The sequence below is a fragment of the Musa acuminata genome, chromosome BXJ3-7 (genome assembly GCF_036884655.1).
Source record: "Musa acuminata AAA Group cultivar baxijiao chromosome BXJ3-7, Cavendish_Baxijiao_AAA, whole genome shotgun sequence".
In the NCBI taxonomy this organism is placed as follows: domain Eukaryota; kingdom Viridiplantae; phylum Streptophyta; class Magnoliopsida; order Zingiberales; family Musaceae; genus Musa; species Musa acuminata.
The window spans coordinates 29835551-29906797 of NC_088355.1; the positions used below are offsets into that span (position 1 = coordinate 29835551).

General features: G+C 41.4%; 5 protein-coding genes and 1 long non-coding RNA gene across 9 annotated transcripts; 4 read left to right on the top strand and 2 right to left on the bottom strand.

The window, feature by feature from the left end:
• Positions 1-32182: 32182 nt before the first annotated feature.
• Positions 32183-36083, top strand: LOC135584166 (protein NRT1/ PTR FAMILY 7.2-like). Of its 2 annotated transcripts, none has more exons than XM_065160306.1 (5): positions 32183-32312; positions 32430-32613; positions 34184-34401; positions 34475-35043; positions 35122-36083. In XM_065160306.1, the coding sequence occupies exons 1-5, from the start codon at positions 32286-32288 to the stop codon at positions 35984-35986; spliced, it is 1863 nt and encodes a 620-aa protein (XP_065016378.1). In that variant the 5' UTR covers positions 32183-32285; the 3' UTR covers positions 35987-36083. The 2 variants fall into 2 exon arrangements, with proteins under 2 accessions (XP_065016378.1, XP_065016379.1); XM_065160307.1 differs by having other exon boundaries at positions 32430-32556.
• On the bottom strand, positions 33281-34305 carry LOC135643410 (uncharacterized). The gene is made up of 2 exons (XR_010498240.1): positions 34165-34305; positions 33281-33943 (listed from the first exon to the last, which is right to left on the bottom strand). It is a non-coding gene; the product is annotated as an uncharacterized LOC135643410 (long non-coding RNA).
• A 103-nt stretch (positions 36084-36186) lies between the features above and the next one.
• Positions 36187-42317, bottom strand: LOC135643409 (pentatricopeptide repeat-containing protein At1g71210, mitochondrial-like). Its single transcript, XM_065160305.1, has 2 exons — positions 39277-42317; positions 36187-36459 (listed from the first exon to the last, which is right to left on the bottom strand). The coding sequence occupies exon 1, from the start codon at positions 42140-42142 to the stop codon at positions 39371-39373; it is 2772 nt and encodes a 923-aa protein (XP_065016377.1). The 5' UTR covers positions 42143-42317; the 3' UTR covers positions 36187-36459; positions 39277-39370.
• A 2623-nt stretch (positions 42318-44940) lies between these two features.
• LOC135584168 (uncharacterized) lies at positions 44941-47977 on the top strand. Of its 2 annotated transcripts, none has more exons than XM_065159003.1 (7): positions 44941-45095; positions 45166-45354; positions 45814-45959; positions 46771-46920; positions 47017-47076; positions 47348-47520; positions 47643-47977. In XM_065159003.1, the coding sequence occupies exons 2-7, from the start codon at positions 45201-45203 to the stop codon at positions 47737-47739; spliced, it is 780 nt and encodes a 259-aa protein (XP_065015075.1). In that variant the 5' UTR covers positions 44941-45095; positions 45166-45200; the 3' UTR covers positions 47740-47977. The 2 variants fall into 2 exon arrangements, with proteins under 2 accessions (XP_065015075.1, XP_065015076.1); XM_065159004.1 differs by having other exon boundaries at positions 44942-45095; positions 47348-47546.
• A 16663-nt stretch (positions 47978-64640) lies between these two features.
• Positions 64641-66792, top strand: LOC135585925 (WAT1-related protein At3g30340-like). Of its 2 annotated transcripts, none has more exons than XM_065158038.1 (6): positions 64641-65339; positions 65414-65476; positions 65541-65657; positions 65721-66111; positions 66187-66338; positions 66402-66792. In XM_065158038.1, exons 1-6 carry the CDS (start codon positions 64954-64956, stop codon positions 66658-66660), a joined length of 1368 nt encoding a protein of 455 aa, XP_065014110.1. In that variant the 5' UTR covers positions 64641-64953; the 3' UTR covers positions 66661-66792. The 2 variants fall into 2 exon arrangements, with proteins under 2 accessions (XP_065014110.1, XP_065014111.1); XM_065158039.1 differs by having other exon boundaries at positions 64756-65339; positions 66430-66719.
• An 842-nt stretch (positions 66793-67634) lies between these two features.
• LOC135642476 (nascent polypeptide-associated complex subunit alpha-like protein) lies at positions 67635-70024 on the top strand. Its single transcript, XM_065158658.1, has 4 exons — positions 67635-67752; positions 67945-68011; positions 69022-69158; positions 69514-70024. The coding sequence occupies exons 1-4, from the start codon at positions 67666-67668 to the stop codon at positions 69847-69849; spliced, it is 627 nt and encodes a 208-aa protein (XP_065014730.1). The 5' UTR covers positions 67635-67665; the 3' UTR covers positions 69850-70024.
• The last annotated feature ends 1223 nt before the right edge of the window (positions 70025-71247 follow it).

The following is a 71247-nucleotide window of genomic DNA, read 5'->3' on the forward strand; positions in this document are numbered from 1 at the left end:
GCTAATCACACACATTCTCCACTTCCGATGTGTGACTAATGGGATATTACACTATCCCCAACTCAATTAGCTTGACGTCCTCGTCAAGGCCCGACAAATCCCAGATCGAACCCTAGCATAGGGTATGTGAGGTTTAACTCAGTGGTGGCTCCACGCCGTGATGACCCGGGTCTGATGAGTTAACTGGCCGATAACTCCATTTTGGTCCTCAACGACGGACCAAAATGCTTAAGCGGGAAGTTACGTAGTACACTCATCAGGCCCTTATAAGCTAATCACACACATTCCCCACTTCCGATGTGGGACTAATGAGATATTACACTATCCCCAACTCAATTAGCTTGACGTCCTCGTCAAGGCCCGACATATCCCAGATCGAACCCTAGCATAGTGCATGTGAGGTTTAACTCAATGGTGGCTCCACGCCGTGATGAGTTCTCTCACTCCATCCACGGGTAGCCCTTTCCTACTGCAGCCCTCTCACCCTGCCCTAATGCTAGGTCGGCTCCGATACCAAAGCGGGAAGTTTCGTAGTACACTCATCAGGCCCTTATAAGCTAATCACACACATTCCCCACTTCCGATGTGGGAGACTTAATGGGATATTACACTATCCCCAACTCAATTAGCTTGACGTCCTCGTCAAGGCCCGACATATCCCAGATCGAACCCTACCATAGTGCATGTGAGGTTTAACTCAGTGGTGGCTCCACGCCGTGATGAGTTCTCTGACTCCATCCACGGGTAGCCCTTTCCTACTGCAGCCCTCTCACCCTGCCCTAATGCTAGGTCGGCTCTGATACCAAATGTCACGACCCGGGTCTGATGAGCTAACTGGCCGATAACTCAATTTTGGTCCTCAACAGCGGACCAAAATGCTTAAGCGGGAGGTTTCGTAGTACACTCATCAGGCTCTTATAAGCTAATCACACGCATTCCCCACTTCCGATGTGGGACTAATGGGATATTACACATTTTGGTCCTCAACGGCGGACCAAAATGCTTAAGCGGGGGCTAGACATATCCCAGATCGAACCCTAGCATAGTGCATGTAAGGTTTAACTCAGTGGTGGCTCCACGCCGTGATGAGTTCTCTGACTCCATCCACGGGTAGCCCTTTCCTACTGCAGCCCTCTAACCCTGCCCGAATCCTAGGTCGACTCTGATACCAAATGTCACGACCCGGGACTAATGAGTTAACTGGCCAATAACTCCATTTTGGTCCTCAACGGCGGACCAAAATGCTTAAGCGGGAGGTCTGATGAGTTAACTGGCCAATAACTCCATTTTGGTCCTTAACGGTGGACCAAAATGCTTAAGCGGGAGGTTTCGTAGTACACTCATCAGGCTCTTATAAGCTAATCACACACATTCCCCACTTCCGATGTGGGACTAGCATAGTGCATGTGAGGTTTAACTTAGTGGTGGCTCCACGCCGTGATGAGTTCTCTGACTCCATCCACGGGTAGCCCTTTCTTACTACAGCCCTCTCACCCTGCCCTAATGCTAGGTCGGCTCTGATACCAAATATCACGACCCGGGTCTAATGAGCTAACTGGCCGATAACTCTATTTTGGTCCTCAACGGCGGACCAAAATGCTTAAGCGGGAGGTTTCGTAGTATACTCATCATGCTCTTATAAGCTAATCACACGCATTCCCCACTTCCGATGTGGGACTAATGGGATATTACACATTTTGGTCCTCAACGGCGGACCAAAATGCTTAAGCGGGGGCCAGACATATCCCAGATCAGTTCCCATGAGTTCTCTGACTCCATCCACGGGTAGCCCTTTCCTACTGCAGCCCTCTCACCCTGCCCTAATGCTAGGTCGACTCTGATACCAAATGTCACGACCCGAGACTGATGAGTTAACTGGTCAATAACTCCATTTTGAACCTCAACGGCAGACCAAAATGCTTAAGCGAGAGGTTTCGTAGTACACTCATCAGGCTCTTATAAGCTAATCACACACATTCCCCACTTCCGATATGGGACTAAAGCGATATTACACATTTTGGTCCTCAACGGTGGACCAAAATGCTTAAGCGGGAGGTTCAATAACTCCATTTTGAACCTCTAACCCTGCCCGAATCCTAGGTCGACTCTGATACCAAATGTCACGACCCGGGACTAATGAGTTAACTGGCCAATAACTCCATTTTGGTCCTCAACGGCGGACCAAAATGCTTAAGCGGGAGGTCTGATGAGTTAACTGGCCAATAACTCCATTTTGGTCCTTAACGGTGGACCAAAATGCTTAAGCGGGAGGTTTCGTAGTACACTCATCAGGCTCTTATAAGCTAATCACACACATTCCCCACTTCCGATGTGGGACTAGCATAGTGCATGTGAGGTTTAACTTAGTGGTGGCTCCACGCCGTGATGAGTTCTCTGACTCCATCCACGGGTAGCCCTTTCTTACTACAGCCCTCTCACCCTGCCCTAATGCTAGGTCGGCTCTGATACCAAATATCATGACCCGGGTCTAATGAGCTAACTGGCCGATAACTCTATTTTGGTCCTCAACGGCGGACCAAAATGCTTAAGCGGGAGGTTTCGTAGTATACTCATCATGCTCTTATAAGCTAATCACACGCATTCCCCACTTCCGATGTGGGACTAATGGGATATTACACATTTTGGTCCTCAACGGCGGACCAAAATGCTTAAGCGGGGGCCAGACATATCCCAGATCAGTTCCCATGAGTTCTTGAACCTCAACGACAGACCAAAATGCTTAAGCGAGAGGTTTCGTAGTACACTCATCAGGCTCTTATAAGCTAATCACACACATTCCCCACTTCCGATATGGGACTAAAGCGATATTACACATTTTGGTCCTCAACGGTGGACCAAAATGCTTAAGCGGGAGGTTACGTAGTACACTCATCAGGCCCTTATAAGCTAATCACACACATTCCCCACTTCCGATGTGGGACTAATGGGATATTACACTATCCCCAACTCAATTAGCTTGACGTCCACGTCAAGGCCAGACATATCCTAGATCAAAACCTAGCATAGTGCATGTGAGGTTTAACTCAGTGGTGGCTCCACGCCGTGATGAGTTCTCTGACTCCATCCACGGGTAGCCCTTTCCTACTGCAGCCCTCTCACCCTGCCCTAATGCTAGGTCGACTCGGATACCAAATGTCACGACCCGGGACTGATGAGTTAACTGGCCAATAACTCCATTTTGGTCCTCAATGGCGGACCAAAATGCTTAAGCAGGAGGTTACGTAGTACACTCATCAGGCCCTTATAAGCTAATCACACACATTCCCCACTTCCGATGTGGGACTCGGGTCGTGACATTTGGTATCAGAGCCGACCTAGCATTAGGGCAGGGTGAGAGGGCTGCAGTAGGAAAGGGCTATCCGTGGATGGAGTCAGAGAACTCATCACGGCGTGGAGCCACCACTGAGTTAAACCTCACATTCCCGGGCCTTGATGAGGACGTCAAGCTAATTGAGTTGGGGATAGTGTAATATCCCATTAGTCCCACATCGGAAGTGGGGAATGTGTGTGATTAGCTTATAAGGGCCTGATGAGTGTACTACGAAACCTCCCGCTTAAGCATTTTGGTCCGCCGTTGAGGACCAAAATAGAGTTATCGGCCAGTTAGCTCATCAGACCCGGGTCGTGACATTTGGTATCAGAGCCGACCTAGCATTAGGGTAGGGTGAGAGGGCTGTAGTAGGAAAGTGCTACCCGTGGATGGAGTCAGAGAACTCATCACGGCGTGGAGCCACCACTAAGTTAAACCTCACATGCACTATGCTAGGGTTCGATCTGGGATATGTCGGGCCTTGACGAGGATGTCAAGCTAATTGAGTTAGGGATAGTGTAATATCCCATTAAGTCCCACATCGGAAGTGGGGAATGTGTGTGATTAGCTTATAAGGGCCTGATGAGTGTACTACGAAACTTCCCGCTTAAGCATTTTGGTTCGCCGTTGAGGACCAAAATGGAGTGATTGGCCAGTTAACTTATCAGAGCCGACCTAGCATTAGGGCAGGGTTAAGTCCCACATCGGAAGTGGGGAATGTGTGTGATTAGCTTATAAGGGCCTGATGAGTGTACTACGAAACTTCCCGCTTAAGCATTTTGGTTCGCCGTTGAGGACCAAAATGGAGTGATTGGCCAGTTAACTTATCAGAGCCGACCTAGCATTAGGGCAGGGTTAAGTCCCACATCGGAAGTGGGGAATGTGTGTGATTAGCTTATAAGGGCCTGATGAGTGTACTACGAAACTTCCCGCTTAAGCATTTTGGTTCGCCGTTGAGGACCAAAATGGAGTTATTGGCCAGTTAACTTATCAGAGCCGACCTAGCATTAGGGCAGGGTTAGAGGGCTACAGTAGGAAAGGGCTACCCGTGGATGGAGTCAGAGAACTCATCACGGCGTGGAGCCACCACTGAGTTAAACCTCACATGCACAGTGCTAGGGTTCGATCTGGGATATGTCGGGCCTTGACGAGGACGTCAAGCTAATTGAGTTGGGGATAGTGTAATATCCCATTAGTCCCACATCGGAAGTGGGGAATATGTGTGATTAGCTTATAAGGGCCTGATGAGTGTACTACGAAACCTCCCGCTTAAGCATTTTGGTCCGCCGTTGAGGACCAAAATAGAGTTATCGACCAGTTAGCTCATCAGACCCGAGTTGTGACATTTGGTATCAGAGCCGACCTAGCATTAGGGTAGGGTGAGAGGGCTGCAGTAGGAAAGGGCTACCCGTGGATGGAGTCAGAGAACTCATCACGGCGTGGAGCCACCACTGAGTTAAACCTCACATGCACTATGCTGGAGTCAGAGAACTCATCACGGCGTGGAGCCACCACTGAGTTAAACCTCACATGCACTATGCTAGGGTTCGATCTGGGATATGTCGGGCCTTGACGAGGACGTCAAGCTAATTGAGTTGGGGATAGTGTAATATCCCATTAAGTCCCACATCGGAAGTGGGGAATGTTTGTGATTAGCTTATAAGGGCCTGATGAGTGTACTACGTAACTTCCCGCTTAAGCATTTTGGTCCGCCGTTGAGGACCAAATTGGAGTTATCGGCTAGTTAACTCATCAGACCCAGGTCGTGACATTCTTCCCTTCTTTTTGACAATGACAAAGGGGGAGATAGCTAGCTTGCATACTTCAAGAAGAAGCAAAAAGCTTGCTCATCTCAAAAAGATACAAAAATCTTGCCAACTTTAATATATGTAAAATTTGCTTACTCACAAATTGTAAGGAGAAAAACTTGCTTACTTGCTAGCACATCTAAAGAGAAGATGTTAACGTACTTCATGTAGCTTGCTTTATGTAAAACATTGTATCTTGCTAGCTTGTTATCTTGCATTATTTTTCTTGCTAGCCTTCATACTGCAAAGAGAAGTAACACTTGTTAAATTGCTAGCTTGTATAAAAATATATAAAATTTTGCTAGTTTGCACTTTGCAAAGGAAGCAAAAATAGTACTTCTCAAAAGAGAAGAAAGAGCTTGCTATCTTGAACATCACCAAAAAAATTGATAGATTGCCTATCTTAAGAAGAAAAAATGTAAGCTTGCATAAGTTGCAATCTTGCACATCTTTAAAATTAATGATAATTTGGTGATTATGCATGTTATAAAGTGATGAAAAATTTACTAGCTTGCATGATGTAAAACTTGCTAAATTTTCTAGCTTATAAATTGCATGATGAGAAATCTTGATATTATGTTTTTTATGCAATGATTTGAACTTGTATGTTTAAACACTTAATAGTTGGACTTCTCCTTTTTGTTGATAATAAAGGGGGAGAAGTATGATGATGTTATGCATAAGTTTTATGATAACATGTTGCTTGGATTTTTGAATCTAAGAGTTCTATCAATATGGCATATTAATAGGAGGAGTTTGTTTAAACTCCGGGAGTTAAGGTTAACTCCATCATCAATTGGTTGTCGTCATTAAAAAGGGGGAGATTGTTGAATCTCAGATTTTAATGATAAAACCAATTGATAGTATTTATGATTCGATCTATGTTTTAAGTGATGCAGAATGCTTCGATAAGGGAGAGACATTTAAAGTAGGAAGAATCATGTTGGGCCAGAGAAAAATGTCACAAGATTGGGCATCGCGCTGAAGGATCGATCGATGTATCGACAGAAGGCTTGGGCCATGGTTTCGGGCATTGGGCCAAGAAGAGCGGATATTGTGCCAAGGATATCGGAGTTACGAAGGTCAACTGGCTGATTGGGCAATAGGCCACAAGAAAGGATGATGCGCCAAAGAATCGGATGAAGCGTCGATGGACCAATGATATGTCGGACGACATGATTCATGCTTAGTAATAATTGTCTAAATCGAAGTATGTTTTTATGTGTGTGGGATTAACTACGATAGTAAGGCATAAAGCAAAATGAAGTCCCGGAGTTAAGAATGCGATTTCGTTGGAAGTTCGAGAGTTCGTCGGAAGTCTGGATGTTCGTCGAAAGTTCTGTTAGAATTGATTGAGAAGTCCTGGAGCTTGCTAAAGAAGCTCATCGGAACTCACCAAGAAGATTGTCATGAAGTCTAAGAGCTTGCCAGAAGTCCATCGGAACATTGCCGAGAGATCATCGAAAGTTAGCCGGAAGATCGCCGGAAGCTCACCAAAAGAAACCAGACTTATTTTACTTAGAATGTCTTAGGAATCGTAGTTAGCATATAATTGGAGTTGGGATTGAGAGATAATCCCATCAACTCTATTAGGGGCCAAGTAAGCCTGAAGTTGGGCTAGTTTGGGCCGGATTCAAGGCCCAACCAGGATGTTGAAAGCCTAGCCAGCAGTGGCACCGCTTGGGAGACTCAGTCTCCCAAGTGGTCTGGGTGGTAGTACTGTCCAAACTGGGCAGTGGTACCACAAGTAATAAATGCTACCAATGGTGGTACCGCCCTTGTTAGGCAGTGATACCGCCCTTGTTAAACGGTGGTACTGCCTAGACTAGGCGGTGGTACCGCTTAGTGTTAGGATATCAGGCAGTGATATCGCCCAACACAAGCGGTGGTACCCCCAGTACCTAGGAAACCCAAGATGAGATATTTTTAGGCTTCAAGTTTAAATCAACTTGAGGCCTATAAATACCCCTCTCATCCCTGGTTAAGAAGCACAAGCATAAAGAATTTAAAAAGGGAAAAACATTGTTGTAATCTCTTATGAGAATCCTCCTCTTCTAGTCTAAGTGTTAGAATAGTTTGAGAGATGAGTGAGTGCTTGTAAAGGTTGTCTTCTAAACCTGTGAAAAGAAGAAGAGGGGTGTAAGAAGGAGGTTGATCTTCACCTATTAAAAGAAGATCGATAGTGGATGTCGGTTGCCTCGACGGAAGAAGAATCGGCGGAGTGGATGTAGGTCATGATGACCGAACTACTATAAAATCTGGTTTGCCTTTACATAGAGCAATTTACATTTATTGCAAACTGCCATACTTCTGTTAGGATCGAGAGCACTAAGAGGGGGGGGGGGGGGTGAATTAGTGCAGCGGAAATCTTTCAGCGATTTAAAAACGAAGGCTGCGTTCGTCCGATAAAAAACGATTTCGATATAAAAGCATAATCACAGTGCAGTTTGCGACTAAGCGCAGTTTGCGTCTAAACACGGTTTGCGTCTAAACACAGTTTGCGTCTAAGCGCAGTTTGCGTCTAAGTACAGTTTGCGTCTAAGCGCAGTTTGCGTCTAAGCTCAGTTTTACGTCCAAACGCAGTTTTACGTCTAAACGCAGTTTTACGTCTAAACGTAGTTTTACGTCTAAACGCAGTTTTGCGTCTAAACGCAGTTTTACGTCTAAACGCAGTTTTACGTCTAAACGCAGTTTTGCGTCTAAACGCAGTTTTACGTCTAAACGTAATTTTACGTCTAAATGTAGTTTTGCGTCTAAAAGCAGTTTTGAACCTTGAAAAGCGTTTTACGTAGAAAGCAATTTGCAGTTATAAATGGAATCCGAATGTACGCGTAAACTGCAGTGTGAAGATCGTACGAAAACACGATTTACGTTTGAATGCAGATTCTGAAAGATCAGAGCTTAGAAACTCGTTCGTAAAGGCGTAGAGGGCAGTAGCAATGTAGGAGGTTTGCAGTAATGATAAAGTGCTCAAGGTAAAAGCAAACCAGAGATTTAGAGTGGTTCGGTCAGTCTTGACCTACTCCACTTTTGGCTTCCTCCTCCGACGAGGTCACCGACGTCAACTAGCTGCCTTCCTTCAATGGGCGAAGGCTAACTGCCCTTTTACAGTTTCTCTCCTTTTGACAGGCTCAGGAGACAACCTTTACAGATCCTTTCTCTCCTCTCTTTACAACTCAAGACTTGAAGAACAGAAGGAGGAGAACTTTAGGACTTTACACAAATTTGAGCTCTTAGAATCACTGAAAAGATCAAGAATTCGGTGTGGATCTGTTTCTTTTCAGTGCTGAATGGGTGGGGTATTTATAGGCCCCAACCCAGCTCAAATTTGGAGCTCAAAACGATCAAATCGATCAAATCCCAGAATTCCGGGATCAGGCGGTTGCACCTCTTGACTGGAGAGGTGGCACCACCTGGCAGAGCTCGAAGACTGAGCTCAGGCGATTGCACCTCTCTGCCAGAGCTCGAAGACTGAGCTCGATGGTTGCACCGCCTGGCAGAGCTCGAAGACTGAGCTCGGTGGTTGCACCGCCTGGCAGAGCTCGAAGTCTGAGCTCGGTGGTTGCATCACCTGGCAGAGCTCGAAACTGAGCTCAGGCTGATGCACCTCTCTGCCAGAGCTCGAAGACTGAGCTCGGTGGTTGAACCACCTGGCAGAGCTCGAAGACTGAGCTTGGTGGTTGCACCGCCTGGCAGAGCTCGAAGTCTGAGCTCGGTGGTTGCTCCGCCTGGCAAAGCTCGAAACTTGAGCTCTGGCGGTGCTACCTCTTGATAGAGGAGGTTGCACCGCCCAGTCTAGCTCGAAGACTGAGCTCTGGGCGGTTGCACCGCTTGGCTGGGGCGGTTGCACCTCCTGGTGCAATCAGGGTCCGAATGGTTCGCTCCATTCGGCCCAATTTGAATCTTTTCAGGGGCCCAAATGCCCAATGATTAAGCTAATGGGATCACCTCCCATTTTCAAGCTTAATCATCGTGCTAACTACGATTAACTCTAAGACAACTACTGCAGCTATGCTCCGATGCGTCAATCGCTTCTTCCGGCGAGTTTCCGGCGAACTTCCGTCGATCATCCGATAAACCCTCGATGATCCTTCTGCAGACATCCGGCATACTCCTGGACTTTGCGACGATCCACTTGGCGAGTTCCGATGAGCTTCGCTTGGCAAGCTTCTGGACTTCTCGGATCTGTTCTCGCTGAACCTCCGACGACCGTCCGAACTTCCGTCGAACTCTCGAACTCCCAACGTGATCATGATCTTGACTCCGGCGCAACACCTGCTGCTTGTCTTACTCTCATCGTAGTTAATCCTGCACATTTATCTCAACACATAGATTAGATAACAAATGACAATTGACTTCATCATCAAAATCCGAGATTCAACAATCTCCCCCTTTTTGATGATGACAATCAATTGATAATGGAGTTATCCTTAACTCCCCCTATCTATATGCCATAGTTGAGATAAGTCAACCTTGAATTCAAGACCTAAGAATTCAAGTGACGTATTGATAAGTTAGATCAGTTAAACTTATCAATGCTCCCATCATGATGCCCATCATGATGTATCTCTTCAAGAATGATGTCAAGGCATGACATACATCATCAAGTTTGTATGATTGTGTTTGTAACTATTCATCATGTAATCATATAACGCTGCGAAGGATTATTACATGATGCACACATTTGAGATTTTCTAGCAAGTTTGCATTTACTTCACAAGATAGAATATCAAGTCAAGACATGATGCAAACTATAGCACATGTTCACATCTCTCTTGGTGATGCAAGGATGGCATAACTATAACATTGTTTATAGCATCACTCAAGTATTTGCAACTATGACATAGACATGATTATGGCAGTTCAGCTATGACATAGTGTTTATCAATTCATATGTTTCTCCCCCTTTATCATCAATAAAAAGCATGATAGCATTATCAAGCACATAAAGGAAGTCATGACACATATAATACTTTGAATATCTCTTTATTGTTTGTTGCTTGAAGGAGGAAAGTCATTTTTCAAAAAGTTTTCATAAGAGTGTTTAGGAACATCCCATTTTTAGCATACAAACCGAAAAATGAACTTTTTACATGCATTTGGCTAAAAATATTTGTCACATAATTTGCTACATATTTGATCAAGCGATATCAAGGCATGTAATAACATCCAAAAAATAGTTTTAACTAGTTTAAGTATTCGGACACATCAACATTCCTAATTCTCTTCTTATGTAATCAAATTGTTCTTCACATAGGGGTTTTGTAAAGATATCAGCTAGTTGATGTTTGGTATCAATAAACTCTATGGTTACATCATGATTAGTGACATGATCTCGTATAAAGTGATGTCTAATATCAATGTGTTTTGTTCTTGAGTGTTGTATAGGATTTTTAGTTAAGCATATTGCACTCGTGTTATCACATTTAATGGGAATATCTTTAAGATTCACTTTGTAATCTTCTAAAGTGTTTTTCATCCATACAACTTTTGCACAGAATGCACTTGCTGCAATGTATTCAGCTTCGGTTGTTGATAGAGCAACCGAGTTTTGTTTCTTCGATGACCAGGAAACAAGGGCATGTCCTAAAAATTGACATGATCCTGATGTGCTTTTTCTATCTAGTCTACAGCCAACGAAGTCCGCATCAGCATAAGCTGTTAATTCAAAATTTTCTGATTTTGGGTACCATAATCCTAGATTGGTAGTTCCATTAAGATATCTGAGTATTCTTTTGACTGCTTTGAGATGAGATATCTTAGGGTCTGATTGAAATCTAGCACAAAGTCCTACACTGAACATGATGTCTGGTCTGGTGGCAGTGAGGTAAAGTAAACTTCCTATCATACCCCTATAGGTTTTTTGATCGAAGCTTTCTCCATTCTCATCAATTTCTAACTTAGTGGAGGTGCTCATAGGAGTGTCAATGGCTTTTGATGTAGTAACACAACTATTTCAAGTGCAGCATTCCATCATATTGCATAGCAAGATTTTTATTTTAGCAAGTGTAGCATTGCATCACATGGTAAGATATCAGCTCGTACGATGCAAATTTTTGTTTAATATCTTGATACAGGGCATGATAGCAATCATATTAGTAATAGCAATCATATCAATGTCATACTGCTGACTTATCAACTACATTGGTATGTTGCTTCATATTTTTCAAGGCATAGGCTTTTAAACCTTTTTAGTTTCAGTGCAAAATCCGAGATAAACAACAAGAGATGTTTGCAAATATGCTTACACAAACAAAGATAACCATATCAGGGTAACATATGTACAGCATATCAGGTAACCATAAAAACAAAGTCCTTCATGAATAACATAAGGAGTTTACAACATGTCATATCAAAAACAGCAGATGTTCATACAAGCTCATTCATGAGGTGGAAGATTAAAGTGCCTAAGTAAAGAGTCAAATTGTCGATGGATTTGCTGCAGCTCGGTTAGGATTTGATCTTGTCGAAGTTCAAGCCGTTCTTGTCTTTGTTCAAATCGGTCCATCCGAATCCCGATATCTTCGATGGATGATGTGTGAGTTTGCTCAACCGGATGTGTTTCCTCAAAGGGACAGATCGGAGGAGATTGGGTACTCCTAAAGACTGGGGTTTCCAGCTCTGGTTCAGGTTCAGGTTCAGGCTGAGGGGGATCAGTTCTTCTAGGCATTCTAACCCAGTTACCGTTTCTATAGTGACATCTTAGTCGGTGAAGTAGATTTTTGTTTATTATGCTGAATCTATCTACTTTCATTACTTCTTCTTCTAGTGGTATTTGAATGTCGTAAGCTTTCATTATTCTAGTAATTATTCCACCATATGGGAGCATCATATCTTTCTTAGATAATTCTAACATGTTTTGTTGGATCAGATAGCCAAGACAAATGTCACGTCCTTTCATGATTAGGTACATAATTCCTAATTCTAATTGACTCACTTCATCATGATGGTATTGTTTAGGAAGAATTATACTAGTCATGATATGATGAAGTATCTTAGTGTTAAAAGGCAGTAGATGTTCACAACTTTTAGGAGCAAATTCTATGTTAGGATCGGCAAGGATTGTTCCTAAGGCTTCAACGTAGGATGTTTCAATGGTTTTTTCATCCCATAATCCTCTAAAGTAAAGTCCTATGCTTTTCATGGGAATACCTATCATATCACAAATGAATCTATCAGTGATTGAGATGTGTTGTCCTAAGAGATAGGTTGACATCCTTTCTTCATCATCTATTTGCATGTTGTTGTAAAACAATCTAACTAGTCTAGGATAGATGGGTTCGTTGATCTGCAAAATTGGAAGTAGATTTAGGTTTGCAAACCATTGGATAGTCTCTATATCTCTTAGTTCATTCAGATCTACGTATTTTCCCTTATTGATGCTTCTTAGTTCGAAGGAGAGAAATTTTTCAGCATGGTTTTTGGAATCAAAAAGAGTGAGATCAAACTCTTCTACTAATCTCCTCTTTCCCTTATCCCTTGAGGATCTTCTAGAACCCATAGCTACTGTTGTTTAAAGAGATAAAGATGAACAAGAGTGAACAAAACAGAATTTTAGAGGTTCTTAGAGAATACCTTAGTGAAATCTTCAAAATAGGGAGAGATTCTTGATGTTTTGCTCCGAAATGGGAGGTATTTGGGAGGCTAAATGGAGTGAAATGAGGATGGAGGAGGCTTGGAGGAGTGGAGAATGAAGGGGAAGTGAGTTGGGGTCGGTTTTACCGCCGGCCCTAGCGAGGGTTTAAAAGGGCAGAGTTGCGGGCGGTTGCACCTCTGGCTGGAGCGGTGCAACCGCTGGCAACTCGTGATGGCTGGAGGTGCCACCGCTGGCTGGAGAGGTGCCACCGCTTGTAGGTAGTAAATATTGTAATTTGATCAGGTAGGTTTTGTTTTGAGGAGAGTTTTGATCCATAGCAATTAACGTTGCTTACATGATTACGTGTGTGTTTTGTTTCAAGGCACAGTCGCTTGTACGATCAAGATAGAACTTTTTACGTGCATACTCCTAATGTCGTACATGTGTTTGTGATTTGAAAAGTCACATTAGGTTGTATCCAATTTGCTTTTGTGATTTCATAATTACCACTTGTTGTTGTATCCAAATTTCGTTTGGGTCGTGACTGTTGAGAATCAAGGAGCAGAACATTAATTCTTGCTCCAGCCTAAGGTTTTAACGTTTTTTATAGGAAGGGATGATTTTTAGGTACCCATTTGCTTTTGGGTTCCTCACAAATAGATCTACATTTTTTATCATGTTGCATAGAATTTGTCATGGTTCCTTTAGGAACCCATATCAATTTGTTTGGACTCAATTTCCTGAATGGACAATAATGTGTCCTGTGTCCAAACTTGCAACAAAAGTTGCATTTGCTTCTAACATGTAAGATGGGGCCTTTTACAAAGGTAGTTGGATTTTGGTGAGGACTCCTCACAAATCCAATCCCACTTCTTTTGGGAGTATGACCCTTGTTTGTAAGGATCATGTTTAATGACTTGCTACCAACCTCGAATTTCTTCAAGGTGTCCTTAAGTAGCAAGTTTTCTTTTTGACAGATTTCTAGATCATGACATCTTATACATGAATTTAAACTATCATGATATTCAATTTTTAACTTATTAAAATCACAAGTAAGACTATCATGTACCTTTTTTAGCAATTTGTATTTTCTATTTATAACTTTGCATTCATCAAATAAATCATAGAAGGCATTTAATAATTCATCGAAAGATAAATCAGCATCTAATAAATCCGTTACCTCCTCTCCGATGGCCATTAAGGCGTAATGAGCAACTTGCTCGGTGTTGGACTCCTCTTCTTCAGATGCGCTCGAGTCATCCCATGTTGCTTGAAGAGCCTTCTTCTTTGATGTTCTTCTTTTGACTTGGGGACAATCATTCTTGTAGTGTCCCGGCTTTTTACATTCGTAGCAGATCACTTGGTCCTTCTTGGGTTCAAGTTTATTTTTCACATCGTTTTTAAACTTGTTTCTTTTGAAGAATTTCTTAAACTTTTTTGTCAAAAGTGCTAAGTCATCATCACAGTCCTCATCACTTGAGTTTTCTCTCAAGTGGCATTCAGAAGTTTTAAGTGCCATATCCTTCCTGTTCTTTGGAAGGATGTCTTCTTGCTCTTCATGAGCTTTGCAAGTCATTTCGTAGGTCATTAATGACCTGATTAGTTCTTCAAGAGGGAAGTTGCGTAGATCTTTTGCCTCTTGAATAGCAGTGACTTTAGGATCCCAACTTTTAGGAAGGGATCTTAGTATTTTATTTACGAGTTCAAAATCCGAAAAACTTTTTCCGAGTCCTTTTAGACCGTTGACGACATCCGTGAAACGGGTAAACATGTCGCCAATGGTTTCACTCGGTTTCATTCGGAAAATTTCAAAAGAATGCAGCAACAGATTGATTTTTGACTCTTTCACTCTACTTGTGCCCTCGTGGGTCACTTCAAGTGTGTGCCAAATATCAAATGCAGTTTCGGAAGTTGAAACACGATTAAACTCGTTTTTATCAAGTGCGCAAAATAAGGCATTCATAGCCTTTGCATTAAGAGCGAAAGCCTTCTTTTCCAACTCATTCCAATCGATCATTGGAAGAGAAGACTTTGAAAATCCGTTTTCAACAAGGTTCCACAGTTCAAAATCCATAGAAATAAGAAAGATCCTTATTCGGGTCTTCCAGTAGGTGTAGTCCGTTCCACTGAACATGGGTGGACGTGTAATAGAATGCCCCTCTTGGTTTCCGGCGTATGCCATCTCTCTTGGGTTTTAATCCTTTAGAGAGTTAACCTTGCTCTGATACCAATTGTTAGGATCGAGAGCACTAAGGGGGAGGTGAATTAGTGCAGCGGAAATCTTTCAGCGATTTAAAAACGAAGGCTGCGTTCGTCCGATAAAAAACGATTTCGATATAAAAGCAGAATCACAGTGCAGTTTGCGACTAAGCGCAGTTTGCGTCTAAACACAGTTTGCGTCTAAACACAGTTTGCGTCTAAGCGCAGTTTGCGTCTAAGTACAGTTTGCGTCTAAGCGTAGTTTGCGTCTAAGCTCAGTTTTACGTCCAAACGCAGTTTTACGTCTAAACGCAGTTTTACGTCTAAACGCAGTTTTGCGTCTAAACGCAGTTTTACGTCTAAACGCAGTTTTACGTCTAAACGCAGTTTTACGTCTAAACGCAGTTTTACGTCTAAACGTAATTTTACGTCTAAATGTAGTTTTGCGTCTAAAAGCAGTTTTGAACCTTGAAAAGCGTTTTACGTAGAAAGCAATTTGTAGTTATAAATGGAATCCGAATGTAAGCGTAAACTGCAGTGTGAAGATCGTACGAAAACACGATTTACGTTTGAATGCAGATTCTGAAAGATCAGAGCATAGAAACTCGTTCGTAAAGGCGCAGAGGGCAGTAGCAATGTAGGAGGTTTGCAGTAATGATAAAGTGCTCAAGGTAAAAGCAAACCAGAGATTTAGAGTGGTTCGGTCAGTCTTGACCTACTCCACTTTTGGCTTCCTCCTCCGACGAGGTCACCGACGTCAACTAGCTGCCTTCCTTCAATGGGCGAAGGCTAACTGCCCTTTTACAGTTTCTCTCCTTTTGACAGGCTCAGGAGACAACCTTTACAGATCCTTTCTCTCCTCTCTTTACAACTCAAGACTTGAAGAACAGAAGGAGGAGAACTTTAGGACTTTACACAAATTTGAGCTCTTAGAATCACTGAAAAGATCAAGAATTCGGTGTGGATCTGTTTCTTTTCAATGCTGAATGGGTGGGGTATTTATAGGCCCCAACCCAGTTCAAATTTGGAGCTCAAAACGATCAAATCGATCAAATCCCAGAATTCCGGGATCAGGCGGTTGCACCTCTTGACTGGAGAGGTGGCACCGCCTGGCAGAGCTCGAAGACTGAGCTCAGGCGATTGCACCTCTCTGCCAGAGCTCGAAGACTGAGCTCGATGGTTGCACCACCTGGCAGAGCTCGAAGTCTGAGCTCGGTGGTTGTATCACCTGGCAGAGCTCGAAACTGAGCTCAGGCTGATGCACCTCTCTGCCAGAGCTCGAAGACTGAGCTCGGTGGTTGAACCACCTGGCAGAGCTCGAAGACTGAGCTCGGTGGTTACACCGCCTGGCAGAGCTCGAAGTCTGAGCTCGGTGGTTGCTCCGCCTGGCAGAGCTCGAAACTTGAGCTCTGGCGGTGCTACCTCTTGACAGAGGAGGTTGCACCGCCCAGTCTAGCTCGAAGACTGAGCTCTGGGCGGTTGCACCGCCTGGCTGGGGCGGTTGCACCGCCTGGTGCAATCAGGGTCCGAATGGTTCGCTCCATTCGGCCCAATTTGAATCTTTTCAGGGGCCCAAATGCCCCAAGATTAAGCTAATGGGATCACCTCCCATTTTCAAGCTTAATCATCGTGCTAACTACGATTAACTCTAAGACAACTTCTGCAGCTATGCTCCGATGCGTCAATCGCTTCTTCCGGCGAGTTTCCGGCGAACTTCCGTCGATCATCCGATAAACCCTCGGTGATCCTTCTGCGGACATCCGGCATACTCCTGGACTTTGCGATGATCCACTTGGCGAGTTCCGACGAGCTTCGCTTGGCAAGCTTCTGGACTTCTCGGATCTGTTCTCGCTGAACCTCCGACGACCGTCCGAACTTCCGTCGAACTCTCGAACTCCCAACGTGATCATGATCTTGACTCCGGTGCAACACCTGCTGCTTGTCTTACTCTCATCGTAGTTAATCCTGCACACTTATCTCAACACATAGATTAGATAACAAATGACAATTGACTTCATCATCAAAATCCGAGATTCAACAACTTCCTCTTTACTCTAACTACACATCCTTACGAATGTATTTCAAGCTATCTTTCCGGAATCGATTTTAATCGAAACGAAATAATTTGAATCCATGATTTTTCCATTGCACTAATTCATCCCTCCCCCTCTTAGTGCCGACTTGTTTCTAGCAAATCTAATATCCTAGAGACTGTACACTAGGCATGGTGTTATCAAGCCTATACAATTTTTCCTCGAGTCTCGCTCTAATCGAATTCTCCCGAAAAACTCTTTCTCTCTCAATCCGAATGACCTTGGCCAAGGATTTGTCTGAGCAAAAACATATGTATATTTCTCTCATGATACCAAGAGCAGATGATCCTCTATCGACACTTAATAGCCCTCGTAAGGTTGGATGTCACTCTCGATGATCGGTTGTACTAGATTTGAAACTTCCAAACATATAAGTCTAGTATCAAAGAGTAGAGTACTCATAAAGGACATCATTAGTGTCTCAAGTTTAAGGACCAGGTACACTACTGGGATGATGAAATCATTGTTTGATAATAAGGTATCATCAATCATCTAATATATCATGAATGGATCAATCAATAAACTCATTCTCCAATGAGCACCTGTGTTATAGCCCTAGTGTCCTCACACGAGCAGCTATAAGACCAACTATCTCCATCATATGGACAGATATACAGTACATCAGTCTGTCCGGTTATCTCGATGCCCTTCTCAAATAACCTATGACCAGGATTATTTAGGGTCTGCGTTTAAAGGTGAATCGATCTCATTATCGTGATATCATCACAATCCAATTCTCATTACATAGATCCATGAACATCACAATATATTTATGCAACAAGCAATATAAAGTAAAAAAATATCATAATAATAATAAGCATAGAGAGTGCATGTCATGTCACTCGTGTCATCACTCACATGATTGGCTTGTAGGACACCTATGATTAGCATCGAGTTCATCCGAAGATAAGGAGCAAACCAATGAAGATGAGATGATAAACTATGTTCTAATGGCCTTCAATGACAAGGTAAGTGACTTAATCGAAACTCATTTATCTTATGATGAATTACTAAATGATTTTCATGATTCATATGATGATTTTAAATTAGTTGGTAAGAAATATAAATTACTAAAAAAAGATCATAATTCTCTCACTAGTGAATTTAAAAAATTAAAAAATGAGCATGATAATTGCATGTTAACTCCTTACACTATGTGTGAAGAGCTAGATTCACTTAAGAAGGAAAATATATTACTACAATAAACATTAGAAAATTTTAAAATTGGTAACAAATCATTAAACATGATTCTTGCCAATAAGGATCATGTTCATAGAAAGGAAAGAATCGGCTTTATGAGTAGTAATACTCAACACAAGCCAACTATATTTATTAAAGGACCCACACTACATGCCCCCTAAAATTAAATATAATTTTTGTAGAAGATGTGGTCATTTTGCTTATACATATTCATTTAATAGATATAGCTCACATAAATTAATTTGGGTTCCCAAGAGAACCATAAATGATTCAATAACAAAAGTTAAGATAGATAGATCAAATCACGAGGAACTGAAAGTTAAATGAGTGCTTAAAAGTAAACCCCCTTTCTTGTAGATATGTTTACAATCAAAAGCTACGAGCAAGAGATGATATATTGATATTGGATGCTAAGGCACATGATTGGAGATCCAACATATTTTTCTAAACTCACTAGCTAAGATGAAAAATATGTCACCTTCAAAGACAACAACAAAGAAAAAATTATTGACAAAGGAAATATAGGTAATAAATCAAACCTTTTGATTGAAGATATTTTGTTAGTAGTTGGTTTGAAACACAACCTACTAAATATTAGCCAACTGTGTGATAAGGGATATAATATCAAATTTGAATCAAATGCTTGCATTATAGAAATACCATACGAAAATAAATCTATGATTGCCTTAGGAAGTAATGCTATTGATCTTGATAATTTTTGTGATGAAACTTATTTTTCGACTTTAAACAATAATGCATGGCTTTGACATATGAGACTAGGTGACACGGGAGTGTCTAATTTGCTACAATATGCTCATATGGATCATACTGATAATATGATATTTTTTTCAGCCAACAATATTGCTACATAATCTTCAACTCAGTCTACTCAGATAAGACAGCTCATCAGCATATTCCTAGCACAAAGGAATACATTAATGGAGTTGGTTGGCAGTTGTAAAGCTGTATCATGGTACTTTTCTTCATGGCTAAGGAATTCATTAATGGAGTTGGTTGGCAGCTGTAAAGCAGTTAATTTCGAAATTTCCTATGCATGAAGGGTTGTTTCATGCACTAGTATTTATTTTGGGGTTTAGGGCTTAGAAAAGGGTTTAGAAAATTGAAGATATTGGCAGAAGCTCTCTTGGAGTGCTCTTTTGAACTCTGTATCTCTTGGATGCGTCCTTGAGTGGTGAGTCTTTCGCTTTCAATTCTGTATCCTTGTTTATTATCATTAGGGTGGTGATCTTCTATATCCCTTTTGATTTTTAAACTTGGTGGTGAGCTATATATCGTTTTATTGAAGTTTCTTCAAAAGTGCGTTCCTTGCCTTTTGTGACATTTTCTATCTGAACAAATGTTATATCGATTTTCTATCGACATCCATTCTGCATTTTTTCCCTCCCCGGTATCAGTTTGGTATCAGAGCTAAAGGCTAGATATCATGGCAAGGCAGAATGGAAAAGATGTAGTTGGTGAAGGTAGCGACCACGAAGATGACGCTGAGTCGTTGAGGCTGCAGCTACGAAAATTGCTGCGTAGCCTACAAGAAAAAAATGAAATAATCGATGAACTTTAAAGTAGACACAACCAGCATGAAAATGACGCTCGAGAGTTTACTTCTGATGATGAAACACCTCATCTTCCAAGGGAGTCGAGAAGATGTCGGAGAAGAAATGAAGTCCAAGATGAGTGGCAGAATAAATATAATCCCAGATTTGATATTCCAGAATTTGAAGGTAAAATAAATGTTGATGACTTTATCGATTGGCTTAATACAGTAGAAAGAATCTTCGATTTTCATGAACCACTAGAACAAAAGAAGGTCAAACTTGTGGCACTCAAACTCAGGCGGAATGCATCTTTTTGGTGGGAAAATCTGAAGAAACAAAGAGAACGTGAGGGGAAGAGTAAGATCGTTACATGGGAGAAAATGAAAAGGGAGCTAAAGAGAAAATATTTACCTCATAATTATAGACAAGAGATCTTTCTCAAAATACATGATTTCAAGCAAAAAGATCTTAGTGTGGAGGAGTATACTGTAGAATTTGATAATTTGATGTTAAAAGGAGAACTTGTGGAACCGGAAGAGCAAACAATTGCAAGATACTTGGGAGGTCTGAAGTATGAGATTGCTAAAGTTGTTCAGCTACAGCCATATTGGTCTTTAAATGATGTGAGCAAGCTGGCATTAAAGGTTGAAAAGCAACAGAAGTTTGAAAAGAGTTTTCGGTATTGCTCAAAAGAAGACTACACAAAAGGAGGAAGTTCCAAGCCTACTGTCCAAAGCAAGGTGATATCGAAGGTGCAAGAAAAGGGTGAAAAATCTGCTGGCAGCAAAAAAACACCTAATTCTTCTACCCCAAGTGGCCGAAAATGCTTCAAATGTCATGGTTTTGGGCATATCGCATCAGATTGACCAAATAGGAGGATTGTAACTTTGGTTGAAGATCATAGTGATAGAGGAGAAGATGAAACTGATGACGAACCAAAATACGATGATGATGAGGAAGAGATTACTTATGCTGATCATGGTTTGTCTATTGTATTGCAACGTAGTTTACAAGTGTCATATGTGGCCGACGATGAAAGTTGGGTGAGAAAAAATGTGTTTCACACTAAATGCACTTCTCTTGGCAAAGTATGCTTGGTAATCATCGACAGCGGCAGCTTTGAGAATGTGGTATCTTTGGAGATGGTACAGAAGCTAAAGTTGGACACCATCCCTCATCCGCATCCATACCAGTTATGTTGGCTGCAAAAAGGAAATAACATCAATGTAACTAAAAGATGTTTAGTTTCATTTTCTATTGGCAAGTATTATAAAGATGAAGTATGGTGTGATGTTGCTCCTATGGATGCTTGTCACTTGATGTTGGGAAGACCTTGGCATTATGATAGAAGGGTGTTGTATGACGGCTACAAACATACTTATTCTTTTAAGGTGAATGAAAAAAAGATTATTTTAGCTCCATTACAACCATCTGAAATCACTGCACCAAAGAAGAAAGTTAATGCTTTTATGTCGTATGGTGAATGCAAAGGTGAATTAGACAAGGGTGGTCATGTTATGGCTTTACTAGTAGTAGAAGAAAATGAACAACACAAGGAGACACCCGTAATCATGAAACAAATGTTGGAAGAGTTTGAAGATGTTATACCGGCAGAGATTCCACATGGCCTTCCACCCTTGAGAGATATCCAGCATCACATTGATCTTATTCCGGGGGTTGTTCTACCTAATAAGGCAGCATATAGAATGAGTCCCAAGGAGCATGAAGAACTTCAAAGGCAAGTTGATGAATTGGTTAAAAAAGGGTTAATCCGGGAGAGCATAAGTCCTTGTGTGGTTCCTGCTTTATTAGTGCCTAAGAAGGATGGTTCTTGGAGAATGTGCGTGGACAGTCGCACCATCAACAAAATCACAGTGGACTATCGCTTTCCTATTCCAAGGTTAGATTTCCGGGGGCTGTTCTACCTAATAAGGCAGCATATAGAATGAGTCCCAAGGAGCATGAAGAACTTCAAAGGCAAGTTGATGAATTGGTTAAAAAAGGGTTAATCCGGGAGAGCATAAGTCCTTGTGTGGTTCCTGCTTTATTAGTGCCTAAGAAGGATGGTTCTTGGAGAATGTGCGTGGACAGTCGCACCATCAACAAAATCACAGTGGACTATCGCTTTCCTATTCCAAGGTTAGATGACTTACTTGATCAATTGTGTGGTGCTTGTATTTTCTCAAAAATTGATTTGAGGAATGGCTATCATCAAATAAGAATGAGGCCCGGAGATGAGTGGAAAACAGCGTTTAAAACTAGAGAATGCTTATATGAATGGTTGGTTATGCCATTTGGACTATCTAATACTCCTAGCACATTCATGAGATTTATGAATCACATACTTAAGCCATGCATTGGAATATTTGTTGTAGTTTATTTTGACGATATATTGGTGTACAGCAAGAGTGAAGAGGAGCATATGAATCATTTGAAAGAGATCTTTCTTATTTTGAGGCATCAAAAGCTTTATGCTAATCTAAAGAAATGTGATTTCTTTACTTCTAGTGTGGTATTTCTGGGTTATGTTGTTTCAAAAAATGGAATCACGATGGATCAAAGTAAGGTAGAAGCTATTCTCAATTGGCCAACACCTGCTTCGTTGCATGATGTGAGGAGTTTTCATGGCTTAACTTCATTTTACAGAAGATTTATCAAGGGTTTTAGCTCTATTGTCGCTCCAATCACCGAATGTTTGAAATGTGATAAATTCAAATGGACTAGTGAGGCTAACGATGCTTTTGAGCTTTTGAAAAGAAAGGTTACTGAAGCTCCTATCTTAGTTCTACCGAATTTTGACAATGTGTTTGAAGTTGAATGTGATGCATCTAATGTGGGAATTGGTGCTGTTTTGAGTCAAGACGGAAAGCCCATTGCATTTTTTAGTGAAAAGCTGAATGATACGAGAAAGAAATACTCTACTTATGATAAGGAGTTTTATGCAATTTATCGAGCTTTGTCTCATTGGAGTCAATATCTTCTTGCCAAGCCATTTGTTCTGTATTCTGATCATGAGGCATTAAAGTTCATTAATCACCAGCACAAGCTAAACAAGAGGCATGCAGCTTGGGTGGAGTTTTTACAATCTTACAACTTTACAATCAAGCACAAATCTGGTGTTCAAAATGTAGTTGCTGACGCATTGAGCAGAAAGCATTCTTTATTATCAGCAATGGAAGTCAAAGTGGTTGGATTTGAAACATTCAAAGATCTATATGAGAATGATGTGGATTTTGGCTCGATATGGCAGAATTGTAAATCAGGTTCCTTTCAACATTTTTTTTATCTTTGATGGTTTTCTTTTTCGAGCTAATGCTTTGTGTGTTCCATCTTGTTCTTTGAGACAAATAATTCTAGCTAAAGCTCATGGTGGTGTTTTGGGAGGACATTTCGGTAGGGATAAGACTCTAGCTCTTGTTCAATCAAATTTCTACTGGCCTAAAATGTTCAGAGATGTTGATAGACATGTGAAGCAATGTCGAATGTGTCATTTGGCAAAAACAAAAAGTCAAAATTCTGGTTTGTACACTCCCTTGCCAGTGCCAAATGCTCTATGGGAGGATGTGAGTCTTGATTTCGTTTTGGGACTGCCAAGAACTCAAAGGAACAAGGATTCTATCATGGTTGTTGTTGACAGATTTTCAAAAATGTCTCACTTTGTTCCATGCAATAAATCAAATGATGCATCTCATATTGCTGATTTATATTTTAAGGAGATTGTTAAATTGCATGGTATTCCAAGAACTATGGTGTCTGATCGAGATTCAAAATTTGTTAGTCATTTTTAGAGAACTCTTTGGAGGAAGTTGGGTACTTCTTTGAATTTCAGTAGCTCGCATCATCCACAAAATGATGGGCAAACTGAGGTAACAAACTGAAGCTTGGGAAATTTGCTTAGAAGCTATGTTGGCAAGAATATTAAGCAATGAAATGTCATTCTTCCACAAATTGAGTTTGCCTACAATCGTTCTATGCATCATAGTATTGGTAAGAGTCCTTTTGAGGTAGTTTATGGTGCTAATCCTGCTGGTCCTTTGGACTTAATCCCTCATTCTACAACAAAGCAATTTAGTGGAGATGCTGATGAAAGAGCTAAGCAGATAAAGAAGCTACATGAGGGTATGAAAGCAACCATTGAGAAACAAAATGAGAGGTACATGCAAGCTGCTAACAAACACAAAAAACTTGTGGAGTTTAATGCAGGTGATTTGGTTTGGATTCATCTAGGGAAGGAGAGGTTTCCGCCGGGAAAATTTGGAAAACTGAAACCTAAGGCTGATGGTCCATTCAAGGTGCTTAAGAGAATTGGCAAAAATGCTTATGAGATTGAGCTACCTAAAGATTACGGAGTATCCCCAACATTTAATGTGGCTGACTTAAGTCCTTTTTATAATCATGATGACGAAACAAATAAGAACTTGATGACAAGTCTTTTTCAACCAGGGGAGATTGACACAGGAGTGTCTAATTTGCTACAATCTGCTCATATAGATCATACTGATAATATAATATTTTTTTCAGCCAACAATATTGCTACATAATCTTCAACTCAGCCTACTCAGATAAGACAGCTCATCAGCATATTCCCAGCACAAAGGAATACATTAATGGAGTTGGTTGGCAGTTGTAAAGCTGTATCATGGTACTTTTCTTCATGGCTAAGGAATTCATTAATGGAGTTGGTTGGCAGCTGTAAAGCACTTAATTTCGAAATTTCCTATGCATGAAGGGTTGTTTCATGCACTAGTATTTATTTTGGGGTTTAGGGCTTAGAAAAGGGTTTAGAAAACTGAGGATATTGGCAGAAGCTCTCTTGGAGTGCTCTTTTAAACTTTGTATCTCTTGGATGCGTCCTTGAGTGGTGAGTCTTTCGCTTTCAGTTCTGTATCCTTGTTTATTATCATTAGGGTGGTGATCTTCTGTATCCCTTTTGATTTTTAAACTTGGTGGTGAGCTATATATCGTTTTATCGAAATTTCTTCAAAAGTGCGTTTCTTGCCTTTTGTGACATTTTCTATTTGAACAACTATTATATCGGTTTTCTATCGACATCCATTCTGTATTTTTTCCCTCCTCGGTATCACTAGGTCATGTTAGCATGAAACTAATCTCACAAATTACAACTAAAAAACTCGTAAGAGGAATGTCTATCATTAAATTTATCAAAGATAAAATTTGTGATACATGCCAACTAAGTAAACAAATCAAGAATAGCTTTAAACATAAAAATCGAGTACCTCTAGACCATTACAATTAATTCATATGGATTTATTTGGACCAATTGACATTACAAGTCTAGGAGGTAGTAAATATATTTTTATAATTGTTGATAACTTTAGTAGATACACTTGGATATATTTCTTGGCACATAAAATTATTTCTTTTAAATGTTTTATAAAATTTTACAAACAAGTTCAAAATGAAAAAGGTTTTATGATTTCTTCTATTCGTAGTAATTATGGTGGTGAATTTAAAAATCATGATTTTCAAGAATTTTATTATTCAAATGGGTATAACCATAATTTCTCTACTCCAAGAAATCCATGATAAAATAGAGTTGTTGAGAGAAAAAATAGAATTTTACAAGAGATGACAAGAACCATACTAAACAAACATAACCTATCCAAATATTTTTGGGTCGAAGCCGTTAACACGACATGCTATGTCATGAATAGGGTTTTTGCAAGACCTCTCTTATCTAAAACTCTCTATGAATTATAGAATAATAAAAGACCAATATTTTATATTTTAAATATTTTGGTTATAAATATTTTATTTTAAATGAAAATGATGCCTTAGGAAAATTTGATACAATATTCGATGAAGGTATCGTTTTTGGATATTCCTATATTTCTAAAGCTTATCGTGTTTTCAATAAAAGAACTTTAGTTATTAAGAAATCTATATATATTGTTTTTAATGAATCACCCAAATTTTAAGAAAAATGATTTTGAATTTGGCACTTGAATTTAAATGAGAATCCTCCTCTCCCAAGCAACTTGGATGCATCTACTTCCAAAGAATTCTTACTTAAGAAATGAAAGCATATAGATACACATCCTAATGAGCTAATCATTGGAGATACGTCAAAAGATATTCAAACTCATTTATCTTTTAAAAAATTTTATGAAAATGTGACATTTTTATCTCAAATTGAACCTAAATGTATTGACAATGCTCTTAAAAATGATTCATAGGTTTTTGTAATGCATGAAGAATTAAATCAATTTGAGATAAATAAGGTTTGAACGCTTGTTCCAAGACCTAGTGACCATATTGTAATTTGTATTAAATAGATTTTTAGGAATAAGCAAGATGAACTTAGTATCATGGTTCGAAATAAGGCTAGATTAGTAGTTAAAGGTTTCAACCAAGAAGAAGGTATCGACTATGAAGATACTTTTGCTCCTATAGCAAAACTTGAAGCCATAAGGATGGATACTCTTTGCCTATGCATGTTATAATAATTTTAAATTATTTCAAATGAATGTCAAAAGTGTTTTTCTAAATGACTTTATTTCTGAAGAAGTTTATGTTGAATAACTATCCGGATTTAAAAATACTTTTCTTCCAAATCATGTTTATAAGTTATCTAAGGCTCTTTATGGTTTGAAGTAAGCCCCTAAGGCCATTAACTTATTCAAAATAACTTCTCAAAAGGTAAGATCGATATCACATTATTTATTAAATATTAAATATTTTAAAAATATTTTTCTTATTGTTCAAATTTATTTTGATGATATTATTTTTGGTTCTACAAATGATTCTTATATGTGAATTATTTGCCAAATGTATGAGCTAAGAATTTAAAATGAATTTAATATGTGAATTAATATTTTTCTTAGGATTATAAATTAGGTAACTAAATGATAAATTTTTTATTAATCAAACTAAGTATGCTTTGGATTTATTAAAACGATTTTATATAGATAGTGCTAAGGCCATTAACACACATAGAACTTCTACAAAATTAGATATGGATAATGAAGGAGAATGCTTTGATTAAAAAACTTATAAAGGTATGATAGGTGGTTTATTATACCTTATAGCAACTAGAACTGGTATTATGTTTAGTGTTGGACTTGGTATTAGATTTCAATCTAATTCTAAACAATCTCATTTCAAAGCAATTAAAAGGATTTTTAGATATTTAAAAGGAACTCCTAATCTAGGATTATGGTATATAAAATTTAAAAATTTTGAATTGATTGTTTATGCTGATGCTGATTTTGCTAGATGTAGAATAGATAGAAAAAACACATTTAGAACATGTCAACTCCTAGGTCATGCACTTGTTTCTTGATCTTCCAAAAATAAAATTTTGTTACATTATCTACAATTGAAGCTGAATATATAGCAATAGGTGTATGTTGTGCATAAGTAATTTAGATAAAAAATACTTTAAAAGACTATGGATTTTACTTGAAAAATATTTCTATAAAATGTTATAACACTAGTGTAATATGTTTAACAAAGAATCTCATTCAACATTCTAGAACTAAACACATTTATATTAGATATCATTTTATTAGAGATCATATTAATAATCATGATATATCTTTGGATTTTATTGATATAAAATATCAATTAGCATATATTTTTACTAAATCATTGAATCAGGAATAATTTGATTTTATTAGAATAGAATTAGGCATGTTAAATCTTCCAAATGCATGAAGTTTTATTATATATATTTTGGATAATTATCTTGATTTCTTGGTTTTCATGACTTGAGTTTTCTTTTTTAATCAAGATCATTTCTTATACTTCCCTCTTTTCGTTATTTACAAAAGAAGAGATTTGTCAAAATGATTCATGGCCTTTGAGATTTATGACTCGATCTTTCATTTGTTCATGTGATGATTGAAATATTTGCACCATTGAATCCTTCTCTTCTCCTTTCTTTTTTATATTATGACAAAAGAGAGAAAGAGAATTGCTAGTATGCCCAAAAGTGAAGCAAAAGTGCTAGCTTTCTCATCTAAGAGAAGCAAAACCTGCTAGCCTTCATACTTCAAAGAGAAGTAAAACTTATCAACTTGCTAGCTTGCAAAGTGATGTAAAACTTACTAACTTACTAGCTTGTATATATCAAGAACTTGGTAGTTGTACTTTTCTCCTTTTTGTTGATAACAAAGGAGGAGAAGTAATGATGAATGATTTAAAAATTTTAATGTATGTTATGGCCAAAGTGATGATGATTTGTGATGATTTGAAATTATGCTTACAAGATGATATATATATGATGCAAGTAATGTTTATGTTGATATAATGTGTTGCATATGATCATTACTAAAATTGTTTCGACTTAAATTCAAAGGTTATCATTCTTTTTTAATATGTGTTTACTTTATTTCGATATGGTATATAGATACAGGGAGTTTAGTTATACTCCGTCATCAATTGGTTGTCATCATCAAAAAGGGGTGATTGTTGAATCTTGGATTTTGATGATGAAATCAATTGATGAATATATGATTTAATCTATATTTTGAGAAATGTGATATAGAACTAACTTCAATCATGAAAAGGCAAAACAATTTAAGCAAAAGAATCAGATGTTGGGCCGGAGTCAAAGATCGGGCATCGTGTTAGAAGAATCAGACATTGCGCCAAGATCGGATATTGTAGGAGTCAATATACCGATAGATCGGGTGATATGTCGAAGATTCATATGATGCGCCAGAAGTTCGGATGAAGTTCGGATGAACCGATAGCATGCCGGACAACATAAAATTCTTACCTTGTAATTGTTTATGTTTTGAGTGTCGTAGTTTAGGTCTAATTGAATTAGTTTTGGGTATAACCATGTTAACTCAATTAAGGGTCCATTAGGCCTGATTTGATGATGATTTGGGCTCATTAGTGTTATGATCGAATCGACACTAAGAGGGGAGGTGAATTAGTGCTTATGATAAAATCACATCGATTCAAAACTTCATTCGATGAAATTATATCAGAAAGATGTTTAAACTTAAAACATTTGCAAGAGTAGTAATGAGCAGGTAAACCAGTTACAAAATAAGTAAACAGACATAGAAAGGGAGGCACACCAAGTTTATAGTGGTTCGATCGTCGTGACCTACATCCACTATCAATTCCTCTTTCATCGAGGCTACCGACATCTACTAATAGTCTTCCTTCAATGGGTAAGGACCTACTACCCTTACAACTCTATTCTCCATTTGACAGGCTTAGGAGAAAACCTTACAAGCCCACTCACTCCTCTCTTAAACAAAAATCAACACTTAGATTAGAGGAGGATAACTCTCACAAGATTACAATAGAGTTTTCCCTTTGTTTTTGTTCTCAGTTCTTGTGTTTGTTGAGCATGCATGAAAGGAGTATTTATAGGCCCTAAATAGATTCAAACTTGGAGCCAAAACCAATCTTATCCCGGGTCATTGGGGTACTGACGGTGGTGGCGATACTATCGCCTGACACTCTAACACTAGGCAGTACCACCACATAGTCTGGTAGTACTACTGCCTGACAGAGCCTTGGAGATTGGGTCTGGGTGGTACCACTGCCTAGTCTGGTGGTAGCACCGCCTGACACAGTCTTGAAGATTATGTCTGGGCGATGCCACCACATAGTCTGGGCGGTGCCACCACTAGACCCTACTATAGGACATTTAATGGGCCAAACAACAAGCCTAATTCAGTCCTAATTCAGGCCCAATTGGCCCCGAATTGAGTTGGTATTGTTTTACTCCAATACCAACTCAATTAGACCTAAAACTACTTTGATCTAGACAATTATTACAAAGCATTTATCACATGTTGTCCGACATATCATTGGTTCATCCGACGCTTCATCCGACCCTTCGGCGCATCGTCCTCTCTTTTGGCATATTGCCCAATCGGCATGTCTTCCTGTAACATTCGATATCCTTAGTGCAATGTCCGATCTTTTTGGCTCGATGCCCGAACTCATAACATGAAGCCTTCTGCCGATACATCGACCGATCCTTTGGCTCGACGTCCAATTTTCTAACATGTTCTACTTCGACCCAATATTAATTCTTCCTACTTTAATCAAAATTATCTCTCCATTATCGAAGCTAGCCCTGTGTCACTCAAAACGCATATTAGATCACAAACTTATCAATTGATTTCATCATCAAAATATAAGATTCAACAATTGGGAGGCCCATTCAAGTGACCCATAATTGGGTCAGGCGATGGCACTGCCAAATTGGCGATAGAACCGCCTATGAGCTGAAAAAGTGAAATACACGATCTCCCAAGTTGTCTAGAGGTAGTACTACCTAGATTGGACGATGGTACCACCAGCACTTAATGTTGGCAAGCGGTAGTACCGCTAGAGCCCAATCTCCCAGGCTTTGCCAGGCAGTAGTACCGCCCAACATAGGAGATGGTACCGTCATACCCGAAAGACCTAGAAAGTTAAATTTTTGGCTTCATTTTTGAAGTCATTTGAGGCCTATAAATACTCCACTTATCCTTGCTTGGTAGACACAAGAAAGAGTGAACTAAAATGCTAGTGAATCAAAGTTGTAATCTTGAAAAGCGGTAAGAGTTCCCCTCTTCTTCAAAAGTTTAAAATTATATCTAAGGGAGGTACGAGACTTATATAGGTTTTCTCCTAAACCTGTGAAAAGGAGAAAGAGTTGTAACAAGAGTAGTTAGTCTTCGTCCATTGAAAGAAGATCGTTAGTGGAAACCGATGGTGACAAAGGATGAATCACAAGTGGACATAGGTCAAGCACACTTTCAATATTGGTTTTCATCAAATTAAATCCCTCCCCCCCTCCCCCCATTTACTTACATGAATTTACTTACATAACATAATAACTTTGGGTATAATAATTTACTTACATAACATTTTGGGTGGACCTCATAATTAAAATATCAACATCAAGAAATCGTCTAAATGCTATCAGGAAGCTTTAAATTGCAACCATATAGACCTTTGTAACAGATTTTCTAATTTAGATAATTTATCTGATTTTTTTTAATTTAAACAGTCTATGATTTTTTTTTTTTTTATTTGTAACAATATATGATCTGTTATTGATTTATTTTTGTTATTGTTAAGGATTCTTCAACTTCTTAATAGTTCTTTCGTCTATTTTCTTTGATTTTTCTCATTCTCACTAAAAAATAACAGTTTTCTTACAACATTTTTTCCCTGATAAATTTGGTTATAATAATTTCAGATTCAATGCTTGTCTCAATGTTTAGGATTTAAATACCAGTTAGTTTTTTAAAAACTCTTTTAAGTGAGAAGCCCATTTTATCATGTATAAATAACTATTAAATGATTAAAAAATAAGCATAATAATTTACTTACATGACATTTTTTTCCTTTGGGATTAAATGCTAAGAGTGTATCTAGTGTATGAGGCTCCTATCAATATGGGGGGTATCTAGTGTATGAGACTCCTTGTCAATAGGGGGTTTGAGATTCAATGCTCAAACGAATAAAAGATTGAAAGAGAAGGGAAAGGAAGGAGGAGGAAGGAAGAAGCAACACCACTCAAAAGAAAGAAATCAAAGAAGAAGAAGAAAAATGACAAAAAGAAAGGTGAGAAAGAGAAGAAAAACATGAAGTTGAACTGTACATTGCATGTGTAGCTCAGAGTCACAACAATTATCATACACTATACAGATCTCCTCAACCATACTAAATCAGTTGTAAATCGACACAACATTGAACCCTTATTGAAAAGATGGTTTAAAAGTCATTATATTGAGCAAAAAAATTGTAACTATGGATAAAAGGATAAAATTATTGAAGCAGGGCCTCTGAGAATTTGTTAAACTTAAGATGTTTTGCAGAAAAACAAAACAAAATTAATAACTTTTTCTAAAATTCACCCTATATATATATATATATATATATATATATATATATATATATATATATATATATATATGACAAGTTTTAAGATACCAACTCTGTATATTACAAGTTATCAGATACCTACTCTCTACAAGCCATTATTCAAATGACAGTACTCTGAACCATTAAAATTTGAGTGTAGCAGCAACTGCTGACAAGGCATCATAGGAGTTTACTGTACTGGTTTCACAAGCTAGTGGAGTGTGCACAAGAGAACCAGTCATTGTGTTCAGTAAACATAAAACACTTTCTTTTTCTTTTCTTGGGTATTTGTTGGGGCTAAAACTCCTGTAACTCTCAACTAATTTCAAAAGCATATCCTTCAAACTCAAAAGGTTATTAATGTGCTCCTGAAAATGTATCTCTACTACATTAATGCAAGTATCCAAATCCAACTAAATAACCTCTCTGTCCCTTCCAGTCATTTGGATTGTCATTTTCTTGGCATTGAATAAGGCCATGTGGGCAAATAACATCACATCATCATCTTTATCCTCTCTAATCTCAACCATTGATCCATTCTCCTCACCTCTATAAATACAAAGCACCATTTTCTCCATCCAAACCCCTCCTCTCTCTCTCTCTCTCTCTCTCTCTCTCTTGCATTCTACTCTTGTTTACATCTTGTCATTCTGATCTTCCCACTGTGGGGATTCAATGGCCAGCTATGAGAAATCCAGTGTGGTCAGTATCTCTTCCACTTCCTTGCTAACTCTTTCCACTTTCCTGAGTTCCTGGTGATAGAAGGCAGTGGATAAGCTTAGGATGGTCAGACTTAACAAAGTAAAATTGGTGCTGCAGGAAAAAGAGAAGAGAGTAGCAGAGAATGGTGACATGAAGACTAGAAGTGCATCGTTTAACAAAGAGATGAATGAAGGGAAAGATGAGCAATATGAGTACACACTTGATGGATCAGTGGACATCAGAGGTAGGCCAGCAGCCAAAGGCAAGACTGGAGGGTGGGTGGGTGGAGTTCTTGTGCTAGGTACTCAATATTTTTTTGTTATGCACAATGAGATTTTACTGGCCAGAGTGTTTGTTTCAATCATCAGCTGACAACCTTCAAATCCTTTTGATCATTTTGATTGAAGAGATGATAAGAGCAAGCTCTGCTGATTTGGTGCTTTTCCACCTTTGGATCCACCCACACATATACACAATAAAGAAACAAAGGCATCAGTTTTCTTGAATTGGACCCTCTCATATCCAGGTTGTGGAAAAAGCCCTTTATTATCCTATTTTCTATACAACAGCAAAAAACATGGTGAGAATTATTATTTTTCCATAATAAATTGGGTAGTAACACAAGAATGACACATAAAGAAAAGTCAAGCCATTCTGAACCAACTTTATTTACATTGTCTCAAAATCTTGGCAGCCTATGTTGTGCCTCTGATTCTTTAGAAACCATTACCAGACACATAATTTGATTGAAGTTATGACAATCAGGTGCAATAGTCTTTGATCAAAGTTAACGATTGATTACCTCATGCTTTCTAAGAGTTTCTTGACACAAGTTTTTTTTTTTTTCTTTTCTTCTTCTTGTTTTTGGATCTCGCTGAAGCTGAACATCAACAGTCAGTTACTAATTATAAGTCAAACAGAACAAGAAAACAGTAACTGGCAAGTAGAAAACAGAACGAGAGCAAATCTTCATTTAATTGACACTTTGGTTTTTATTTTGGTTCCCTTTTCGAATTCTGACCATTCATGTCACCAAGAAACAACCTTCTCATTGTATCAAGACTTGTTCTAATAGATCACAGAAAAGAAAAAAAAAAAAAAAAAAGAGGAGAGAATTCCAAGTATGCGCGCAAAGATATTTATGCTGCCACTAATGATGCTTTGTTGGTGATCTCAAGATCAAAATCAAAAGCAGATGTTGGCTATTTTGATGTTATAAGCACAAGAAATATCCAGTAAAGATCACCTGATCGTTGAGTGGGTCTCTTTAGATGTAGATGCACACTCCTGCCAGGCACTGCTGCTTATCAGGTGTTTGTAGCTGTCTATTTTACCGGCTTCTTTCACCAAACAGGCAGACAGATGTAAGAAGACCTCTCTTGTAGGCTTGCGTGTGGTAGATTCTTTCTCTAGGATCCTGAGCTTGAGCTTTACTTGTCGACTTGGCAAACTGGAAGGATCAACATCACATCAGAGTGGGGGGTCACTGCCATTGTCACAATCTGCAACTGCATCTTGCATCAACCCCCCACAAGGATTTTGGAATTTGCCTCTGGAATCTGAACAGCACCACATGTGGGTGTGTGAATTCTGACCCGGAAAAGACATCTTGTCCTAAACTTTTTGTTCAGCTGATGCAAATAGATCACGGTGGCAACTTCATCACTTTTTTATTTTCAGAAAAGAAAAAGGTAGTCAGAGCATGCATGCCTAAACTCATGCTTGGATGGTGTGCACATGTGTGATTCATCAGTAAGCTAAGCATGTCGATCAAGATAACATAGCAGCATCAGTTCAGTAAAGCTGTGTTGTACGGTCTTGTCTGCCATTTGACATGTGAGCTGATACATACCTCTGTAACCTCGATGCAGTGAACCAAGGATTAGCGACGTTGGCATTCTTCGGGGTTGGCGTGAACTTGGTCTTGTTCCTGACGAGAGTCCTGCAGCAGAACAACGCTGATGCAGCAAACAATGTCAGCAAGTGGACAGGCACTGTGTACATCTTCTCCCTCCTTGGCGCCTTCCTCAGTGACTCCTACTGGGGAAGATACAAGACATGCGCCATCTTCCAAGTCATCTTTGTATTCGTAAGATCCATCTGAAAGCTTGTGAAGACGAGCTACCACCATTGCTAACGGTTTTGTTTCTCTGGGTCAACAGGGCTTGGTGCTGCTCTCTCTATCCACCTACCTGTTTCTGCTGAAGCCCTCGGGATGTGGCGAGGAGCACTTCCTCTGTGGCCCTCACTCGAGCATGGACACTGGGGTGTTCTACCTCTCGATCTACCTCATTGCCCTGGGAAATGGAGGGTACCAGCCGAACATAGCCACCTTTGGGGCAGACCAGTTCGATGCGAAGGACCCTGATGAGTCCCACTCCAAAGTCTCCTTCTTCAGCTACTTCTACCTGGCCCTCAACCTGGGGTCCCTCTTCTCCAACACCTTCTTGAACTACTTCGAGGACAAGGGCATGTGGGCACTGGGGTTCTGGGTCTCGGCTGGCTCTGCCATGGTCGCCCTGCTCCTCTTCCTCTGCGGGACTTCCAGGTACAGGCACTTCAAGCCCATCGGCAACCCCCTCTCCAGGGTGTGTCAGGTCGTCGTCGCCGCATCGAGGAAGTGGAGGATGAAGATGCCAACAAATGGTGGCGATTACTTGTACGAGGCGGAGGAGATGCAGGTCTCAGCCGCTCATGGGAGCAGAAGGATACTTCACACTGAAGGTTTCAGGTAGGTTCCGGAAACCGAATCCTTCACGTTCTCGGCTTGCATGCATTCGGCCCAGCTTGAGGTGATCTGCTGCCGTAGGTTCTTGGATCGAGCTGCGGTCATCGATCCGGAGAATGACTTCACGATCCAACAAGGCACGTCCGGCTGCTCCCGCGACCCATGGCGCCTCTGCCCCATCACACAAGTGGAGGAGCTGAAATGCGTGCTCCGGCTAATCCCCATATGGCTGACGACCATCCTCTACTCCGTCGTCTTCACGCAGATGGCCTCCCTATTCGTGGAGCAGGGCGCAGCCATGGACGGCACGGTAGCCGGCTTCCGTATTCCCCCCGCGAGCATGTCGGCCTTCGACATCGTCAGCGTGGCGGCCTTCATCTTGTTCTACCGCAGGTTCCTCAACCCCCTGGTCTCCCGGCTGAGAAAGGACGCGAGGGGGCTGACCGAGCTGCAGAGGATGGGGGCGGGGCTCATCCTGGCGATCATGGCGATGGCGTCGGCGGGAACCGTGGAAGTGCAGCGACTGAGGAGCGTCTGCAGAGGCTGCGACGACGACAGCTCGCTGAGCATCCTGTGGCAGATCCCTCAGTACGCGCTGATAGGAGCCTCGGAGGTGTTCATGTACGTGGGTCAGTTGGAGTTCTTCAACGGCCAAGCGCCGCACGGGCTGAAGAGCTTCGGCAGCGCGCTCTGCATGACTTCCATCTCGCTGGGGAACTACGTAAGCAGCCTACTGGTGACGGCAGTGATGGAGATCACGGGGAAGGGCGACCGACCCGGGTGGATTCCGGCCAACCTCAACAGAGGGCATATGGACAGGTTCTACTTTCTCCTGGCGAGCCTCACCGCCGCCGACTTCGCGGTGTTCGTGACCTGCGCAATATGGTACAGGAACACCAAGTTAGAAGACAGCGACGAGGATGAGGATGAGAACTGCAACGTCTAATTACCTATCATTCGATGATGGCGATCAATTTATTCTTTGATTGAGAGCTTGAGCAGTGGGTTACAGTAATTCAATGGAATAAGCTGTTCACAGTGAATGAATGGGGTGCACTAACAGTCATGCTGGCCATGTAACCCTCTTAAGCAATTAGTGACGTCATTAGTACTCGGCTCTCGTTACAATTTGACCTGCCCAAATCCTTCGTTGCTGATGAGAGCGTTGATGGGGTTGCTGAATTATTTCAAGAATGTTTAGATTATTGTACACAGATGAATGAACCAAATAGACAATCAGGATGCTAATTCTGATGCTCAAAGTGCGTAGTTTGGTGTAGCAAAAAATCTGGCAAATGAACGGCATGCCCAACTTGAGGCATCTCTGCTACGTATCGGTGTATTATTATGGTAATCGATACAACACTCAGGTTTACAGCGAGCGACAGCCACCCTGAGTTGGGCATCTGCTTCTGCAACCTGCACTCATCCAACCAAGCGAACCAAAAACAAATGGTGTTAGCTCATCCATCTGTAAGAAACTAAATGCAGAGTGTAATAACTATTAATGATGACGAGGTTAATTCTTAGTGTAACCCAAGTAATCATAAAATGCTTCCTTCATCGAACAATGTGATCTGCTGCTTCATGTACCACCGAAAAATCAAACAAACACAGTGGATAACATCATGGAAATGTCATACACCCTTGGCAGTATAAGTAAGTAATTGGAAGTTTTCTTGACATAAAAAACCAAGCTTCTACCTCTATGATTCAAATATCAAGCTCCATCTTCCAGACAAACAAAATTAAAAGAGAAAGATGGGAAAAAGGAAGACAAGGACAGCTTTTGTCAATTTGGAAAGTCTTAGGGTAATGTCGGCAAGATAGGCTAGCAACAAGCACATTGTGCTCACAAAATAAGGATATTATGCTCCTGAACAACAACTCTATAAGATAGTGTGTGATACTGTCACTATGTTTTGACTTGTAAAGGATTTAGGCCTTTTCAGAACAGCTTCATTAATTATTATAATCCCAATGTCAAACACATACTGCCCAGACTCACCACTGAGGTACTCAAACTTAAACTCAACAGATACATTCTTCTAACAGTAGTTTTATAAAATATTTAAGGCCACCAAAACTACATAGTGGTGTTTGCAAATCATCTTTGAGGGTAAGGGTGTACAAATGAACTATCCAAGAGTCTGTACCAGATTGAACTGATGCAGTTAATTATGGTATGAAAAATGGAAAAAAAAAAAAACAAAACAAAACAAAACAAAGTTTCAATTCCATTCAGTTTGTTCTGTAGAGAACTGTCCCAACTAAACCAAATCTAGTAATATAAAAACAATACACCATATGTAAACATATGTAGCCATAATGAATCTCATTCTCATCAATATTGTATACAAAATTGGTTGTGTTTTGATATTTAAAGAGAACATACAAATGTTTGATCATTGCTATAGTTCAGTTCAGCTTGACAACCTGCAAATCAAACAAGTTCTATGTTCAAAAGTTTCCTAAGAGCTGAACCTAAGCTAATCATGTGCACCCCACTTCAAGGTCTGTTTTCAATCATTATTTCTGGTATATTCCGTATTTATGCAGTGTTCCATGCACATTCAGATGCCACCTAACCTGATTAATCCCATGACCAATAGTTAGGTTTGGGGTTCAACTATCCAGAGTTTTCAGCTTTGGGCGGATCACAGATTGGTTGGTCCGCTTTGGAAACTGAATTAAAAATTAACCAAATAAAACATTTGTGTGTTGAACTTTGAATACTATGATTTGGCTGCATAACCTGCAAATCGAACAAGTTCTAAGTTCAATTTTTTCCTTAGAACTGAACATAACCTAACAATTTGCATCCCACTTAAAGGTCTGTTTTGAAACATTCATTCTGCTATATTCCATATCTATGCAGATGTCCATAGATATCAGATGCTACCAAGCTAATTAATCTCATAACCAACAATAAGGTCTAAGTTCCAACTATCCAGATCACTTAATCTACTCTCACAGCTATAGCAAAGTTGTTAAGCTTTGACGGATCACAGGTAAGCTTGTCCCACTTTGAACTTACTTGCAAACCTCAGCAATAACAACAAAGCCTATTACAGCAGCTGTAGTTTGGTATCAACTACTATCTATTAGAAAGATGCAAGCACAATTGAACCACTTTGAGGAAATTCAACTATCTCTGCAGTGAATGTGAGTTGACAGTGGTGAAATTCTGACATGTGCTTCCATTTGCTGCATTTCAATATGCCCATTATAATTTGAAGGGAAATGGAGAATATACTTCCTCTCTCTCTCTTAATTTCCCTTAAATTAGAGGGTGTCAGTGCAGCACTTGTTTTTCCTATATTCCCAAAGATATACAACTTAAAAGTCTTATTTCCACATAATTCAATGTTTGAACTGTTTTCCCAGTTGACACCATTCTGATGTCACTAGCAGCCATGGGGATTCCTATAACATATTGGCGTTCTTCATTTGCTAACTAGGAATTTCGCAGTTCGGCCAGGTTCATTCGGTTTTCAGTGGCGAAAGAAGTTTTGTAGGAAGAATCACTACAGTCTGAACCGTTTTCCAAGAAGTTTAATTAGATTAGATGTTAAAAAAACTATTTATTTTTGCAATTAGCTTAAGAATTCAATTACCTTACAAAAAAAGCTTCCTCATTAGCTACAGGCTATGCCAAAATAATGATATTATGGTTCTCGGTGTCATAAACTAACAATACAAATTTCAAAGGCACTAAGAGCTCTTCAATTGTTTAACCAAGAACTAAAATAAAGACGAAGATAATTGACTGATAGCAACAAAAGAAGTAAAGGACTTGGTTAAAGGCAGCCAAGAGGAAATATCTTTTGCATTAATAGTTAAAGCCACATTTAAGGTAGCTTGATGTCACATGCCTACCCCAGAGATACTTTGATATATATGTCTATACTTGTAAAACGAACTATTTATTTACTCTTAATTACGTGTTAGTTCAGTATATAAATAATTGTCAAACACAGCTGATTTTAGAGGTAAAGAACACCAATCTGATATGCAAAAAACTCAATCATCAAGATTCAACTTTGGCTACAAGTACTAATCCTTTATTCAGTTATTGTGAATTAAATTTCATATGGAACTGCTCATTGAGTAAAAAAAAAAAACAAATAACTAAACCAATATCAAAAGCTAGAAAAAACAATAATTATATAGTTATGGTGACTAAAAGATCAAAATACCAAAGAACACGAAAGTATGATATTTTGTTGAACTTACCTGCTTCAGTTAAGTAACAAGGATGATGACGGACCAGCAATGAGTTGTAAGCAACACAAAGTTTGCATATCATCCACTGAGCCATATTCACTAACTAGGAGGTGTTGTTATATATCCTCATTGTGTACCAATTCGGGTGAAACCCGTTCTGATGCATTGCCTCCATCCATCTTTCAGCCTCCTTTCTTTTACCTTGTTTGCAAAAACCATGGACTATAATGTCGAAAGTCCACCGATTTGGCTTGAAACCTTTCTTAGGTATCCTATGAAACAAATCACATGCATAATCCATCCTCCCTGCCATGCTCATGCCTCGCAACAACATATTGTATGTATAAATATCAACTGGAAAGAATCTCTCAATCAATTCGTCCAACTTATCAACACCATCTTTCATTCTTATTCCGCCTGAAAAACCAGCGATAAGATGGCCTAGCATAGATCCTTCAGATACTTGAGTTTCCCCACTCAAAGCTACTGCATTGGACTTCTCTCTTGTTTGAGCCCAGGCGCGTAGGAGGTCCTGACTCTTCAAAGTGTGCAACAGCAGCACATTACACAAAAATGCAGAAACTGGACGGCCAGTTTGCTTGAAATCCTCAATAACCTTAACCACAATATCGTAATCCTTGTTAGAAGATAATTCAAGTACAAGATCCTCGTAACACTGAAGACTTGGGATAAACCCCTTCTCCCTTGCCTCCTTCCAGAACACCACAGCTTGCTCTGGTTTCCCAGCTTCACAAAGACCAGTTATAAATACATTGTACAGCTTGGTTTTGGGCTCCTGCTTCTCACACAGATAGCGGAAGAAGTTAAGAGCATCACCTATCTGTTTACTCTTCAGATAGCTCTTAAGAATTAGGATATTATTATCAACAGTGGGTTCCAATCCTGCAGTCTGCATCCTATTGTACACTTCCCTTGCCACTTCAGGCCTTTTGGAATGTGCTGCCCCATCCATGAAGTAATTGTAGCATGTCTTTTTGTCTAATTCATGACGCTCCAGTTGCTCGTTCAGTAGGTGAAAAACCTCATCAAACTTGCCCATCTCACACAGAGAGCAAATGAGGGACCTGTAAAGGCTCCGACTTGGAATGTGACCAAGCTTTTGCATCTCAATAATCAGCCGAGGAAGCACATCTACCTGCCGCAACAATATAAATGCACAAATTAAGTTTACGTATGTGGACTTGTACCGTCCCAACAAACTGGCAATGTCTCCACTAACTATATGGGGCACCAGGCAAGCCTCTTCTAATTCTCCAGCCTTGCACAGTGCTGAGATGTACCTAGCAAAAACAACAGGTAGTGGCTTTTCTTCCCTCTGAAGAGCACCATCAAGCAGCTTCCGCATCTTATCAAGCCTTCCCTCCCGGCATAGGAAGTTAGAAAGAATGTTAAATGTTTGCTTCCTAGGAAAGTAGCCCTGTTGCATGGACTCCTCCAAAATCAAGCAGACATCATCCACATTACCCTCACGGCACAGGGCATTAATCAGCTGGTCATAGACCTGCAAACTTGGGTTGATGCCAAGCTCCCTTCTAGAATTATACAAGAACAAAGCGACATCCACCATTCCAGACTTGCAGAAGAAACAGAGAGCTGCGTTCATTGTTATGTGGTCAGGAGAGATCCCCTCTTCCATCATTTCTACAAGCACATTATAGACGTCCTCAAGACGATTCTCCTTCAGAAGTCGGAAGATGAGCTTTCCGTAATGGAAGCTCTCAGGAATGTAGTCTTCCGATGCCTTCTTGCGCAACAAGAACTCCAATGCTGCATCGAGCTTCCCGGCACCTACAAGGTTGCCTACCCAAACGCCATATGCCTCAGTGGAGCCAAACTCATCAACAATCCGACTTGCAGCCTCAAACTGTCCTTTCTGGCAAAAGGCATGGGCGAGGGTGCCCACCATGCGTCCAGCAACGGTGCGGCAGTCAGCTGTAGGAGAGGCAGCGAGCTCTCGGAGATAAGCCTCAGCGTCCTGAAGCCGTCCCTGGCGGCAGAGGCTCTTAAGACGGATGCAGGCGGTGACGGGGCCAGCAAGGCCCCGGTCGGAGATCTGGCAGAAAACGGTTTCAGCAAAGTCAAAGTTGGAGGCCTCAACAAGGGAATTGACGAGGACGTGGTACGAGAACGAGTCAAGGTCGAGGCCCTGGAACCGCATCCGTGCGAATAGCTGGAGGGCCAGTTCGGGCTTCCCCGCGACGGCATACCCAACGACGAGGGTCTCATGAAAGCGTGGGTGGGGACCGGCAGTCGCTCCTCCGACGGGAAGGAACGGGTGACGATGGATGTCAGGCGAGGAGGAGGAGAAGAGGCGGAGCCAGTCGATGACGACGGAGGCGAGGTGGGCACGCGAGAGGTGGCGGAAGACGGCATGGTAGGCGGCTCGGGAATGGCGGTAGGAATGTTGACGGCCGCACCAGTCGAAGAAGCGGAGGCGGAGGAGGAGGAGAGACGTACCAGAGGCGGAGGTGGCTGAGGGGTGGGGACGGTGGCGCAGGACGCCGACGACAAGGGACTCGGAGAGGGGGAGGCGAAGCGCGGTGAGAGCGGCGTCGAGGGAGGCGTCGTCGGGGGAGGAGGCAAGGGCGGTGTAGATCTGGTCGAAGGGTGAGAGCGGGTCGGGGCCCAGGCGGAACCACTCGCCAACAGCAGCGGCGATCTCCGACAAGCTGGTGCTCGCATCAGCCCTTCCGGGGTTCACCGGATCGAACAAGGGCAGAAAGGGGAGAGAGGATTGGGTGGAAGAGGCGGAGACGGTGGAGAAGGGGAGAAGAGGAACGGATCGAAGCGAGGACCGGAGAGGATACGAGGAGGAAGGCTTTAGGAGAAGGAGGCGGAGGCGGCGAAGGAGCATATTATGATCCGGAAGGGAAGGCGAGCATCTGAGGTTGGGAGCGGTGGAGGCTTCAAAGACTGTCGTGTCGTGGCCGCGACGCCCGGCACTCGTTCGACCTTTTGCCCCGCTCGCTTTCTCGTTCTCACTTGCCGCCGCCGATGGAGTGTAATCGCGCTAAATTTGGTCTTTGGGGCTGCTCGTGGCTTGAGTTCGAGGTGACGTAATCGTTAGCGTGCTTTGTTTCATGTGCTGTCTACCCTCCACCTGGCACCCCGCTCGACTGAGTTAACCCTGATAAATGTCGCGGGTTGTGTGGCCTCTCATGATAGCCGCGAGAAAAACGCACCGTAAAATCTAGATTCGACAATCGCAGTAACAGCCAACTCCTAATTTCCTCAGTACCCGACACATAAAATTAAAATAGAAGATCAATTTTCAATCGTTGATTACTGTTATCCAAATAGATACAACAGAAAATAAATAATCATAAATTTTAAAATTTATTAATTAACTAAATAAAATGATAAAATTTCTCATATATATAATATTTTTAACACATACATAATTTGAAATATTTAACTAAAACCCAAATATAATTTAAAATATTCATCTAGTTCCATCCAATATAACTTAATATGTAAAAAATTATTATACACAAAATATCCATAAAGCGTCGGCTATATCTATACTTGCATGGGATTACACATGCTTATTTTTCGACATAATCACTATATATATATATATATATGGTTTATAATTTTGAATTATACCGTCCGTATCGATCCACTCGTGAATTGGTACACGAATCATCTATTAACGGACTATCCACTTTATTAGATGATATAAGATTATTTCGAGTGATAACAGTTAAAATTTTCAACGTTACTTGACTACGATGAAGCTAAGAGAGAAATATCAAAGAAGGAAGAAGAAGAAGAAGGCATTTGAAGAAGAAAGAGAATCAGGAGAACCTTGGTGCGAAATTGTTTCCATGCCATTTCTTGATTTTGATCCGTCGTCATCCTCTCTCACCAATCTTAATCCAAGATGTAACAACGAGGAGAATCATAAAGAAGAGGATATGGAGGCGTAGAGATTAGGGGAGGTGATGACTAGAGCAACAAAAGAGACAATCTCCTTCATTATCTCATTTGCGACTCTACGACCTATTTCTTCGTTGAAGGCCAGAGACGTCTATGGCCTTCGACATCTTCGTCGCTTTCTACAAGGAGAAGAGGAGAAGGCGATGTCGCCTAGGCTGCATACATCTTTTTTCCTTAAATATTTTTTTTTATTTTTTATTTATATATATTGATTTTTTTTATATTTTATATAAATATAAATATATATATATAATATATATATAAATAAAAATAAAAATAAATTATATATATATTTTTTTACCATTGTATAGGGTAATTTTATTTTAAAAAACCTCTCGTTTTCTTTTTTTTCCCCATGATGCCCATGTTTCCATTTTTTTCCAAAATAGCTCCCCTATTTTTCATAATTCCAAAACTCCCCTTCCCTCCCGTCGTCGCCTCCACCTCGCCGACGGCGCCCGTCGCCTTCGCTCAACTGTCGTGCCTGCTCGTCGCCTCTGCCCCTGCTCCTCCGCCCATCGCGCGCGAGGTCCGCCCTTCCTCGTCGTGCCCCTCACCTCCGCGTGTGCCCTTCCCCGTAGGGACGGAGGCGTAGGCAGCAGGCTGCCTTGCCCTCGGCGGCGGAGGCAGAGGTAGGGACGGAGGCGAGGCATCGGGTGAAGGCGTATGCATAGATGGCGGAGGCCCGAGGCAGGAGGGGTAGCACCAGTCCCGGTCGAAGACGCCGCCATTGGCCGGGGCGTCGAAGGGGCTATCGACGACGACAGTGAGGCTCCTCCGGGACGGGAGAGCGACAGTGGTAGTGCACTGAACGGTGACGGTCGTGGCTCCTCTGGAGGCCACGCCCTATCCGCCGCTGCCCCGCAGGTGGGTCCCCCCCTTCCTTCGCTGCCTATGTCTCCGCCTCCACCACCCCTTTATCCGTACGCCTCCTCCACTGCCTTCGCATATTGCCTACGCCTCCGCCGCCTGCTGCTCCTCGTGCCTCCTTCGTTGACAGCAAGGGAGGGGGCGCCGGAGGTGTAGGCAGCGGGTTGCCTTGCTGTCAGTCACAGCAAAAGGGGCAGTGGTCGCCTCTCGCTCGGGCGGATGTGAGGAGCGCGATGGGGAAGGGCAGGTCTCACGCGCGACGGACAGGCGGCGCCGATTGGGCGAAGTCGACTGGGTGGAGGTGCCGGGCTAATTATAAATTAACCACTTGTAGTTAGATATTTTTAATTAATTATAATTTACTTAATAGATCTATATTTATATTGAATCCTTATTATAAATTATTTAATTTTATTTATTCTAATATCATCAATTTCACATAATATTTTTAAAAAATAATTTAAAAATAATTTTGATATTTTAATTATAATTTTTCTTAATAATTTTAATGTTTTATTTATCCTAATATCCCCCTGTGGCGGATGACGACGTCGCCAGGGCAGCGGGTTGAAAATAATTATGCAGTGAGAAGAGAAAATTATTTTCGAGATTAGAGAAAAGAAGGGCGTTATCAGAAAAAAAAAAAGGAAGGAAGGAAATCGCTCTTTTTTTAATGAAACATAGCTTTTCGAATCAAAAATAAAAAGAAAAACTCTGCTTCACATTACCGCTTAATCTACGACGAACCGCACGACGCGGTGAGCTCTCTCACATTTGTGACAAACCGAGGTGGACTCGTACCTTGAACGGTAACAGACAACGTCTAACATGCGCTCGTACGCCTGCTGCTTAAACGTACGCCATCGTGGAACTCGAAAACCCGTTTTCTGTGGTTCGGGGAACAATCGGGTATTAGGGAAATTAGGGTTTCCGGAGTACCTCTCTCCTTGCGAATCCTGCAGCGGAATCCGGACTACCTCTTGAATTCTCTGAAGGAGGTGGCGCTATCACCGTTTCTCTTCTCAGTAATAATCTCTTTGTATGACTAAAAATCTTCTTTTTGTGCAGTGAGGATAGAAGGAGGAAGAGCGAATTTGGAAGAGATGGAAAAAGACAGCGATAGAATTTGGTGCTTCGTGCTCCCGGTTCTGGTTGCCATCTTCGTGATCCGCGTGCTGTACGTATTATACTGGACCGGAAAGCCAGTTGGATCTTCAAAAACGCATAGTCTGAGGACGCTCATCGTTCTCGGCTCAGGTGTTTCGAAACATACCAAAAACTCGTTTGTCTGTCTATCGTATGATTTGATGGTTTAAGAGGCTTTCCTATGGATTTTTGTAGTTAGAATGGATATCTACTATTTTGCATTTGCGTGGAGCGTGGTGGTATGTTGTTGAATAGGAAAATATAAAACTCTGAGGCAGGGATTTAGACTAAGAAATTTGTTTAAAAATTCATTTTGCTTGCTTAAATTTGCTGTCTTTTTTAATATAAAAAATCATATATAATAAATACCACATTGCATTTTACTCTTTGGTGCTCATGAAATTAGTGGTGCACCATTTTGTATTGATTAATATGGTTAATCTTGTAATTAGGTGTTCAGGTGTAATTTGCAATGTCTTCTGAGATCTCGTGCTTCTTATGAACATATATTATTCTTTCCATTCTATGTTTGCCTGAGAGATTAGTCAATTTGGAACTTCCTTTATCCAGGGGGCCATACAGCTGAAATGCTTAGCATCATGAATGTGCTCCAGAATGATATATACACTCCAAGATTCTACGTTGCAGCTGCAACTGATAATATGAGCCTTAAAAAAGCTCGGGTTTTGGAGGAGTCCTTGATGCAGCAGGGGGAGGTACATACTGTATCACATACTATTACTAACTTGAAAAGTTTCGAATTTCAGTTGCCACAGTACATTAACATTTTTCCCCAAATGGAAGCTTTCTATACTTTGTCTTGATGACTTACATATTTTTGAAGTGTTTTTTGACACACATATGAGAAGACTGCTGCTTAATCTACAGTTGCTACACTACAGAATCCTTCTGGTCTAAAATTTATTATTTACCTTGTGCTTATGTCAATTATGTATGACTTGAAGCTTGAAGTATTTCTTAATTCCTGTTCATGGTTTTTGATATTTCTAATACAATGTTGTTTTTCTTATCCATCTTCTGTTTTTATCTGTAAAAGATTATTATGCTTAAATTTGCTGCAACTAGTTCCTTATAGTTCATTGCCTGCAAGTTGATTGGTGATTCATCCTTATAGCAGTCCAATAAAGACTTCAGTTCAATGGAGATAGAACATGTTTTCCACTTAAATCTCTTAAGCAGTCTTCATAGAGAATCTTCCAAACTTGTTTGCTTGTAGTCTTATGATTCCAACAACTGTGGAATTTGTTCTATCCTTTTGTAGGATTTGCGCTGTACATGGACTTAAAAAATTGATCACTAAATATCCATCTTTCGGTCAATGTTGGCTCAGGCTTAAATCAATCAATGATCCCATCTTCTACACCCGTGGACTTGAAAACAGTCACCGTCTGTGTAGTGTTTTCCTACGCAAAGATATCCATAATTATTACTGTCGATGTCTGATACGATTTCTCATGGGTGATGATAATCCAAAAAAACGAATGAACTTGTTAATTGGTGTTGCAGAACAGTGGAAGAAAGATGATAGAAGCTGCTCAGTTCGTGCAGATTTATCGAAGCCGTGAAGTGGGACAGTCATACATAACCTCTGTCGGAACAACTTTGATTGCAATGGCTCATGCACTGTGGCTAACTTTAAAAATCAGGCCCCAAGTGGTATTGTTATTATTTAACCCTCGCTTGTTCTCTAAACTATTGCGATTGTATTTACAGTTGCATAAAATTTTCATGTTGTTTATCATGGTTATCCAGATCATTTGTAATGGTCCTGGGACGTGCATACCTCTGTGTGCTTCTGCATTCCTTTTCAAGGTTCGTATTACGCAAGCCACCTTTTAACAATTGTGTGCTGACTATTTTTCCTCTGGAATATAATTTTTTGACAATCTGTGTCTTAAAAGCTTTGTGTCGTAAGGCCATTTTGGTTTGTGTTGCATTTATCTCATGTTGATCCTTATTTGAAAATTATTCTTTGGATGAGATCTTTCTTTTCTTTAGGTCAGAGCTCATGGAAACTATAAGCTTATCTCAAATGCAAATCTTTAATTTATCACTGGATGAAACTTAATATGATCTGCTGCAGTTACTAGGCCTAGGTTGGTCACACATCTTTTATGTGGAGAGCATCGCACGAGTGAGGAAGCTATCTTTAAGTGGCTTGTTGCTTTATAAGCTACTTCTTGCTGACCAGTTCTATGTGCAATGGCCCCAGTTGCAAAAGAAGTTCCCTAGGGCTCACTATGTTGGTTGTCTGATGTAATTCTCTGATGCTGCCATTATTGGTACTCTTTTCTCTACCTCGGAGTGTTTTGACTTCTCTGGCACCTTTGTTTACCCCTCAGGTATAAACATTATTTATTTATTTATTTTATCTACAGTGGCAAGCATGTTCTTGTGCGTTGGTTGCACAACTGGAGGATCTGGACGAGATCTGCATTTGTTTCTTCAACTTACGAGCGGTATGTTGGACAATGATAGCTCTTTGGCAGACAAGGTCCAAATTATGATTTAGCCAAAGCTGCTGGGTTTGGGAATTTATGATTTCGATAGGAATCTTCTCTTTATTTTTTTCCCTTGTTCTATATGGAGATCTACGACGAAGTTTACCATGAAGATTTTGCTTGTATTAGTTCTCATCAATGATTCTTTGTGTACCATCTTCACTGTGCTCTTTCAGCCCATTTATTCCATATTCCTATCTCGAAACCACTCACCGACGGTTTCACTATGATATTCAAAACTATGATGTGATAGAATTTGAAGTTTTTTTTTTTTTTCATGTTTAATGAATCATCCATGATTACTAAATCATGGTTCACGATGTTGTTGGTGATGTGGCATTTGCTCTCGAGTTTGGGATTCATCTCAACTGCTTTTCAGTTTATATAAGACAATATCTGTAAGAAAGTTATACAAATCATCAGCTCAGCTCTGCTCATTTAGAGAGCTGGGTTGATAAGGATTATGGTCAATAAGCTTTTCAGAACATCGACCCGTAGCAACTTAACTGATGATTCATCTCAACCATTGGTGTGTGGTTGTAGCAAATGGAAATCAAGATGACTACTTCCCAAGTTTCTCTTCTTCCATCTTTAGCTTTCTCTTCTTAACATGAATTGGTTCTACTGCTAGTGCTTCAGTTTTCAAACTTGCAAAAGTGAATTGCCAAGTCGAACGATGTTATATTTGTGTTTTGCAAGTGAACAAAGAGAAAGCCAAGCAGACTGATCATAGTGGAAGGTGATGATGCACTCCTTTGCCTACCACTATATTCTGGAATTTCTTTTCTGCCCTGGTATGTTTTTTTTTTTTTTTAAATCTTTGTTTGTGTCTACTTTTCCTGCATCATTTTCCCTGTTTTATTCCTCCTCTCAAATTATTTCACAATCATGATTACTGTGGTAGGAGTACTAAATCAGCATGTACTACTGACAAGACACAAGTGCTGCCTTGAATATTGTTTTCACAATGTAGAAAACCAGTTTGAAGTTTGAACTACATCTCAAGATTTTGAAATCAGTAAAAGCAAAATCCTTATAGGCATTCTCAGAACATCCTTATTAGAGATGTTCTCTAGACTATGTTGATAAGCTTACACTCATACACTGGTTTCTCATATGGTAGCTGAAGCTCCCATGTAGTAGCCCACACGCTTTAGTCCCTTGCATTGCACGTCAACATACTAGCTGAATGGGTGGGCTGTGCAACAAGGCCGAATTCATTCTGATCCTTCACAAATTACGACCCTCTTTTGGTACAGATTCAGTCCCACCATATATTCTGACGAATAGTCCAAATTGCAGTTTGCTAAAATTCTGAGAAATATCCTAAACCTGAGGCCATAAGGATCGTAGGGTAGTACAAGAAGATGATGCTCTAATTACTCTTAACAGCATTTAGGTCAAGTTGGCAGAATTCTCTCTTTAGCTTTGAGCTGTAAAATGCGGACAAGAAGCATTTATCTTTCTTTAATCCAAATCTACGAAATTCTTCATTGATCGAGTTTCCATCATGCTTTAGTTTCACAGAATATAGTATATATATTTATATATATATATTGTAATCTGTGCCTGAGATATTCTCTCCAGCTTTCCTCACACTACTCTGTTGGGCTATCATTTTAGTATTTGATGGAATACCCTCACGAAACACTCGAGCATCCAATCCTCCGAGCGATGCCAATTCCCAATGCAGAGGAATGGTACAACTCCTTGCTATTTCTTGACCAGCATTCTAACACCCCCCAAGCTTTTGTGATGCTCGTCATTAGGATATAATGCTTATTTCTTTTGTCAGGAGCAAGTTGTCGTGTTGTTTTGATTCCTCCGAAACATCAACCAACATTTTTATCGTTCATCCATGAAATACTTGGATTTTATCACTCCCATAATAATAATAATAATAATAATAATAATAATAATAATAATAATAATAATAATAATAATAATAATAATAATAATAATAATAATAATAATAATAATAATAATAATAATAATAATAATAATAATAGTAATAATAATAATAATAATAATAATAATAATAATAATAATAATAATAATAATAATAATAATAATAATAATAATAATAATAATAATAATAATAATAATAATAATAATAATAATAATAATAATAATAATAATAATAATAATAATAATAATAATAATAATAATAATAATAATAATAATAATAATAATAATAATAATAATAATAATAATAATAATAATAATAATAATAATAATAATAATAATAATAATAATAATAATAATAATAATAATAATAATAATAATAATAATAATAATAATAATAATAATAATAATAATAATAATAATAATAATAATAATAATAATAATAATAATAATAATAATAATAATAATAATAATAATAATAATAATAATAATAATAATAATAATAATAATAATAATAATAATAATAATAATAATAATAATAATAATAATAATAATAATAATAATAATAATAATAATAATAATAATAATAATAATAATAATAATAATAATAATAATAATAATAATAATAATAATAATAATAATAATAATAATAATAATAATAATAATAATAATAATAATAATAATAATAATAATAATAATAATAATAATAATAATAATAATAATAATAATAATAATAATAATAATAATAATAATAATAATAATAATAATAATAATAATAATAATAATAATAATAATAATAATAATAATAATAATAATAATAATAATAATAATAATAATAATAATAATAATAATAATAATAATAATAATAATAATAATAATAATAATAATAATAATAATAATAATAATAATAATAATAATAATAATAATAATAATAATAATAATAATAATAATAATAATAATAATAATAATAATAATAATAATAATAATAATAATAATAATAATAATAATAATAATAATAATAATAATAATAATAATAATAATAATAATAATAATAATAATAATAATAATAATAATAATAATAATAATAATAATAATAATAATAATAATAATAATAATAATAATAATAATAATAATAATAATAATAATAATAATAATAATAATAATAATAATAATAATAATAATAATAATAATAATAATAATAATAATAATAATAATAATAATAATAATAATAATAATAATAATAATAATAATAATAATAATAATAATAATAATAATAATAATAATAATAATAATAATAATAATAATAATAATAATAATAATAATAATAATAATAATAGATAAGGGTAAAAATAGCGATGTGACACACCATGACGTCAGCCGATGTCTCATGCCTCGATCGACGCAACTGCACTCGGTTAACCGAGCCGGAACACTGGTCAAGGCGCATTAACACATAACTCAGGCTTGGTTCTTCATGCCACGCCAACCCCATGTTAGATGTTATCAGCCTGCCTCCCGTAGGCAGCCACATCAGGTAACATCAAACTCATCTATAAATACCCCAGAGTTCTAAACGAACTGGGAGAAGGACGAACTCACACATAACACTTGTATTGAGGCATCTCTTCCTCCAAAACCCTCTCCACATCTCTAACTTGATCGTCGGAGGGGTCGGGCCGAGCTCCCGGCCCGACCTGTGTGCAGGTGCGAGACGGTGTCGCCTCTTCCCAACGCTGCGGCGGAGCTTCCTCCCGACCCGACCTACCAACCCGACCTCCCGACCCGAACCACCGCGCTCGGCCGTCGGGAGACCATGAGGAACGCCGCACGAGATCCCCGACATCCGGACCCCCGAACCGAGCCGCGTCGGCCCCGAGGCCACGGCTTAAAAAGTTGTTTCCCACAACAGATTGGCGCTAGAAGGAGGGCCATCCGAATGTCGAATGAATCAGCGAATCCACTCTGGTGAACCCGCGGCTGTCAGGCCGCCCACGATCACCACCCCGGGGGAACATCCCCCGCATGATGAATCCCGAGACGAACACCCCGCTGCAACGTCAGAACGTTACTGGCGGTTGTTCAATGACCCGAGCTTATCACCTCCCCGACGTCGCAACCGTCGGCTCGTCACCAGTGTCATCCGAGGCCTTTCACGACCTCGCTCGTCAAGTCCGAGCTCTGATGGATATGGTGCAAACCATCATCCCGCTCGTCTCCCAACCAACACCCCCACTTATGACTCAACTGCTACGACAACGAGAGCCGGCCGCCCGGGCCCACGTGACGCCTCCGGAGCCTCCCGCTTCGCCTCAGGTCCGACCGACCCCACTCGGGGATCCAGTGATGGCAGACCTGAGCGGCCCCCCGGAGCCCGAAGTATTATCTCCGGAGTCAATGGACTCCCTGCGAGCCCAGCTACGCTTTCTTAGTCAGCGGCTCGACGAACTAGAGAAGGAGTTTCGCAACTCAGAGGGAGAGCTCGGGATAAACGCATACCGAGGATCTCCGTTCGCACCAAAGATACGAGATCACGCGGTTCCCCCGAACTTCCAACTCCCTTCTTCAGACGCATACGACGGCTCCACTGACCCAACGGACCATGTTGCCGCTTTCCGTGCCCAATTGGCACTGTACGGAACGTCTGACGCTTTAATGTGCAGGGCGTTTCCCACGACCCTGAGGGATCCGACCCGCACATGGTACAGCGGCCTGAAGACCGGAATGATCACTTCCTTCGGCCAACTCGGCAAGGACTTCGAGCTCCACTTCGTAGCCCATGCCCGGCCAAAGCCCTCCGCGGCACTGCTCCTTATACTCAAACAAAGAGAGGACGAGCCCCTCTCACATTTCGTGGACCGCTTTGCCACGCAAATCCAGAGCTTACTGGACACTCACCCCTCTCTGTTAGTGCAGGCATTCATGGTAGGCTTGCGACTTTCCAGATTCTGCTGGTCCCTCATAGAGCGACCCCCCACCACAGTACCAGATATGCTCCAGCGAGCTAACCGGTACATCGCGGCGGAAGCTTGGGTGACCGCAAGGAAGAGGAGTGACTCTGGGCGACGGGCCCCGTAGCAGCGATCAAGCGTTCGCGGTTGCTATCCGGTGTAATCCTCGTGCAAGGAATCTAGCCCCTGCCTCAGTCTCTTCCAAGCGAAGGCTCCATGTTTACCTGACCGCCTCTTGGCTCATGGTTAGCTTCGGCCTAACCCCCTCTTTTTTGCATTCGCACGGCTTGGTCGTAGACGACCCGAGTCCACCTCAGCGCGACCTGCGCGCCTGAGCGGTGCCCCTCGGTCGCAGCCTGCCTACGCCGAGCACCTTGGCCACACATTGCCGAGATCCACCTCGGCGCGGCCTGTCCGCCTGTGTCATGCTACTCGGCCGCATGGTGCCCGAGACCACGTCCGTTCGTCCTGCCCGCCTGCGTCGTGCTACTCGGCTGCATGGCCCTCGCGACCACGCCTGCGCGGTCTGCTCGCCTGCGCGGTCTGCTCGCCTGCGTCGTTCTCCTCGGCAACATGATGCCCGAGACCACACCTACATGGCCTGCCCGTCTGCGTCGTGCTCCTCGCCCCCATCATTCCCGAGATACACCTACGCGGCCAGCCCGCCTGCGTCGTGCTCCTTGGCTCCATGTTCCCGAGACACACCAGTGCTGCCAGCCCGCCTGCGTCGTGCCCCTCGGCTCCATACTCCCCGAGACACGCCTACGCGGCCAGCCTGCCTGCGCCGAGCTCCTCGGCCATATTCACTATCGAGTCCATCTCAAGGCGGCTTGCCCACCTGGGTCACGTCCCTCGATCGCAGCCTGCCTACGCCGAGCTCCTCGGCCATACAATGCCGAGTTCACCTCAGCGCGGTCTGCCCACCTGAGCGGTGTCCCTTGGCCACACCGTCGAGATGCACCTCAACGCGGTCTGCCCACCTGAATCGAGTTCCCCGGCTTTTTGCCATATCCCTCGGCCATAGACGGCAGAGCCCACCTCTACGGGACCAGCCCGCCTGGGTCGTGCTCATCGGCACCATGTTCCCGGGACACACCTGCGCAGCCTACCCGCTTGCGTCGTGCTCCACTGCGCGGCCTGCCCGCTTGCGTCGTGCTCCTCAGCTCCATGTTCCCGGGACACACCTGTGCGGCCCGCCCGCCTGCGTCGTGCTCCTCGGTCCATGCCTTCCGAGACACACCTGCACGGCCTGCCCACCTGCGTCGTGCTCCTCGGCTCCATACCTACCAAGACACACCTGCGCGGCCTGCCCGCCTGCGTCATGCTCCTCGGCTCCATACCTTCCGAGACACACCTGCGCGGCCTGCCCGCCTGCGTCGTGCTCCTCGGCTCCATACCTTCCGAAACACGCCTGCGCGGCCAGCCCGCCTACGTCATGTTGAATCTCGGATTTTGATGATGAAGTCAATTGTCATTTGTTATCTAATCTATGTGTTGAGATAAGTGTGCAGGATTAACTACGATGAGAGTAAGACAAGCAGCAGGTGTTGCGCCGGAGTCAAGATCATGATCACGTTGGGAGTTCGAGAGTTCGACGGAAGTTCGGACGGTCGTCGGAGGTTCAGCGAGAACAGATCCGAGAAGTCCAGAAGCTTGCCAAGCGAAGCTCGTCGGAACTCGCCAAGTGGATCGTCGCAAAGTCCAGGAGTATGCCGGATGTCCGCAGAAGGATCACCGAGGGTTTATCGGATGATCAACGGAAGTTGGCCGGAAACTCGCCGGAAGAAGCGATTGACGCATCGGAGCAAAGCTGCAGAAGTTGTCTTAGAGTTAATCGTAGTTAGCATGATGATTAAGCATGAAAATGGGAGGTGATCCCATTAGCTTAATCTTGGGGCAATTGGGCCCCTGAAAAGATTCAAATTGGGCCGAATGGAGCGAACCATTCGGACCCTGATTGCACCAGGAGGTGCAACCGCCCCAGCCAGGAGGTGCAACCGCCTGGGCTGAGAGGTTGGGAGGTGCAACCGCCCCAGCCAGGAGGTGCAACCGCCAGGGCTGCGAGGCTGGGAGGTGCAACCGCCCCAGCCAAGCGGTGCAACCTCCTCTGTCAAGAGGTAGCACCGCCAGAGCTCAAGTTTCGAGCTCTGCCAGGCGATGCAACCACCGAGCTCAGTCTTCGAGCTCTGGCAGAGAGGTGCATCAGCCTGAGCTCAGTCTCGAGCTCTGGCAGGTGATGCAACCACCGAGCTCAATCTTCGAGCTCTGGCAGAGAGGTGCATCAGCCTGAGCTCAGTTTCGAGCTCTGCCAGGTGATGCAACCACCGAGCTCAGACTTCGAGCTCTGCCAGGTAGTGCAACCACCAAGCTCAGTCTTCGAGCTCTGCCAGGTGATGCAACCATCGAGCTCAGTCTTCGAGCTCTGGCAGAGAGGAGCAATCGCCTGAGCTCAGTCTTCGAGCTCTGCCAGGCGGTGCCACCTCTCCAGTCAAGAGGTGCAACCGCCTGATCCCAGAATTCTGGGATTTGATCGTTTTGAGCTCGAATTTTGAATTGGGTTGGGGCCTATAAATACCCCACCCATTCAGCACTGAAAAGATACAGACCTACACCGAAATCTTGATCTTTTCTGTGATTCTAAGAGCTCAAAAGTGTTGAAAAGCCTTTAAGTTTCCTCCTTCTGTTCTTCAAGTTTTCAGTTGTAAAGTGAGGAGAGAAAGGTCTGTAAAGGTTGTCTCCTGAGCCTGTCAAAAGGAGAGAAACTGTAAAAGGGCAGTTAGCCTTCGCCCATTGAAGGAAGGCACCTAGTTGACGTCGGCAACCTCGTCGGTGGAGGAAGCCAAAAGTGGAGTAGGTCAAGGCTGACCGAACCACTCTAAATCTCTGGTTTGCGTTTATTCTCGAGCACTTTATCATTACTGCAAACCTCCTTCATTACTATTGCTCTCTGCGCTTTCACGAACAAGTTCTAAGTGCTGTTCTTCCGAATATGCATTCAGACGTAAATTCGTATTTTCATACATTACAGTTTACGTTTACGTTTGATTCTGCAGAACTGTCTTCCGTGCTTTTACGAACGAGCTTCTTTGCAGTTTTCCCTTACATTTTGATCCTATTGATAACTGCAAACTGTCCTCTACAATTTTACGAACGAGTTTCAACATTCAGACGTAAATCGGCTTTCCTCGCACAATCATCATATCTCAGTTTACGTTTACGTCTTGATTTCAACTGCATACAGCTTTCTGCAAGTATACAAACAAGTTTCAAAGTTTAGACGTAAATCTGCGTTTAGACGTAAAACTGCGTTTAGACGTAAATCTACGTTTAGACGTAAATCTGAGTTTAGACGTAAATCTGAGTTTAGACGTAAATCTGCGTTTAGACGTAAATCTGCGTTTAGACGTAAATCTGCGTTTAGACGTAAATCTGAGTTTAGACGTAAACTGCGCTTAGACGCAAAACTGCGCTTAGACGCAATCTGCGCTTAGACGCAAACTGCACTTAGATACAAATTGAGAATTTGCTTTTGCATCATAATACTTTTTGAACGAACGCAGCTTTTGGTTTTTTAATCGCTGTAAGATTTCCGCTGCACTAATTCACCCCCCCCCTCTTAGTGCTCTCGATCCTAACAATTGGTATCAGAGCTCGGTTAACTCTCTAGAGGATTAAAACCCAAGAGAGATGGCATACGTCGGAAACCAAGAGGGGCATTCGATTACACGTCCACCCATGTTCAGTGGAACGGACTACACTTACTGGAAGACCCGAATGAGGATCTTTCTTATTTCTATGGATTTTGAACTGTGGAACCTTGTTGAAAATGGATTTTCAAAATCTTCTCTTCCAATGATCGATTGGAACGATTTGGAGAAGAAGGCTTTCGCTTTTAATGCAAAGGCTATGAATGCCTTATTTTGCGCACTTGATAAAAACGAGTTTAATCGTGTTTCAACTTGCGAAACTGCTTTTGATATTTGGCACACACTTGAAGTGACCCACGAGGGCACAAGTAGAGTGAAAGAGTCAAAAATCAATCTGTTGCTGCATTCTTTTGAACTTTTCCGAATGAAACCGAGTGAAACCATTGGCGACATGTTTACCCGTTTCACGGATGTCGTCAACGGTCTAAAAGGACTCGGAAAGAGCTTTTCGGATTTTGAACTTGTTAATAAGATACTAAGATCCCTTCCTAAGAGTTGGGATCCTAAAGTCACCGCTATTCAAGAGGCAAAAGATCTGCGAAATTTCCCTCTTGAAGAACTAATCGGGTCATTAATGACCTACGAAATGACTTGCAAAGCTCATGAAGAGCAAGAAGACATCCTTCCAAAGAACAGGAAGGATATGGCACTTAAAACTTCTGAATGCCACTTGAGAGAAAACTCAAGTGATGAGGACTGTGATGATGACTTGGCACTTTTGACAAGAAAGTTTAAGAAATTCTTCAAAAGAAATAAGTTTAAAAACGATGTGAAAAATAAACTTGAACCCAAGAAGGACCAAGTGATATGCTACGAATGTAAAAAGCCGGGACACTACAAGAGTGATTGTCCCCAAGTCAAGAAAAGAACAACAAAGAAGAAGGCGCTCCAAGCAACATGGGATGATTCGAGCGCATCTGAGGAAGAGGAGTCCAACACCGAGCAAGTTGCTCACTACGCCTTAATGGCCATCGGAGAAGAGGTAACGGATTTATTAGATGCTGATTTATCTTTCAATGAATTATTAAATGCCTTCAATGACTTATTTGACGAATGCAAGAGTATAAGTAGAAAATATAAATTGCTGAAAAAGATGCATGATAGTCTTACTTGTGAGTTTGATAAGTTAAAAGTCGAACATCATGATAGTTTAAATTCATGTATCAAATGTCATGATCTAGAAACCATGCAAAAAGAAAACCTGCTACTCAAGGACACCTTGAAGAAATTCGAGGTTGGTAGCAAGTCATTAAACATGATCCTTACAAACAAGGGTCATGCTCCCAAAAGAAGTGGGATTGGATTTGTGAGGAGTCCTCACCGAAATCCAACTACCTTTGTAAAATGCCCCATCTTACATGTTCAACACTAAACCAAGTGCAACTTTTGTTGCAAATCTGGACACAAGACACATTGTTGTCCATTCAAGAAAATAAGTCCAAACAAATTAATTTGGGTTCCTAAAGGAACCATGATAAACTCTATGCAACATGATAGAAAATGTAGATCTATTTATGAGGCACCCAAAAGCAAATGGGTTCCTAAAGATCATCCCTTCCTATAAAAACATTAAAAGTCTAGGCCGGAGCAAGAAATAACATTCTGCTCCTTGACTCTCAATGGTCATAAACCAAGAATCAAAAAGGAACTCGCAACGCTTAAGTAACAAGTGGAAGTTGTGAAATCACAAATACGATACAACCTTATATGATATCCAAATTCACATACCCCCCTGATCTTCAAAACCCGTTCATCTACGAATTAATTCTCGTAGAAACTAAATATGTCATGATCTTAAAAGGGATACCAAACAAACATACGTATGCATGTTAAAAGACCTATCTTGATCATACAAAGAGCTTCCTCCTTAAATAAAAACTCATACGAAATCATGTAACAAACATTGATTGCTCTGAAACTCTCCTCAAGGCAAAGGCTCCCTAATCAAATCATCTTAGGTGTTCACTGGCTGCAGGCGGTGGCACCTCTCCAGCTGGAGGTGGCACCTCCAGCTATCACGGGTTGCCAGAGGTTGCACCGCTCCAGCCAGAGGTGCAACCGCCAGCAGCTCTGCCTTTTAAACCCACACTAGGGCCGGCTAAGGAACCGACCCCAACTCACCCCCATTTCCTCCTCTACTCTTCCAAGTCTCCTCCATTCCCATTTCACTCCTCTAAGCCTTCCAAATGCCTCCCATTTCGGAGCAAAACATCAAGAATCCTTCCTTCTCTTGAAGATTTCACAAAGGTACTCTCTAAGAAACTCTTAAATTCTGTTTTGTTCTTCATTTACTTTAGCTTATCATTATCCCTCTAAACAGCAGTAGTTATGGGATCTAGAAGATCCTCAAGGGACAAGGGAAAGAGGAGAGTAGTAGAAGAGTTTGATCTCACTCTTTTTGATTCCAAAAACCATGCTGAAAAATTTCTCTCCTTCGAACTAAGAAGCATCAATAAGGGAAAATACGTAGATCTGAATGAACTAAGAGATGTAGAGACTATCCAATGGTTTGCAAACCTAAATCTACTTCCAATTTTGCAGATCAACGAACCCATTTATCCTAGACTAGTTAGATTGTTTTACAACAACATGCAAATAGATGATGAAGAAAGGATGTCAACCTATCTCTTAGGACAACACATCTCAATCACTGATAGATTCATTTGTGATATGATAGGTATTCCCATGAAAAGCATAGGACTTTACTTTAAAGGATCATGGGATGAAAAAACCATTGAAACATCCTACGTTGAAGCCTTAGGAACAATCCTTGCCAATCCTAACATAGAATCTGTTCCTAAAAGTTGTGAACATCTATTGCCCTTTAACACTAAGATACTTCATCATATCATGACTAGTATAATTCTTCCTAAACAATACCATCATGATGAAGTGAGTCAATTGGAATTAGGAATTATGTACCTAATCATGAAAGGACGTGACATTTGTCTTGGCTATCTGATCCAACAAAACATGTTAGAATTATCTACGAAAGATATGATGCTCCCATATGGTGGAATAATTACTAGAATAATGAAAGCTTACGACATTCAAATACCACTAGAAGAAGAAGTAATGAAAGCAGATAGATTCAGCATAATAAACAAAAATCTACTTCACCGACTAAGATGTCACTATAGAAACGGTAACTGGGTTAGAATGCCTAGAAGAACTAATCCCCCTCAGCCTGAACCTGAACCTGAACCAGAGTCGGAAACCCCAGTCTTTAGGAATACCCAATCTCCTCCGATCTGTCCCTTTGAGGAAACATATCCGGTTGAGCAAACTCACACATCATCCATCGAAGATATCGGGATTCGGATGGACCGATTTGAACAAAGACAAGAACGGCTTGAACTTCGACAAGATCAAATCCTAACCGAGCTGCAGCAAATCCATCGACAATTTGACTCTTTACTTAGGCACTTTGATCTTCCACCTCATGAATAAGCTTGTATGAACGTCTGCTGTTTTTGATATGACATGTTGTAAACTCCTTATGTTATTCATGAAGGACTTTGTCTTTATGGTTACCTGATATGCTGTACATATGTTACCCTGATATGGTTATCTTTGTTTGTGTAAGCATATTTGCAAACATCTCTTGTTGTTTATCTCGGTTTTTGCACTAAAACTAAAAAAGTTTAAAAGCCTATGCCTTGAAAAATATGGAGCAACATACCAATGTAAGTTGATAAGTCAGTAGTATGACATTGATATGGTTGCTATTACTGATATGATTGCTATCATGCCATGTATCAAGATATCAAACAAAAAATTTGCATTGTACGAGCTGATATCTTACCATGTGATGCAATACTACACTTGCTAAAATAAAAAATCTTGCTATGTAATATGATAGAATGCTGCACTTGAAATAATTGTGTTACTACATCAAAAGCTTAACACTCAAGAATCAAACATATTGATATTAGACATCACTTTATACGAGATCATGTCTCTAATCATGATGTAACCATAGAGTTTATTGATACCAAACATCAACTGGCTGATATCTTCACAAAACCCCTATGTGAAGAACAATTTGATTACATAAGAAGAGAATTAGGAATGTTGATGTGTCCGAATACTTAAACTAGTTAAAATTATTTTTCGGATGTTATTACTATTACATGCCTTCACAACGCTTGATCAAATAACATGTTGCAAATTATGTGACAAATATTTTTAACCAAATGCATGTAAGAAGTTCATTTCTCGGTTTGAATGGGATGTTCCTGTACACTCTTATGAAAACTCTTTGAAAAATGACTTTCCTCCATCAAGCAACAAACAATAAAGAGATATATATGTCATGACTTCCTTTATATGCTTGATAATGCTATCATGCTTTTTGTTGATGACAAAGGGGGAGAAACATATGAATTGATAAACACTATGTCATAACTGAACTGCCATAATCATGTCTATGTCATAGTTGCAAATACTTGAGTGATGCTATAAACAATGTTATGCCATCCTTGCATCACCAAGAGATATGTGAACATGTGCTATAGTTTGCATCATATCTTGATTTAATATTCTATATTGTGAAGAAAATGCAAACTTGCTAGAAAATCTCAAATGTGTGCATCATGTAAAAAGTCCTTCGTAGCTTTATATTATTACATGATGAATAGTTACAAACACTATCATACAAACCTGATGATGTATGTCATGCCTTGACATCATTCTTGAAGAGATACATCATGATGGGTATCATGATGAGAGCATTGATAAGTTTAACTGATCTAACTTATCAATACGTCACTTGAATTCTTAGGTCTTGAATTCAAGGTTGACTTATCTCAACTATGGCATTTAGATAGGGGGAGTTAAGGACAACTCCTTTATCAATTGATTGTCATCATCAAAAAGGGGGAGATTGTTGAATCTCGGATTTTGATGATGAAGTCAATTGTCATTTGTTATCTAATCTATGTGTTGAGATAAGTGTGCAGGATTAACTACGATGAGAGTAAGACAAGCAGCAGGTGTTGCGCCGGAGTCAAGATCATGATCACGTTGGGAGTTCGAGAGTTCGACGGAAGTTCGGACGGTCGTCGGAGGTTCAGCGAGAACAGATCCGAGAAGTCCAGAAGCTTGCCAAGCGAAGCTCGTCGGAACTCGCCAAGTGGATCGTCGCAAAGTCCAGGAGTATGCCGGATGTCCGCAGAAGGATCACCGAGGGTTTATCGGATGATCGACGGAAGTTGGCCGGAAACTCGCCGGAAGAAGCGATTGACGCATCGGAGCAAAGTTGCAGAAGTTGTCTTAGAGTTAATCGTAGTTAGCATGATGATTAAGCATGAAAATGGGAGGTGATCCCATTAGCTTAATCTTGGGGCAATTGGGCCCCTGAAAAGATTCAAATTGGGCCGAATGGAGCGAACCATTCGGACCCTGATTGCACCAGGAGGTGCAACCGCCCCAGCCAGGAGGTGCAACCGCTTGGGCTGAGAGGTTGGGAGGTGCAACCGCCCCAGCCAGGAGGTGCAACCGCCAGGGCTGCGAGGCTGGGAGGTGCAACCGCCCCAGCCAAGCGGTGCAACCTCCTCTGTCAAGAGGTAGCACCGCCAGAGCTCAAGTTTCGAGCTCTGCCAGGCGATGCAACCACCGAGCTCAGTCTTCGAGCTCTGGCAGAGAGGTGCATCAGCCTGAGCTCAGTCTCGAGCTCTGGCAGGTGATGCAACCACCGAGCTCAGTCTTCGAGCTCTGGCAGAGAGGTGCATCAGCCTGAGCTCAGTTTCGAGCTCTGCCAGGTGATGCAACCACCGAGCTCAGACTTCGAGCTCTGCCAGGTAGTGCAACCACCAAGCTCAGTCTTCGAGCTCTGCCAGGTGATGCAACCATCGAGCTCAGTCTTCGAGCTCTGGCAGAGAGGAGCAATCGCCTGAGCTCAGTCTTCGAGCTCTGCCAGGCGGTGCCACCTCTCCAGTCAAGAGGTGCAACCGCCTGATCCCAGAATTCTGGGATTTGATCGTTTTGAGCTCGAATTTTGAATTGGGTTGGGGCCTATAAATACCCCACCCATTCAGCACTGAAAAGATACAGACCTACACCGAAATCTTGATCTTTTCTGTGATTCTAAGAGCTCAAAAGTGTTGAAAAGCCTTTAAGTTTCCTCCTTCTGTTCTTCAAGTTTTCAGTTGTAAAGTGAGGAGAGAAAGGTCTGTAAAGGTTGTCTCCTGAGCCTGTCAAAAGGAGAGAAACTGTAAAAGGGCAGTTAGCCTTCGCCCATTGAAGGAAGGCACCTAGTTGACGTCGGCAACCTCGTCGGTGGAGGAAGCCAAAAGTGGAGTAGGTCAAGGCTGACCGAACCACTCTAAATCTCTGGTTTGCGTTTATTCTCGAGCACTTTATCATTACTGCAAACCTCCTTCATTACTACTGCTCTCTGCGCTTTCACGAACAAGTTCTAAGTGCTGTTCTTCCGAATCTGCATTCAGACGTAAATTCGTATTTTCATACATTACAGTTTACGTTTACGTTTGATTCTGCAGAACTGTCTTCCGTGCTTTTACGAACGAGCTTCTTTGCAGTTTTCCCTTACATTTTGATCCTATTGATAACTGCAAACTGTCCTCTACAATTTTACGAACGAGTTTCAACATTCAGACGTAAATCGGCTTTCCTCGCACAATCATCATATCTCAGTTTACGTTTACGTCTTGATTTCAACTGCATACAGCTTTCTGCAAGTATACAAACAAGTTTCAAAGTTTAGACGTAAATCTGCATTTAGACGTAAAACTGCGTTTAGACGTAAATCTACGTTTAGACGTAAATCTGAGTTTAGACGTAAATCTGAGTTTAGACGTAAATCTGCGTTTAGACGTAAATCTGCGTTTAGACGTAAATCTGCGTTTAGACGTAAAACTGCGTTTAGACGTAAATCTGAGTTTAGACGTAAACTGCGCTTAGATGCAAAACTGCGCTTAGACGCAATCTGCACTTAGACGCAAACTGCACTTAGATACAAACTGAGAATTTGCTTTTGCATCATAATACTTTTTGAACGAACGCAGCTTTTGGTTTTTTAATCGCTGTAAGATTTCCGCTGCACTAATTCACCCCCCCCCTCTTAGTGCTCTCGATCCTAACACGTCATGCTCCTCGGCTCCATGTTCCCGGGACACACCTGCGCGGCCTGCCCGCCTGCATCGTGCTCCTTGGTCCATGCCTCCCGAGACACACCTGTGCGGCCAGCCCGCCTGCGTCGTGCTCCTCGGCTCCATGTTCCCGGGACACACCTGCGTGGCCTGCCCGCCTGCGTCATGCTCCTCGGTCCATGCCTCCCGAGACACACCTGCGCGGCTAGCCCGCCTGCGTCATGCTCCTCGGTCCTTCGGCTCTGTGCTCTCCCGAGACACACCTGCGCGGCCAGCCCGCCTGCGTCGTGCTCCTCGGCTCCTCAGCTCCTCAGCTCTATGTTCCCCGCGACCGCGTCTACGCGGCCCGCCCACCTAAAGACAGAAGCCATGCAAGGGTAAAAATGGTGATGTGACACACCATTGCGTTAGCCGACGCCTCATGCCTCGATCGGCGCAACTGCACTCGGTTAACCGAGCCGGAACACTAGTCGAGGCGCATTAACACCTAACTCAGGCTTGGTTTTTCACGCCACGCCAACCCCATGTCAGACGCTATCAGCCTGCCTCCTGCAGGTAGCCACATCAGGTAACATCAAACTCATCTATAAATACCCCAGAGTTCTAAACGAACTGGGAGAAGGACGAACTCACACATAACACTTGTATGGAGGCATCTCTTCCTCCAAAACCCTCTCCACATCTCTAACTTGATCGTTAGAGGGGTCGGGCCGAGCTCCCAGCTTGACCTGTGTGCAGGTGCGAGACGGTGTCGCCGCTTCCCAGCGCTGCGGCGGAGCTTCCTCTCGACCCGACCTCCCGACTCGACCTCCCGACCCGAACCACCGCGCTCGGCCGCCAGGAGACCCCGAGGGACGCCGCCCGAGATCCCCGACATCCGGACCCCCGAACCGAGCCGCGTCGGCCCCGAGACCACGGCTTAAAAAATTGTTTCCCACAACAATAATAATAATAATAATATCTATTGACTATGATTGTCCATGTTGAATATCAAACGATATAAAAAAGAACTTGTTTGGTTTATTATTATTATTATTATTATTATTATTATTACATTTAAATTTCGATGTTGCACATATTTACGATCATGATATCCTCTCGACTGAGATGTCACCATTCCAGTAAATCATGTGATTAGCATGATCATTTGGAACTTTTCCACACCATGCTATAAAACAATGATTAAAGGAAAGAAGCTTATAAAAAAAAAAAAATCTTTGGATTAGCAAACCATTGCTTTTATATACTAATAAAAAATCTGTCACTGTTGTTTTGTGGTGAAAGGCATTAATGCATGGTGTCTAATTCTGGCCGACAACATATGCTGAAAACCTGATCCTATCAGTGTCATCATCTTCATGCAAGTCCCCATCCCAACAAAATGTGAGATACGAGCCCAAGGAAGAAGAGGCACAGCTTTTGTTCGATACAATTCCACTCTGTGGGCTAATTGAGCACAGCAGCACTTCCCCATCATGGGCGGAGTATCGATGCTCGAAGAGACCGCCCTCCAGGGATGCCGAGCCGTAGCCGTAGACTCGTCATCCTCCTCTCCGTGGCAACAGCATCTTTCGATTTCTACGTACCCCATCTACTCCTTGCTTGCTTCTTGTCGATCGAGAACAAGAAACAAGCATACATCAAACGTGCCCAAAATATCTGGGGTGCTGTTTCATGCGGCATAAATAGCCATCGTTGTGATGGCGAGATCCTCACAGCAATGGGGGCTTGCAAGGAGTGGAGGCCGGTGGCGACGATGCTGGCCGTGGACGTCGTGTTCGCGGTGACGAACACCATGATCAAGAAGGCGATCGACGAGGGGTTGAACAGGCTGGTGTTCATCACCCTCCGGCAGCTGGTCGCGACTCTGTTCATGGCTCCCGTCGCCTACTTCCACGAGAGGTACAGAGAACACACACTGTCACTGAGTCGGACGTTTCTGCTTGACACATGGAATCGGTTGCTGCTGATCACAGGACGACGAGGCCGAAGCTGACGACGGAGATCTGCGTGTATCTCTTCTTCAGCGCCATGCTCGGGTAATCCAAACCGGTGAAGCTTCCATCACGGCGTAGTAGATATGACTCGGAGTTGTGTGTGCAGGGCGGCTCTGACGCAGTACCTCTTCTACCTTGGAATGCAGTACACCTCAGCGACGTTTGCTTGCGCTTTCCTCAACATAGCGCCCGTATTCACCTTCCTCATATCCTTAGCCATGAGGTACATCTCCCCAACTGTGGTCTCTCGAGCTCGGGCTGTCATCTTGATCTATGGCTGGTGCAGGATCGAGTCTCTGAACCTGAAGACGAAGGCGGGGATCGCAAAGGCGATGGGGACGTCGCTGTGCCTCGTTGGCGTGGTTGTGCTCACCTTTTACAGGGGCGTCGGCTTCAACGACCACGTATCGCATCGATCGCCGGCTGATGGCATGAGCTACACCTCGAGGAAGCGGGTGATGGGGTCGGTGGCGCTGCTCGCCGGCTGTTGTTGCTGGTCGGCGTGGTTCCCCCTCCAATCCAGAGTGAGCAAGAAGTACCCCGCCCTGTACTCCTGCACCGCTCTCATCTTCTTCCTCGCTTTCCTCCAGGCGGCGGCCCTGAGCTTGGCCACGCAGAGGGGCCTCTCCATGTGGCTCCTGCGTAAGAAGCTGGAGATCGCCACCGTGCTCTTCTCCGTAAGCAAACGACACCGACGCTCGGTTTCAGTGTGTCTGTAGCCTCTCTCTCACCGGTGTTGCGTGCCGCTTTAGGGTGGTGTGGGATCGGGGTTGGGCTTCTTGGCCATGTCATGGTGTGTGGCGCAAAGAGGACCGGTGTTCACCGCAGCATTCACGCCGCTGGTGCAGGTCATTGTGGCCGGCATCGACTTCTCCGTCCTCCACGAACCGATCTACCTGGGAAGGTAATCTCTGCAGTACAGTCTGCAGCCCACGCGCTTGTCTTCGTCTTCCTTTTGCCATCGCAGGTGTTTATGCTTCCTTCGACGTGGGCAGTGTTTTGGGGTCAGTGCTGGTGGTTGCTGGCCTCTACTCGCTCCTGTGGGGCAAGAACAACGAATCCCATGGCCAAGCAGAGAAGCCTGCAGAAGGGAATGGAGAGAACCAGGTGCAAGTACAAAGAGTGTGAAGGAGCAACCTGAAGCATTTGTGGTTCTTGTTGGCTTTCATGCTCAGAAATGGAGAGAGAGAGAGAGAGAGAGAGAGAGAGAGGACAAATTCCTGTGACTGCATGATGTATGGTATGAGTTCTGAGAATGGAGAGAAACAAGACGTAGATGATGTTGTTCGAGAAGGAAAATTCTACACTAATTCACCATTACAAAATGCAGAACTCATTCATCCCATTGGAGAGAGAATATGGCAAGTTGGTGAGTGTTTAGATTCGTGGACAGGAGAATATTACCTCAAGCATTTACATAAATCAGTTAAGTCGAATAATGTGGATTTGATTCATCCTCATAGGTTGAAGATATGAAGATCCCAACTTGAAATCAACTGATATTTATAATACTTTTAGAAATACTTTTTTTTTTCCTTTCAAATATGTAAATTATTGTTAAAAATATCTTCTTTTTTTCTTTTCAAAATGTGATAGACCGAAAGAGCGGTTGATAACAATGACATGATTTAACATAATGATGGAAATAAAAAAAATGGCTACCAACAACATTCTTTTTTTTTTAGTTACTGCTGATAAATATGAGCTTTTAAGAGAAAAGTCGAAAGGAGTTTAAAAGACCACTACTTTTCTTATCAAATTAAAAGGGAAATAAACCATAACGCGAGTGGATCAAATAAATCCGAGCATTGAAAGAAATTTTTTTTTTTTTTGATATACTTTCATATACATAGAATTTCAAGTAAACAAAATCTAAATCCAAGCTTAGATCAGTCTCAAATCCGATTAAAGGACGATTGGGTTGGGTTAACCTACTCGTAGCTCGTGCAGTCCACGTGACTCGAATCGATTGCCCTTCCGATGAGGTTCACCCGAGTTGGTTTGGATTGGGTCGTCTCGTGCAGTGCACGTGACTTGAATGGACTGCCCTTCCGATGAGCTCCTTCTGAATTAGTTGCGATTCCGTTGAGTTGCGTTTAGTTAACCTACTCGCAGCAGGTCGTGCAATGCACGTGACTTGACGTGCGACGGCCTATAAGTTCCGCTCGTCTACTTGGGGAGCAATTATCGCCGTGGTGGCAACGACGCCCCTCCTCCGCCTCGTCACCATCATGCGAGGCCCCAAGACGGTGGACGACGACGAGCACAGAGACGGCCAAGATCTCGCCTCGCTTAAAGAGGATCAGCAGCTAAACAAGGTCGTCCATCCCCCCTTCCTTTTTCTCTTTACTTGGATTTGTTCTGAACCGAGGTTCGATCCTTTGGGGGGCCAAAGATTTGTGCTTCTGGTGTTCGTTCTTTTATACTCGTACCTTAACTCGCTTTCTTGTTAGCTTGAGCGAGCGAACAATCATATTTGATTCGGGAATCGTGGGTTGGTTCTGTTTCAGGACGACGCTCCCGTCGTCGAGGATGTCAAGGAGGGCGAGGACGCTGACGACGAGGACGACGACGAAGGTGGCGATCCCCTTGTCACTTTATCTTGGCTTGGTTTTCCTTACTGATTGGTTTAGGGTTTTCGCCTCTTGAGCACGATGCTGATGAGAACGCACATGAGCATATTCTCATGGAGCACATGAAAACATTATCAATCCAGGACAAAGCACAGTTCACTTGTGTTGGTGCTGACCAAAGTGACTGATTTCTTGGATGATAAGGAAACAGATGGAACATAGATAATTGGGGAATATAGTTTAGACATTCATTTGAAACGATGCCTAATTTTGCAAATTAGTACCGTAATAACCTTTCTTTCTTTTTTCTCTGATCCATTGTCAAGATTAATCGCCTTTACACTAATGCTCTTGGTGTGTCTTTTATTACATCACCAGATGTAATAAGTTTGATTTCCTATTGAGCTTTTGATCAAAGAATCAAAATCCTATCGGCGACCATATAGGCCTGTAGTATCGGTATTGTCTATTGTTCTCTTCTGGTAATACTATCGGTACGGATCAGGTGTTGTATCAATCCAACTAGACACCAATTGGTATTACCATGACAAATAAGTCTTTGTTGCATCACAAGATGGAATGGATTTGATTTTTCTATCAAATATTTGGCCAAGAAATCAGAAACCCTATTAAGAATTTGACCAAGAAATCAGAAACTGATCGATCTGGTACCTATCAAATGATATTAATTATCAATCAAACCAAGGAGATTACCTAACCACAAAGGTGGTCGGTGTCGATCTGTATTTAATTGTTTATTATTATTTTTTGGTGATACTAGTGGTATGAGTTGGTTTTACCATCTTGTATACCGGTATCATAGTGGTCAGACTGGTTGCCAAAATTGGTATTACCTTTTTGGTTTTGTTTTATTAGATTTTATCATTTAAATTCGCTCTTGGTATCATGTTCCTCAAGTGTGACAGTCATGGTTAGATGCAACCTATATGGTCGTGGCCTTCTTTTCTGCACTTGTGGTGACTGTTTTGCAAATTTCATCCTTCGTTTTTACAGGAGAACAAGGAGGATCTGAGGTTACTAAGAAGTCTAAGCAGAGCAAGAGTGAGAAGAAAAGCCACAAGGCGATGCTGAAGTTGGGAATGAAACCAGTCATCGGAGTCTCCCGGGTTACCATAAAGAGGACAAATAATGTATGCGGGCCTAACTCAGTTGAATTCTAGTTAGACGAAATGAACCCTAGGAAATCCACTAGCATGTGCTTTTAGTGTCACCTCGATGACGTAACTGGCAACCTTGCTAAGTGTCACCTGGTAATGGCCTCGATATAAAGATTCTTAAGATTGTTTGTCAACTAAAATTAAATCCTCATGTGCAAATTTGATCCTAGATTTAAAGCAAAACTTTGCACCTCCTATTTGTATATAATTGTCACTTGTTTAATAAACATGTTAATAATCATTGGATCTTTCTTCCAAGGAAACTGGAGCATTAATTTGTTTTTCCTTCCAAATGATTCATTCTTGATGTTTTCGCTGCACGCTGCAGATCCTGTTTGTCATATCGACACCTGACGTTTACAAAAGCCAAAACTCTGAGACTTACGTCGTATTTGGAGAAGCCAAAATCGTGGACTTGAACTCCCAGCTGCAAAGCCAAACTGCTCAGCAGTTCGGGATGCCAGATCTCAGCCGTGTGACGCTCAAGTCACATGAATCTTATTCTGAAACGGTGGTTGATGAGGATGTTGATGATACTGGAGTGGACCCTCGTGACATTGATATTGTAATGGCACAAGCTGGTGTGTCCCGGGCGAAGGCTGTCGTAGCCCTCAAGGCTTACAATGGGGATATTATTGAAGCTATCATGGATCTCACTGCCTAACAAAAGCTGGTCTACAAAGCTTCAGTTTCAACATTTTTGAGCGAAATACACATTCATCAATTTCCCATCTTCTCTGAACTTTCCTTCAAGATTTTGAGGATTTTATTCTTCAAGTTTTGTGGGTAGTTCAATCTGAGACAAGCTTTACATGTACAACGACAATGTACAAAATAGGTCAAGGATCTTATTCCATTGATCCAAATCATGAATACATATGTCGATGATGTCAACTAATCCAGCAGTATTAGATGAGCCCATCTGACTAATTATGATTGGTAGTTTTTGTGTGTATCATGATTAAATCTTTTCGTTCATCCTATCAACATCAACACCTACTTCAGCATACAGTACTTTGATATCGTAGCTTTTGGTTATTGAACGAGTTATTCCAGGAGAAACCTAACAGCACTCAACTGGATAATTATTGTTCAAACCAAAGGTTTCCATTAGGGAGAAGTGTCGCACTTTGATAATTACTGTGCTCGTTAGTCAGCACGGCCTGGTCCACGGCTCGATGTCGAGAGTGTCCCGTCGGCTGAACTGGTCGCCGACACGTCGACTAGCCCTCGATATCGGGTTCTTGGTCAGCGCTTCTCAGCCTGGAGGCTGAATAGTTGATGGCTCACCTGCGAGGGCGTCGGTCGGCGGCTTCCGAGGTTGGGGTGCCCGATGACTCGTGAGTCCCTCTTTGAAAGGCTCTTATACTATAGCATGAGGGTGGGTCGTACGCGGTTCGAGGTGATGGGCGTGTCGACCTTGCCTTTAAAGAAATTATTTTGGATAAGAAATGAGCTAAGTCTCTCATACTAAGCCCTTAGGGCTTGTTTCAATCTATAAAGAGCTTTAGTCAATTTAAACACATGATTAGGAAAATTATCATTCTCAAATTCAGGAGGTTTTTCAACATATACTTCTTCGGAAATAAAGCCATTAAGAAAAGCACTTTTTAACATCCATTCAAAATAATTTAAAATTATTACTACTAGCATAAGCAAGAAGCATCCTTATGACTTCTAATTATGCCACAGGAGAGAAGGTTTTTTCATAATTGATACATTCTTCATAGTTGAAATTCTTGGTCACTAATCTAGCATTGTTTCTAACTACGAAATCAAATTCATCTTACTTGTTTCTAAAGACTCATTTAGTACCAATAACTAAATGGTCATTTGGCATCGGAACAAGCTTCCACACCTCATTTTTTTCAAATTGATTCAACTCTTCTTGCATTGTGATAACACATGAATCATCTTTCAAGGCATCGTCAATGTATTTAGTTTTAATTTAGGAGAGAAAATTGGTATTGGCACAAAAATTCTTAAGAGAAGAATGAGTTTGAACCCCTTTTGATGTGTCTCCTATGATTAGCTCCTTAGGATGAGCATCTACATACTTTCA

Coding starts and splice junctions, on each gene's coding strand:
- LOC135584166 (XM_065160306.1), top strand. CDS start 32,286: ATGGCCAGCTATGAGAAATCCAGTGTG. Junction 32,313..32,429: donor GCTATGAGAAATCCAGTGTG/GTCAGTATCTCT, acceptor TTGGTGCTGCAG/GAAAAAGAGAAGAGAGTAGC. Junction 35,044..35,121: donor CTTCACACTGAAGGTTTCAG/GTAGGTTCCGGA, acceptor CTGCTGCCGTAG/GTTCTTGGATCGAGCTGCGG.
- LOC135643409 (XM_065160305.1), bottom strand. CDS start 42,142: ATGCTCCTTCGCCGCCTCCGCCTCCTTCTCCTAAAGCCTTCCTCCTCG.
- LOC135584168 (XM_065159003.1), top strand. CDS start 45,201: ATGGAAAAAGACAGCGATAGAATTTGGTGCTTCGTGCTCCCGGTTCTG. Junction 45,960..46,770: donor CCTTGATGCAGCAGGGGGAG/GTACATACTGTA, acceptor TTGGTGTTGCAG/AACAGTGGAAGAAAGATGAT. Junction 47,521..47,642: donor CACTATGTTGGTTGTCTGAT/GTAATTCTCTGA, acceptor TTTTATCTACAG/TGGCAAGCATGTTCTTGTGC.
- LOC135585925 (XM_065158038.1), top strand. CDS start 64,954: ATGCCGAGCCGTAGCCGTAGACTCGTCATCCTCCTCTCCGTGGCAACA. Junction 65,477..65,540: donor TTCTTCAGCGCCATGCTCGG/GTAATCCAAACC, acceptor TTGTGTGTGCAG/GGCGGCTCTGACGCAGTACC. Junction 65,658..65,720: donor CTCATATCCTTAGCCATGAG/GTACATCTCCCC, acceptor TGGCTGGTGCAG/GATCGAGTCTCTGAACCTGA.
- LOC135642476 (XM_065158658.1), top strand. CDS start 67,666: ATGCGAGGCCCCAAGACGGTGGACGACGACGAGCACAGAGACGGCCAA. Junction 67,753..67,944: donor AGGATCAGCAGCTAAACAAG/GTCGTCCATCCC, acceptor GTTCTGTTTCAG/GACGACGCTCCCGTCGTCGA. Junction 69,159..69,513: donor CCATAAAGAGGACAAATAAT/GTATGCGGGCCT, acceptor TGCACGCTGCAG/ATCCTGTTTGTCATATCGAC.